The sequence below is a fragment of the Primulina tabacum genome, chromosome 11 (assembly GCF_025594145.1).
Source record: "Primulina tabacum isolate GXHZ01 chromosome 11, ASM2559414v2, whole genome shotgun sequence".
Classification (NCBI taxonomy): Eukaryota; Viridiplantae; Streptophyta; class Magnoliopsida; order Lamiales; family Gesneriaceae; genus Primulina; species Primulina tabacum.
The window spans coordinates 17,512,224-17,584,312 of record NC_134560.1 but is presented as its reverse complement, the minus strand read 5'-3'; the positions used below and the strand labels follow the sequence as shown (position 1 = coordinate 17,584,312).

At 37.8% G+C, this 72,089-nt stretch overlaps 1 protein-coding gene and 1 long non-coding RNA gene across 4 annotated transcripts; one reads left to right on the top strand and one right to left on the bottom strand.

Annotated features, from left to right (window-relative positions):
• Window positions 1-30,429: 30,429 nt before the first annotated feature.
• Window positions 30,430-55,603, top strand: LOC142517926 (uncharacterized). Of its 2 annotated transcripts, XM_075620444.1 has the most exons (9): window positions 30,430-30,694; window positions 30,852-30,973; window positions 31,860-32,160; window positions 32,605-34,775; window positions 35,272-35,397; window positions 48,443-49,353; window positions 49,460-49,643; window positions 49,733-52,792; window positions 53,212-53,369. In XM_075620444.1, exon 8 carries the CDS (start codon window positions 51,725-51,727, stop codon window positions 52,784-52,786), a length of 1,062 nt encoding a protein of 353 aa, XP_075476559.1. In that variant the 5' UTR covers window positions 30,430-30,694; window positions 30,852-30,973; window positions 31,860-32,160; window positions 32,605-34,775; window positions 35,272-35,397; window positions 48,443-49,353; window positions 49,460-49,643; window positions 49,733-51,724; the 3' UTR covers window positions 52,787-52,792; window positions 53,212-53,369. The 2 variants fall into 2 exon arrangements, 1 of the variants encoding a protein (XP_075476559.1); XR_012813429.1 differs by lacking the exons at window positions 30,430-30,694; window positions 30,852-30,973; window positions 31,860-32,160; window positions 32,605-34,775 and adding exons at window positions 34,889-35,014; window positions 53,398-55,603 and having other exon boundaries at window positions 53,212-53,298.
• A 1,696-nt stretch (window positions 55,604-57,299) lies between these two features.
• On the bottom strand, window positions 57,300-65,503 carry LOC142517927 (uncharacterized). 2 transcript variants are annotated; one of them, XR_012813430.1, is made up of 2 exons: window positions 63,330-65,503; window positions 57,300-57,602 (listed from the first exon to the last, which is right to left on the bottom strand). It is a non-coding gene; the product is annotated as an uncharacterized LOC142517927 (long non-coding RNA). The 2 variants fall into 2 exon arrangements; XR_012813431.1 differs by having other exon boundaries at window positions 63,342-65,503.
• Between the last annotated feature and the right edge of the window lie 6,586 nt (window positions 65,504-72,089).

Genomic DNA, 72,089 nt, shown 5'->3' with positions numbered 1-72,089 from the left:
AGCTTAAAGAAAGGAACCAAGAGGTCTATTACATAGCTTATCCATTCCAGAGTGGAAATGGGATCACATTTCTATAGATTTTGTGACGAAGCTACCACGATCCTCCCGAGGTTGTGATGTGATTTGGGTCATTATTGACAGATTGACAAAATCAGCATGCTTTATTCAGTACAAAATGACGTACAGACATGACCAGATGGCAGAGATTTTTGTCAGAGAAGTGGTCAGATTTCATGGAGTGCCGAAGTCTATTGTATCAGATCGTGATCCTCGATTTACTTCGCACTTTTGGCACAGTCTGCAACAAGCTCTAGGTACGAAATTGCATTTGAGTACTGCATATCATCCTCAGACCGACGGACAGTCAGAGCGGACTATCTAGACATTGGATGTTATGCTCAGAGCTGTAGTGCTAGATTTTGACACTAGTTGGCAAGATTCTTTGCCACTTTGTGAATTTTCGTACAACAATAGCTATCAGAAGACGAGTATAGAGATGGCTCTGTTTGAAGCGTTGTATGGCCAGAATTACAGATCCCCTATTTATTGGGATGATATCACCGAGGTACCTGAGATTGGGCCTGATATGATTCGAGAAATGACTGAGAAAGTGAAGCTGATTTGTCAGAGAATGAGAACAGCTCAAGACAGACAGAACAAATATCCCAACGTTCGTCGTCGACCTCTAGTATTTGAGACAGGAGACAGAGTATTTTGAAGATTTATCCTTTCAGAGTCATTGTGAGATTTGGCAAGAAAGGGAAGTTGTCTCCCCGTTACATCGGTCCTTATGAGATTCTGGAAAATATAGGTGATCGTGCCTATCGACTTGCTAATTCGCCTTCTCTATCTGGAATACATGATGTCTCATGTATCTTTATTGCGGAAGTATCTTCCTGATGCATCTCATATTCTTCAGCCAGACGAGGCCGAAATTGATGAGACTCTGAGTTATTTTGAAAAGCCGATTCAGATTCTTGATCGTAAAGAAAAGCAGCTCAGAACGAACACTATTCCGGTTGTGAAAGTTCAGTGGAGTCGTCATGGCATTGAAGAAGCTACTTGGGAAACTGAATCAGACATGAGACAGAAATTCCCAGAGTTATTTCACTGATGTGAGTTTCCTATTTAGCTTCTGTTATGCATTTCTTATAGTATCTGATTTGCTATCTGATGTGATTGCTTGCGATTTCGAGGACGAAATCAGATTTTAGAGGGGAAGAATTGTAATGCCCGAGATTTTATTATTGTATTCGGAAATGATTAATTGATAATTAATGTGATTATAGACGAAAAGGAACAGACGGGAAAGACAAAAGAAGACATGAGATATGTGCGAGGACAGAACCCCTCGCGCATATGCGTGACCACGAGGCGTGCATATGCGCGAGCATGGCAGAGAACCTCGCGCATATGCGCGAGAGAGGGCGCGCATATGCGCGAGCTGGTGAACTGGACAAGTTCCGAGATAGTATGTCTCACGCATATGCGCGGGGCTAGGGCACGTATATGCGCGAGCAGAAGATTTTGAGGCGCGACGCCGAGAAAGGTCTCGCATATGCGCGAGATGTGCAGTGCAAAGATTAAGCCACATGGCTTGGTCATGCATGATATATATACCAAATTCATTCAATTCCTTCAGCTGGATAGGGAAAGAGCCAAGAGAGGCTTCCAAAGAGAATCTTCAAGCTTCTATATTCTAGAATTTGATTTGTACAAGATCCATCCGTCAGAATTTCAATCTGAGTTTGGTACCGTGTTCCTCTCGACAAGAGCTTCAACGGGACGTAAGTTTTATTACTTTCTTTTACGATTTGAAAATATGATACTGAAGGAATCATGATATGACTGATATTATATGTTCCCGAGATGGTAGTAATTGTATAATCGAAATCAGATTGAAGAACGGACACCGTATAAAATTATTATCATTTTCAGATTTGATTTGATTGGGAATATACAGATTTGGTATCAGATTGTGTTTGTTATCGATTATGAGTTATGATTTGTATCTGCTGATATTGTATTGCTGGGTATATCGAGATTGCGCTGTTATTCCGTCAAAACAGAATTAGATTGAGTTCTGAATATATCCAATATTGGTTGGGTTGTATATTGATATTGTACTTCTCAATAATGTCATTACAGAGTGGGTATTGACGACTTCGAAGAACGATCAGAGCCAGACTGGTATTGATTTCATTGATCAGATTGATCTACGAAAAGAAATGTATAAATCAATGTTAAACAGGGAAGATACGACTCGAGTTAGATTCGACTTAAGTGTCCCAAAACCATATACTTTATTTTATTGCATTGATATTTGCAATTCATGAGATTGATGAGCTTAGTCTATAGATTGATAGCAAAGCATGTATTGAGTCATGGGCAGATGTGCCTAGTCATTGGCAGAAGTGCCAAGTCTTTGGCAGAGCCGCCAAGACACTGGACTTTTGGTGGTATCGATGTGCTTAGGAGTAGATCGACTCTTATTGCAAAGATTCGATACAGAATGCCAAAGTCTAGGAATAAGAACGTACCACCATCTAGCTGGGAGAGTAGGTGGGAGAATGTTGCGTTCTTATTCGACCGGGTTCCCTAGATTAGAGAAGAGTCGAGTCAGAAATTATGATTCAAGAGTTTGATTTACAGTTTTATATCGATTCATGTATTTCAGATTATGATACATATTATTGATAACTGTTTCATGCTTTTGTATCTGTTTATATGATTGCATGTATACGTTGTTTATATTGGGAATATATTTCTCACCGGAGTTATCCATTTGTTGTTGTGTTTGTATGTGTGCATGACAACAGGTGGGACAGGATCAGGGTCGAGAAGATGATGAGAGATTGAGATTAGCGTGGAGATTCGGACCCAGAAGTAGATTTGTTTCATCACTTGAGATGTAGTAAATAAACAATAGTTTGTTATGATTTTATTTTGTACCAGACTTGTACTTTTGATCTTGATGTTGATCATTGTAAATGAAATAAGATTTATTTTATATGTTGTGCACTCCTGTATTTTTTTAAAAAAAAATTATGACCCAGTTTACTTAATTGTTACATTTGATCCTAATAATGATTAAGAAGATGAATTAGCGTTTGGGTCCCCACAGCAGGTGGTATCAGAGCAGTTGGTTCTTTAGACTAGAATAGAAGAGAGTGAGGGGGTAGATTGAGTTTTGTTTCCTTGCTTTTGTGATTACAACATGTTTTACTGCTTTAATGCATGTTTAATTGAATATCTGAATTGATTGGAAATATGTATGACTTGAGAATGAATCCGAACCGATTCTTGATCAACAGTAAGATGATCAGAGAAGGACTGAAATAGAATTGTTGTATTTGGTTACTAATCATTTTGATAATCAGATATGCCTCCTCGAAGAATCCCAGAACAGGGTAGTACCTCGAATAATCCCATGGATGTTACAGCAACTCCTATGGAAACACTGCTGAAGAGATTTCAGTCGTTCAAACCGCCGACTCTGAAAGAGACTGAGACTTCTGTTCACTGTGAGAGTTGCTCTGTTTGATTCCTTGGATTATATAGATGAAAGAAGAGTCAGATTGATTGGGCATCAATTGCATGATGTTGCAAAGAATTTGTGGCTCACAAACAAGAGGGCGTTGGAGCATCGAGGTACAGTTATTACTTGGAAAATCTTTAAAACTGAATTTTATCAAAGATTTTTCCAAATATCATACAGGAAAGACAAGGGTCCAGAGTTTACCAATCTGAGATTGGGTCAGCTAAATATAGAAGAATATGTGGCCAAGTTCTCTACCTTGCTACGATTTGCTCCACATGTTGCTGACAATGATGAAGTTGTTGCTGATCAGTTCATTAATGGGCTGAATCCTGGGATCTTTACACTGGTAAATGCCGGGCGACCAAACAATTTTGCTGATGCCCTGAACAGAGCAAAAGGAGCAGAAGCCGGCCTGATTAGGCAGAAAGGAGCTTCGTATGTTGCCCCAGCACCGTAACAGAAACAACCCTCAGCTCAATTCCACCAACCCCCTCCCAGATTTGATAGTGGCAGTAGCAGCAGTGGAAAGAAAGATCAGTTGAAAGCCAGAGGAAGACAGTTCAAGAGGCCTGGTAGTAGTTCATCTAGCTCCAGTGGTTCACGACAGAGCCAGAGTAATGCAGGGATCTATTGCAGAACTTGTGGAGGAAGACATCCTACCGAGCAATGCCAAGGAGTATCTAGTAGTTGCAACATCTGTAGACAGCAGGAAAATTTTGCCAGAGTCTGCCCACAGCGAGGTTCTCAACGATCCCAGGGAGCAGAATCATCTAGATTAGTGGCTCAGACTGATAGACGATCATCAGCTGTTCACTCCTTCCAGCCATCCCCTACTACTCAGCCATAGCAGAGACCAGGAGGAAGCCAGACTGTTAGCCAGCCTCCGAGACAACAGGCCAGAGTATTTGCTTTGACTGAAGAACAAGCACAAGAAGCACCAGATGATGTTGTTGCAGGTAACTGTTCTCTTTGTGGTTACTCTGTTTATGTATTGATTGATACCGGTGCATCCCATACTTTTATATCTGAGCGATTTGCATTGATACATGATTTGCCTGTTAAGTCATTATCTGCTGTAGTATATGTCTCTTCACCTTTAGGGAGAGGTCTTATATCAGTGAAGTCTGTTAAACATTGTATACTGCAGTATGATGGCAAGAGATTGAGATAGATTGTATTGTACTCGGTTTGTCTCATTTTGACTGCATTATCGGTATTGATATGCTGACCAAGTACAGAGCTACCGTAGATTGTTTCCAGAAGATTGTAAGATTCAGACCTGAGATGGCTGATGAGTGGAAATTTTACGGTAAGGGTTCTAGATCTAGAATTCATTTGATATCTGCATTATCTATGACTCGATTATTACAGAAAGGAGCAGAGGGTTTCCTTGTGTATTCAGTAGACGTATTGAAATCGAGCCTGTCATTGGCAGATTTGCCAGTGATATGTGAGTTTGCTGATGTCTTCCCAGATGAGATTCTGGGTTTGCCTCCAGTCAGAGAGATAGACTTCAGCATTGAATTGGTACCAGGTACAGTTCCTATTTCTAAAACTCCATACAAAATCAGCATGCTTTATTCAGTACAAAATGACGTACAGACATGACCAGATGGCAGAGATTTTTGTCAGAGAAGTGGTCAGATTTCATGGAGTGCCGAAGTCTATTGTATCAGATCGTGATCCTCGATTTACTTCGCACTTTTGGCACAGTCTGCAACAAGCTCTAGGTACGAAATTGCATTTGAGTACTGCATATCATCCTCAGACCGACGGACAGTCAGAGCGGACTATCTAGACATTGGATGTTATGCTCAGAGCTGTAGTGCTAGATTTTGACACTAGTTGGCAAGATTCTTCGCCACTTTGTGAATTTTCGTACAACAATAGCTATCAGAAGACGAGTATAGAGATGGCTCTGTTTGAAGCGTTGTATGGCCAGAATTACAGATCCCTTATTTATTGGGATGATATCACCGAGGTACCTGAGATTGGGCCTGATATGATTCGATAAATGACTGAGAAAGTGAAGCTGATTTGTCAGAGAATGAGAACAGCTCAAGACAGACAGAACAAATATCCCAACGTTCGTCGTCGACCTCTAGTATTTGAGACAGGAGACAGAGTATTTTGAAGATTTATCCTTTCAGAGTCATTGTGAGATTTGGCAAGAAAGGGAAGTTGTCTCCCCGTTACATCGGTCCTTATGAGATTCTGGAAAAGATAGGTGATCGTGCCAATCGACTTGCTAATTCGCCTTCTCTATCTGGAATACATGATGTCTCATGTATCTTTATTGCGGAAGTATCTTCCTGATGCATCTCATATTCTTCAGCCAGACGAGGCCGAAATTGATGAGACTCTGAGTTATTTTGAAAAGCCGATTCAGATTCTTGATCGTAAAGAAAAGCAGCTCAGAACGAACACTATTCCGGTTGTGAAAGTTCAGTGGAGTCGTCATGGCATTGAAGAAGCTACTTGGGAAACTGAATCAGACATGAGACAGAAATTCCCAGAGTTATTTCACTGATGTGAGTTTCCTATTTAGCTTCTGTTATGCATTTCTTATAGTATCTGATTTGCTATCTGATGTGATTGCTTGCGATTTCGAGGACGAAATCAGATTTTAGAGGGGAAGAATTGTAATGCCCGAGATTTTATTATTGTAATCGGAAATGATTAATTGATAATTAATGTGATTATAGACGAAAAGGAACAGACGGGAAAGACAAAAGAAGACATGAGATATGTGCGAGGACAGAACCCCTCGCGCATATGCGTGACCACGAGGCGTGCATATGCGCGAGCATGGCAGAGAACCTCGCGCATATGCGCGAGAGAGGGCGCGCATATGCGCGAGCTGGTGAACTGGACAAGTTCCGAGACAGTATGTCTCACGCATATGCGCGGGGCTAGGGCGCGTATATGCGCGAGCAAAAGATTTTGAGGCGCGACGCCGAGAAAGGTCTCGCATATGCGCGAGATGTGCAGTGCAAAGATTAAGCCACATGGCTTGGTCATGCATGATATATATACCAAATTCATTCAATTCCTTCAGCTGGATAGGGAAAGAGCCAAGAGAGGCTTCCAAAGAGAATCTTCAAGCTTCTATATTCTAGAATTTGATTTGTACAAGATCCATCCGTCAGAATTTCAATCTGAGTTTGGTACCGTGTTCCTCTCGACAAGAGCTTCAACGGGACGTAAGTTTTATTACTTTCTTTTACGATTTGAAAATATGATACTGAAGGAATCATGATATGACTGATATTATATGTTCCCGAGATGGTAGTAATTGTATAATCGAAATCAGATTGAAGAACGGACACCGTATAAAATTATTATCATTTTCAGATTTGATTTGATTGGGAATATACAGATTTGGTATCATATTGTGTTTGTTATCGATTATGAGTTATGATTTGTATCTGCTGATATTGTATTGCTGGGTATATCGAGATTGCGCTGTTATTCCGTCAAAACAGAATTAGATTGAGTTCTGAATATATCCAATATTGGTTGGGTTGTATATTGATATTGTACTTCTCAATAATGTCATTACAGAGTGGGTATTGACGACTTCGAAGAACGATCAGAGCCAGACTGGTATTGATTTCATTGATCAGATTGATCTACGAAAAAAAATGTATAAATCAATGTTAAACAGGGAAGATACGACTCGAGTTAGATTCGACTTAAGTGTCCCAAAACCATATACTTTATTTTATTGCATTGATATTTGCAATTCATGAGATTGATGAGCTTAGTCTATAGATTGATAGCAAAGCATGTATTGAGTCATGGGCAGATGTGCCTAGTCATTGGCAGAAGTGCCAAGTCTTTGGCAGAGCCGCCAAGACACTGGACTTTTGGTGGTATCGATGTGCTTAGGAGTAGATCGACTCTTATTGCAAAGATTCGATACAGAATGCCAAAGTCTAGGAATAAGAACGTACCACCATCTAGCTGGGAGAGTAGGTGGGAGAATGTTGCGTTCTTATTCGACCGGGTTCCCTAGATTAGAGAAGAGTCGAGTCAGAAATTATGATTCAAGAGTTTGATTTACAGTTTTATATCGATTCATGTATTTCAGATTATGATACATATTATTGATAATTGTTTCATGCTTTTGTATCTGTTTATATGATTGCATGTATACGTTGTTTATATTGGGAATATATTTCTCACCGGAGTTATCCATTTGTTGTTGTGTTTGTATGTGTGCATGACAACAGGTGGGACAGGATCAGGTTCGAGAAGATGATGAGAGATTGAGATTAGCGTGGAGATTCGGACCCAGAAGTAGATTTGTTTCATCACTTGAGATGTAGTAAATAAACAATAGTTTGTTATGATTTTATTTTGTACCAGACTTGTACTTTTGATCTTGATGTTGATCATTGTAAATGAAATAAGATTTATTTTATATGTTGTGCACTCCTGTATTTTTTTAAAAAAAAATTATGACCCAGTTTACTTAATTGTTACATTTGATCCTAATAATGATTAAGAAGATGAATTAGCGTTTGGGTCCCCACAGCAGGTGGTATCAGAGCAGTTGGTTCTTTAGACTAGAATAGAAGAGAGTGAGGGGGTAGATTGAGTTTTGTTTCCTTGCTTTTGTGATTACAACATGTTTTACTGCTTTAATGCATGTTGAATTGAATATCTGAATTGATTGGAAATATGTATGACTTGAGAATGAATCCGAACCGATTCTTGATCAACAGTAAGATGATCAGAGAAGGACTGAAATAGAATTGTTGTATTTGGTTACTAATCATTTTGATAATCAGATATGCCTCCTCGAAGAATCCCAGAACAGGGTAGTACCTCGAATAATCCCATGGATGTTACAGCAACTCCTATGGAAACACTGCTGAAGAGATTTCAGTCGTTCAAACCGCCGACTCTGAAAGAGACTGAGACTTCTGTTCACTGTGAGAGTTGCTCTGTTTGATTCCTTGGATTATATAGATGAAAGAAGAGTCAGATTGATTGGGCATCAATTGCATGATGTTGCAAAGAATTTGTGGCTCACAAACAAGAGGGCGTTGGAGCATCGAGGTACAGTTATTACTTGGAAAATCTTTAAAACTGAATTTTATCAAAGATTTTTCCAAATATCATACAGGAAAGACAAGGGTCCAGAGTTTACCAATCTGAGATTGGGTCAGCTAAATATAGAAGAATATGTGGCCAAGTTCTCTACCTTGCTACGATTTGCTCCACATGTTGCTGACAATGATGAAGTTGTTGCTGATCAGTTCATTAATGGGCTGAATCCTGGGATCTTTACACTGGTAAATGCCGGGCGACCAAACAATTTTGCTGATGCCCTGAACAGAGCAAAAGGAGCAGAAGCCGGCCTGATTAGGCAGAAAGGAGCTTCGTATGTTGCCCCAGCACCGAAACAGAAACAACCCTCAGCTCAATTCCACCAACCCCCTCCCAGATTTGATAGTGGCAGTAGCAGCAGTGGAAAGAAAGATCAGTTGAAAGCCAGAGGAAGACAGTTCAAGAGGCCTGGTAGTAGTTCATCTAGCTCCAGTGGTTCACGACAGAGCCAGAGTAATGCAGGGATCTATTGCAGAACTTGTGGAGGAAGACATCCTACCGAGCAATGCCAAGGAGTATCTAGTAGTTGCAACATCTGTAGACAGCAGGAAAATTTTGCCAGAGTCTGCCCACAGCGAGGTTCTCAACGATCCCAGGGAGCAGAATCATCTAGATTAGTGGCTCAGACTGATAGACGATCATCAGCTGTTCACTCCTTCCAGCCATCCCCTACTACTCAGCCATAGCAGAGACCAGGAGGAAGCCAGACTGTTAGCCAGCCTCCGAGACAACAGGCCAGAGTATTTGCTTTGACTGAAGAACAAGCACAAGAAGCACCAGATGATGTTGTTGCAGGTAACTGTTCTCTTTGTGGTTACTCTGTTTATGTATTGATTGATACCGGTGCATCCCATACTTTTATATCTGAGCGATTTGCATTGATACATGATTTGCCTGTTAAGTCATTATCTGCTGTAGTATATGTCTCTTCACCTTTAGGGAGAGGTCTTATATCAGTGAAGTCTGTTAAACATTGTATACTGCAGTATGATGGCAAGAGATTGAGATAGATTGTATTGTACTCGGTTTGTCTCATTTTGACTGCATTATCGGTATTGATATGCTGACCAAGTATAGAGCTACCGTAGATTGTTTCCAGAAGATTGTAAGATTCAGACCTGAGATGGCTGATGAGTAGAAATTTTACGGTAAGGGTTCTAGATCTAGAATTCATTTGATATCTGCATTATCTATGACTCGATTATTACAGAAAGGAGCAGAGGGTTTCCTTGTGTATTCAGTAGACGTATTGAAATCGAGCCTGTCATTGGCAGATTTGCCAGTGATATGTGAGTTTGCTGATGTCTTCCCAGATGAGATTCTGGGTTTGCCTCCAGTCAGAGAGATAGACTTCAGCATTGAATTGGTACCAGGTACAGTTCCTATTTCTAAAACTCCATACAAAATCAGCATGCTTTATTCAGTACAAAAGGACGTACAGACATGACCAGATGGCAGAGATTTTTGTCAGAGAAGTGGTCAGATTTCATGGAGTGCCGAAGTCTATTGTATCAGATCGTGATCCTCGATTTACTTCGCACTTTTGGCACAGTCTGCAACAAGCTCTAGGTACGAAATTGCATTTGAGTACTGCATATCATCCTCAGACCGACGGACAGTCAGAGCGGACTATCTAGACATTGGATGTTATGCTCAGAGCTGTAGTGCTAGATTTTGACACTAGTTGGCAAGATTCTTCGCCACTTTGTGAATTTTCGTACAACAATAGCTATCAGAAGACGAGTATAGAGATGGCTCTGTTTGAAGCGTTGTATGGCCAGAATTACAGATCCCTTATTTATTGGGATGATATCACCGAGGTACCTGAGATTGGGCCTGATATGATTCGATAAATGACTGAGAAAGTGAAGCTGATTTGTCAGAGAATGAGAACAGCTCAAGACAGACAGAACAAATATCCCAACGTTCGTCGTCGACCTCTAGTATTTGAGACAGGAGACAGAGTATTTTGAAGATTTATCCTTTCAGAGTCATTGTGAGATTTGGCAAGAAAGGGAAGTTGTCTCCCCGTTACATCGGTTCTTATGAGATTCTGGAAAAGATAGGTGATCGTGCCAATCGACTTGCTAATTCGCCTTCTCTATCTGGAATACATGATGTCTCATGTATCTTTATTGCGGAAGTATCTTCCTGATGCATCTCATATTCTTCAGCCAGACGAGGCCGAAATTGATGAGACTCTGAGTTATTTTGAAAAGCCGATTCAGATTCTTGATCGTAAAGAAAAGCAGCTCAGAACGAACACTATTCCGGTTGTGAAAGTTCAGTGGAGTCGTCATGGCATTGAAGAAGCTACTTGGGAAACTGAATCAGACATGAGACAGAAATTCCCAGAGTTATTTCACTGATGTGAGTTTCCTATTTAGCTTCTGTTATGCATTTCTTATAGTATCTGATTTGCTATCTGATGTGATTGCTTGCGATTTCGAGGACGAAATCAGATTTTAGAGGGGAAGAATTGTAATGCCCGAGATTTTATTATTGTAATCGGAAATGATTAATTGATAATTAATGTGATTATAGACGAAAAGGAACAGACGGGAAAGACAAAAGAAGACATGAGATATGTGCGAGGACAGAACCCCTCGCGCATATGCGTGACCACGAGGCGTGCATATGCGCGAGCATGGCAGAGAACCTCGCGCATATGCGCGAGAGAGGGCGCACATATGCGCGAGCTGGTGAACTGGACAAGTTCCGAGACAGTATGTCTCACGCATATGCGCGGGGCTAGGGCGCGTATATGCGCGAGCAGAAGATTTTGAGGCGCGACGCCGAGAAAGGTCTCGCATATGCGCGAGATGTGCAGTGCAAAGATTAAGCCACATGGCTTGGTCATGCATGATATATATACCAAATTCATTCAATTCCTTCAGCTGGATAGGGAAAGAGCCAAGAGAGGCTTCCAAAGAGAATCTTCAAGCTTCTATATTCTAGAATTTGATTTGTACAAGATCCATCCGTCAGAATTTCAATCTGAGTTTGGTACCGTGTTCCTCTCGACAAGAGCTTCAACGGGACGTAAGTTTTATTACTTTCTTTTACGATTTGAAAATATGATACTGAAGGAATCATGATATGACTGATATTATATGTTCCCGAGATGGTAGTAATTGTATAATCGAAATCAGATTGAAGAACGGACACCGTATAAAATTATTATCATTTTCAGATTTGATTTGATTGGGAATATACAGATTTGGTATCAGATTGTGTTTGTTATCGATTATGAGTTATGATTTGTATCTGCTGATATTGTATTGCTGGGTATATCGAGATTGCGCTGTTATTCCGTCAAAACAGAATTAGATTGAGTTCTGAATATATCCAATATTGGTTGGGTTGTATATTGATATTGTACTTCTCAATAATGTCATTACAGAGTGGGTATTGACGTTTTCGAAGAACGATCAGAGCCAGACTGGTATTGATTTCATTGATCAGATTGATCTACGAAAAGAAATGTATAAATCAATGTTAAACAGGGAAGATACGACTCGAGTTAGATTCGACTTAAGTGTCCCAAAACCATATACTTTATTTTATTGCATTGATATTTGCAATTCATGAGATTGATGAGCTTAGTCTATAGATTGATAGCAAAGCATGTATTGAGTCATGGGCAGATGTGCCTAGTCATTGGCAGAAGTGCCAAGTCTTTGGCAGAGCCGCCAAGACACTGGACTTTTGGTGGTATCGATGTGCTTAGGAGTAGATCGACTCTTATTGCAAAGATTCGATACAGAATGCCAAAGTCTAGGAATAAGAACGTACAACCATCTAGCTGGGAGAGTAGGTGGGAGAATGTTGCGTTCTTATTCGACCGGGTTCCCTAGATTAGAGAAGAGTCGAGTCAGAAATTATGATTCAAGAGTTTGATTTACAGTTTTATATCGATTCATGTATTTCAGATTATGATACATATTATTGATAACTGTTTCATGCTTTTGTATCTGTTTATATGATTGCATGTATACGTTGTTTATATTGGGAATATATTTCTCACCGGAGTTATCCATTTGTTGTTGTGTTTGTATGTGTGCATGACAACAGGTGGGACAGGATCAGGTTCGAGAAGATGATGAGAGATTGAGATTAGCGTGGAGATTCGGACCCAGAAGTAGATTTGTTTCATCACTTGAGATGTAGTAAATAAACAATAGTTTGTTATGATTTTATTTTGTACCAGACTTGTACTTTTGATCTTGATGTTGATCATTGTAAATGAAATAAGATTTATTTTATATGTTGTGCACTCCTGTATTTTTTTAAAAAAAAATTATGACCCAGTTTACTTAATTGTTACATTTGATCCTAATAATGATTAAGAAGATGAATTAGCGTTTGGGTCCCCACAGCAGGTGGTATCAGAGCAGTTGGTTCTTTAGACTAGAATAGAAGAGAGTGAGGGGGTAGATTGAGTTTTGTTTCCTTGCTTTTGTGATTACAACATGTTTTACTGCTTTAATGCATGTTTAATTGAATATCTGAATTGATTGGAAATATGTATGACTTGAGAATGAATCCGAACCGATTCTTGATCAACAGTAAGATGATCAGAGAAGGACTGAAATAGAATTGTTGTATTTGGTTACTAATCATTTTGATAATCAGATATGCCTCCTCGAAGAATCCCAGAACAGGGTAGTACCTCGAATAATCCCATGGATGTTTTAGCAACTCCTATGGAAACACTGCTGAAGAGATTTCAGTCGTTCAAACCGCCGACTCTGAAAGAGACTGAGACTTCTGTTGACTGTGAGAGTTGCTCTGTTTGATTCCTTGGATTATATAGATGAAAGAAGAGTCAGATTGATTGGGCATCAATTGCATGATGTTGCAAAGAATTTGTGGCTCACAAACAAGAGGGCGTTGGAGCATCGAGGTACAGTTATTACTTGGAAAATCTTTAAAACTGAATTTTATCAAAGATTTTTCCAAATATCATAGAGGAAAGACAAGGGTCCAGAGTTTACCAATCTGAGATTGGGTCAGCTAAATATAGAAGAATATGTGGCCAAGTTCTCTACCTTGCTACGATTTGCTCCACATGTTGCTGACAATGATGAAGTTGTTGCTGATCAGTTCATTAATGGGCTGAATCCTGGGATCTTTACACTGGTAAATGCCGGGCGACCAAACAATTTTGCTGATGCCCTGAACAGAGCAAAAGGAGCAGAAGCCGGCCTGATTAGGCAGAAAGGAGCTTCGTATGTTGCCCCAGCACCGAAACAGAAACAACCCTCAGCTCAATTCCACCAACCCCCTCCCAGATTTGATAGTGGCAGTAGCAGCAGTGGAAAGAAAGATCAGTTGAAAGCCAGAGGAAGACAGTTCAAGAGGCCTGGTAGTAGTTCATCTAGCTCCAGTGGTTCACGACAGAGCCAGAGTAATGCAGGGATCTATTGCAGAACTTGTGGAGGAAGACATCCTACCGAGCAATGCCAAGGAGTATCTAGTAGTTGCAACATCTGTAGACAGCAGGAACATTTTGCCAGAGTCTGCCCACAGCGAGGTTCTCAACGATCCCAGGGAGCAGAATCATCTAGATCATTGGCTCAGACTGATAGACGATCATCAGCTGTTCACTCCTTCCAGCCATCCCCTGCTACTCAGCCATAGCAGAGACCAGGAGGAAGCCAGACTGTTAGCCAGCCTCCGAGACAACAGGCCAGAGTATTTGCTTTGACTGAAGAACAAGCACAAGAAGCACCAGATGATGTTGTTGCAGGTAACTGTTCTCTTTGTGGTTACTCTGTTTATGTATTGATTGATACCGGTGCATCCCATACTTTTATATCTGAGCGATTTGCATTGATACATGATTTGCCTGTTAAGTCATTATCTGCTGTAGTATATGTCTCTTCACCTTTAGGGAGAGGTCTTATATCAGTGAAGTCTGTTAAACATTGTATACTGCAGTATGATGGCAAGAGATTGAGATAGATTGTATTGTACTCGGTTTGTCTCATTTTGACTGCATTATCGGTATTGATATGCTGACCAAGTACAGAGCTACCGTAGATTGTTTCCAGAAGATTGTAAGATTCAGACCTGAGATGGCTGATGAGTGGAAATTTTACGGTAAGGGTTCTAGATCTAGAATTCATTTGATATCTGCATTATCTATGACTCGATTATTACAGAAAGGAGCAGAGGGTTTCCTTGTGTATTCAGTAGACGTATTGAAATCGAGCCTGTCATTGGCAGATTTGCCAGTGATATGTGAGTTTGCTGATGTCTTCCCAGATGAGATTATGGGTTTGCCTCCAGTCAGAGAGATAGACTTCAGCATTGAATTGGTACCAGGTACAGTTCCTATTTCTAAAACTCCATACAAAATCAGCATGCTTTATTCAGTACAAAATGATGTACAGACATGACCAGATGGCAGAGATTTTTGTCAGAGAAGTGGTCAGATTTCATGGAGTGTCGAAGTCTATTGTATCAGATCGTGATCCTCGATTTACTTCGCACTTTTGGCACAGTCTGCAACAAGCTCTAGGTACGAAATTGCATTTGAGTACTGCATATCATCCTCAGACCGACGGACAGTCAGAGCGGACTATCTAGACATTGGATGTTATGCTCAGAGCTGTAGTGCTAGATTTTGACACTAGTTGGCAAGATTCTTTGCCACTTTGTGAATTTTCGTACAACAATAGCTATCAGAAGACGAGTATAGAGATGGCTCTGTTTGAAGCGTTGTATGGCCAGAATTACAGATCCCCTATTTATTGGGATGATATCACCGAGGTACCTGAGATTGGGCCTGATATGATTCGAGAAATGACTGAGAAAGTGAAGCTGATTTGTCAGAGAATGAGAACAGCTCAAGACAGACAGAACAAATATCCCAACGTTCGTCGTCGACCTCTAGTATTTGAGACAGGAGACAGAGTATTTTGAAGATTTATCCTTTCAAAGTCATTGTGAGATTTGGCAAGAAAGGGAAGTTGTCTCCCCGTTACATCGGTCCTTATGAGATTCTGGAAAAGATAGGTGATCGTGCCAATCGACTTGCTAATTCGCCTTCTCTATCTGGAATACATGATGTCTCATGTATCTTTATTGCGGAAGTATCTTCCTGATGCATCTCATATTCTTCAGCCAGACGAGGCCGAAATTGATGAGACTCTGAGTTATTTTGAAAAGCCGATTCAGATTCTTGATCGTAAAGAAAAGCAGCTCAGAACGAACACTATTCCGGTTGTGAAAGTTCAGTGGAGTCGTCATGGCATTGAAGAAGCTACTTGGGAAACTGAATCAGACATGAGACAGAAATTCCCAGAGTTATTTCACTGATGTGAGTTTCCTATTTAGCTTCTGTTATGCATTTCTTATAGTATCTGATTTGCTATCTGATGTGATTGCTTGCGATTTCGAGGACGAAATCAGATTTTAGAGGGGAAGAATTGTAATGCCCGAGATTTTATTATTGTAATCGGAAATGATTAATTGATAATTAATGTGATTATAGACGAAAAGGAACAGACGGGAAAGACAAAAGAAGACATGAGATATGTGCGAGGACAGAACCCCTCGCGCATATGCGTGACCACGAGGCGTGCATATGCGCGAGCATGGCAGAGAACCTCGCGCATATGCGTGAGAGAGGGCGCGCATATGCGCGAGCTGGTGAACTGGACAAGTTCCGAGACAGTATGTCTCACGCATATGCGCGGGGCTAGGGCGCGTATATGCGCGAGCAGAAGATTTTGAGGCGCGACGCCGAGAAAGGTCTCGCATATGCGCGAGATGTGCAGTGCAAAGATTAAGCCACATGGCTTGGTCATGCATGATATATATACCAAATTCATTCAATTCCTTCAGCTGGATAGGGAAAGAGCCAAGAGAGGCTTCCAAAGAGAATCTTCAAGCTTCTATATTCTAGAATTTGATTTGTACAAGATCCATCCGTCAGAATTTCAATCTGAGTTTGGTACCGTGTTCCTCTCGACAAGAGCTTCAACGGGACGTAAGTTTTATTACTTTCTTTTACGATTTGAAAATATGATACTGAAGGAATCATGATATGACTGATATTATATGTTCCCGAGATGGTAGTAATTGTATAATCGAAATCAGATTGAAGAACGGACACCGTATAAAATTATTATCATTTTCAGATTTGATTTGATTGGGAATATACAGATTTGGTATCAGATTGTGTTTGTTATCGATTATTAGTTATGATTTGTATCTGCTGATATTGTATTGCTGGGTATATCAAGATTGCGCTGTTATTCCGTCAAAACAGAATTAGATTGAGTTCTGAATATATCCAATATTGGTTGGGTTGTATATTGATATTGTACTTCTCAATAATGTCATTACAGAGTGGGTATTGACGACTTTGAAGAACGATCAGAGCCAGACTGGTATTGATTTCATTGATCAGATTGATCTACGAAAAGAAATGTATAAATCAATGTTAAACAGGGAAGATACGACTCGAGTTAGATTCGACTTAAGTGTCCCAAAACCATATACTTTATTTTATTGCATTGATATTTGCAATTCATGAGATTGATGAGCTTAGTCTATAGATTGATAGCAAAGCATGTATTGAGTCATGGGCAGATGTGCCTAGTCATTGGCAGAAGTGCCAAGTCTTTGGCAGAGCCGCCAAGACACTGGACTTTTGGTGGTATCGATGTGCTTAGGAGTAGATCGACTCTTATTGCAAAGATTCGATACAGAATGCCAAAGTCTAGGAATAAGAACGTACCACCATCTAGCTGGGAGAGTAGGTGGGAGAATGTTGCGTTCTTATTCGACCGGGTTCCCTAGATTAGAGAAGAGTCGAGTCAGAAATTATGATTCCAGAGTTTGATTTACAGTTTTATATCGATTCATGTATTTCAGATTATGATACATATTATTGATAACTGTTTCATGCTTTTGTATCTGTTTATATGATTGCATGTATACGTTGTTTATATTGGGAATATATTTCTCACCGGAGTTATCCATTTATTGTTGTGTTTGTATGTGTGCATGACAACAGGTGGGACAGGATCAGGGTCGAGAAGATGATGAGAGATTGAGATTAGCGTGGAGATTCGGACCCAGAAGTAGATTTGTTTCATCACTTGAGATGTAGTAAATAAACAATAGTTTGTTATGATTTTATTTTGTACCAGACTTGTACTTTTGATCTTGATGTTGATCATTGTAAATGAAATAAGATTTATTTTATATGTTGTGCACTCCTGTATTTTTTTAAAAAAAAATTATGACCCAGTTTACTTAATTGTTACATTTGATCCTAATAATGATTAAGAAGATGAATTAGCGTTTGGGTCCCCACAGCAGGTGGTATCAGAGCAGTTGGTTCTTTAGACTAGAATAGAAGAGAGTGAGGGGGTAGATTGAGTTTTGTTTCCTTGCTTTTGTGATTACAACATGTTTTACTGCTTTAATGCATGTTTAATTGAATATCTGAATTGATTGGAAATATGTATGACTTGAGAATGAATCCGAACCGATTCTTGATCAACAGTAAGATGATCAGAGAAGGACTGAAATAGAATTGTTGTATTTGGTTACTAATCATTTTGATAATCAGATATGCCTCCTCGAAGAATCCCAGAACAGGGTAGTACCTCGAATAATCCCATGGATGTTACAGCAACTCCTATGGAAACACTGCTGAAGAGATTTCAGTCGTTCAAACCGCCGACTCTGAAAGAGACTGAGACTTCTGTTGACTGTGAGAGTTGCTCTGTTTGATTCCTTGGATTATATAGATGAAAGAAGAGTCAGATTGATTGGGCATCAATTGCATGATGTTGCAAAGAATTTGTGGCTCACAAACAAGAGGGCGTTGGAGCATCGAGGTACAATTATTACTTGGAAAATCTTTAAAACTGAATTTTATCAAAGATTTTTCCAAATATCATAGAGGAAAGACAAGGGTCCAGAGTTTACCAATCTGAGATTGGGTCAGCTAAATATAGAAGAATATGTGGCCAAGTTCTCTACCTTGCTACGATTTGCTCCACATGTTGCTGACAATGATGAAGTTGTTGCTGATCAGTTCATTAATGGGCTGAATCCTGGGATCTTTACACTGGTAAATGCCGGGCGACCAAACAATTTTGCTGATGCCCTGAACAGAGCAAAAGGAGCAGAAGCCGGCCTGATTAGGCAGAAAGGAGCTTCGTATGTTGCCCCAGCACCGAAACAGAAACAACCCTCAGCTCAATTCCACCAACCCCCTCCCAGATTTGATAGTGGCAGTAGCAGCAGTGGAAAGAAAGATCAGTTGAAAGCCAGAGGAAGACAGTTCAAGAGGCCTGGTAGTAGTTCATCTAGCTCCAGTGGTTCACGACAGAGCCAGAGTAATGCAGGGATCTATTGCAGAACTTGTGGAGGAAGACATCCTACCGAGCAATGCCAAGGAGTATCTAGTAGTTGCAACATCTGTAGACAGCAGGAACATTTTGCCAGAGTCTGCCCACAGCGAGGTTCTCAACGATCCCAGGGATCAGAATCATCTAGATCAGTGGCTCAGACTGATAGACGATCATCAGCTGTTCACTCTTTCCAGCCATCCCCTACTACTCAGCCATAGCAGAGACCAGGAGGAAGCCAGACTGTTAGCCAGCCTCCGAGACAACAGGCCAGAGTATTTGCTTTGACTGAAGAACAAGCACAAGAAGCACCAGATGATGTTGTTGCAGGTAACTGTTCTCTTTGTGGTTACTCTGTTTATGTATTGATTGATAGCGGTGCATCCCATACTTTTATATCTGAGCGATTTGCATTGATACATGATTTGCCTGTTAAGTCATTATCTGCTGTAGTATATGTCTCTTCACCTTTAGGGAGAGGTCTTATATCAGTGAAGTCTGTTAAACATTGTATACTGCAGTATGATGGCAAGAGATTGAGATAGATTGTATTGTACTCGGTTTGTCTCATTTTGACTGCATTATCGGTATTGATATGCTGACCAAGTACAGAGCTACCGTAGATTGTTTCCAGAAGATTGTAAGATTCAGACCTGAGATGGCTGATGAGTGGAAATTTTACGGTAAGGGTTCTAGATCTAGAATTCATTTGATATCTGCATTATCTATGACTCGATTATTACAGAAAGGAGCAGAGGGTTTCCTTGTGTATTCAGTAGACGTATTGAAATCGAGCCTGTCATTGGCAGATTTGCCAGTGATATGTGAGTTTGCTGATGTCTTCCCAGATGAGATTCTGGGTTTGCCTCCAGTCAGAGAGATAGACTTCAGCATTGAATTGGTACCAGGTACAGTTCCTATTTCTAAAACTCCATACAAAATGGCACCGATTGAATTGAAAGAATTGAAAGAGCAGTTAGAAGATTTACAGGCCAAGGGTTACATCAGACCGAGTGTTTCTCCTTGGGGTGCTCCAGTATTGTTTTTCAGAAAGAAAAACGGTTCAATGAGACTCTGCATTGACTACCGGCAACTGAACAAGGCTACAATAAAGAACAAATATCCTTTGCCTCGTATCGATGATTTATTTGATCAGGTGCAGGGTTCTTCTGTTTATTCCAAGATCGATCTGAGATCTGGATATCATCAGCTGAGAGTCAGAGATTCTTATATATCGAAAACAGCTTTCAGAACCAGATATGGCCATTATGAGTTTATTGTCATGCAGTTTGGTTTAACGAATGCTCCAGCTGTATTTATGGGTTTGATGAACCGTATATTTCAGAGATATCTCGATGATTTCGTGATTATCTTTATTGATGATATTCTGATTTATTCAAAGAATTTGAATGATCATGCTGAGCATTTGAGAACTATATTGAAGATTCTGATAACTGAGAAACTATATGCAAAGCTGTCTAAATATGAGTTTTGGCTGAAACAAGTAATATTTTTGGGACACATTATATCTGGAGATGGCATTTTTGTTGATCCTAGCAAAGTTGAGGCAGTGATCAGTTGGTCTAGACCGACATCAGTGCCAGAGATACGCAGTTTTATGGGTCTAGCAGGCTACTATCGACGATTTATTAAAGATTTCTCCAGTATTGCAAAGCCGATTACTCAGTTGACTCAGAAGAATGCACCATTTTTTTGGTCAGAAGAATGCGGATTCAATTTTCTAGAATTGAAGAAGAGATTAACCAGCGCTCCTGTGTTGACTATTCCATCAGGTACTGGTGATTTTGTTGTTTATTGTGATGCGTCTCACAGAGGATTGGGTTGTGTTTTGATGCAGCGAGGACATGTTATTGCTTATGCCTCGAGACAACTGAAGCCACATGAGTCTCGCTATCCGATTCATGATCTTGAATTGGCTGCCATTGTATTTGCATTGAAGATTTGGCGTCACTACCTATTTGGTGAGAAATTTGAAATCTATACTGATCACTAGAGTCTGAAGTATCTATTTTCATAGTCAGAATTGAATATGAGACAATGAAGATGGCTTGATTTACTAAAAGATTTTGATTGTGAAATCAAATATTATCCGGAAAAATCGAATGCAGCAGTAGATGCACTGAGTCGAAAGGTATGTTCCTTATCCTTATCGATGATTGGTGTTTCGAATTTGATTGAAGATTGCTGTTTTTTTGGATTAGTATTTGAGACAGATTGTCAACCTCAGAGACTTTATGGTATTCAAGTCGAACCAGAGCTGATTTTGAGAATTAAAGAAGCTCAGAAAGTTGATCAGAATGTTCAGAACTCGATTGCGATGGTCAGAGCAGGGCATCAATCAGAATATCAGGTACGTGATGATGTACTGTATGTGAATAATCTTCTTGTTGTGCCAGATGTTTCAGATTTGAAACGACAGATATTTTCAGAAGCGCACAGTAGTCGATTCAGTATTCATCCTGGTGGCAGAAAGATGTATAATGATCTGAGGAAACAATTTTGGTGGAAACAGATGAAATCAGACATTGCAGAGTTTGTATCTAGATGTTTGAATTGCCAATAGGTGAAAGCTTAAAGAAAGGAACCAAGAGGTCTATTACATAGCTTATCCATTCCAGAGTGGAAATGGGATCACATTTCTATAGATTTTGTGACGAAGCTACCACGATCCTCCCGAGGTTGTGATGTGATTTGGGTCATTATTGACAGATTGACAAAATCAGCATGCTTTATTCAGTACAAAATGATGTACAGACATGACCAGATGGCAGAGATTTTTGTCAGAGAAGTGGTCAGATTTCATGGAGTGCCGAAGTCTATTGTATCAGATCGTGATCCTCGATTTACTTCGCACTTTTGGCACAGTCTGCAACAAGCTCTAGGTACGAAATTGCATTTGAGTACTGCATATCATCCTCAGACCGACGGACAGTCAGAGCGGACTATCTAGACATTGGATGTTATGCTCAGAGCTGTAGTGCTAGATTTTGACACTAGTTGGCAAGATTCTTTGCCACTTTGTGAATTTTCGTACAACAATAGCTATCAGAAGACGAGTATAGAGATGGCTCTGTTTGAAGCGTTGTATGGCCAGAATTACAGATCCCCTATTTATTGGGATGATATCACCGAGGTACCTGAGATTGGGCCTGATATGATTCGAGAAATGACTGAGAAAGTGAAGCTGATTTGTCAGAGAATGAGAACAGCTCAAGACAGACAGAACAAATATCCCAACGTTCGTCGTCGACCTCTAGTATTTGAGACAGGAGACAGAGTATTTTGAAGATTTATCCTTTCAAAGTCATTGTGAGATTTGGCAAGAAAGGGAAGTTGTCTCCCCGTTACATCGGTCCTTATGAGATTCTGGAAAAGATAGGTGATCGTGCCAATCGACTTGCTAATTCGCCTTCTCTATCTGGAATACATGATGTCTCATGTATCTTTATTGCGGAAGTATCTTCCTGATGCATCTCATATTCTTCAGCCAGACGAGGCCGAAATTGATGAGACTCTGAGTTATTTTGAAAAGCCGATTCAGATTCTTGATCGTAAAGAAAAGCAGCTCAGAACGAACACTATTCCGGTTGTGAAAGTTCAGTGGAGTCGTCATGGCATTGAATAAGCTACTTGGGAAACTGAATCAGACATGAGACAGAAATTCCCAGAGTTATTTCACTGATGTGAGTTTCCTATTTAGCTTCTGTTATGCATTTCTTATAGTATCTGATTTTCTATCTGATGTGATTGCTTGCGATTTCGAGGACGAAATCAGATTTTAGAGGGGAAGAATTGTAATGCCCGAGATTTTATTATTGTAATCGGAAATGATTAATTGATAATTAATGTGATTATAGACGAAAAGGAACAGACGGGAAAGACAAAAGAAGACATGAGATATGTGCGAGGACAGAACCCCTCGCGCATATGCGTGACCACGAGGCGTGCATATGCGCGAGCATGGCAGAGAACCTCGCGCATATGCGCGAGAGAGGGCGCGCATATGCGCGAGCTGGTGAACTGGACAAGTTCCGAGACAGTATGTCTCACGCATATGCGCGGGGCTAGGGCGCGTATATGCGCGAGCAGAAGATTTTGAGGCGCGACGCCGAGAAAGGTCTCGCATATGCGCGAGATGTGCAGTGCAAAGATTAAGCCACATGGCTTGGTCATGCATGATATATATACCAAATTCATTCAATTCCTTCAGCTGGATAGGGAAAGAGCCAAGAGAGGCTTCCAAAGAGAATCTTCAAGCTTCTATATTCTAGAATTTGATTTGTACAAGATCCATCCGTCAGAATTTCAATCTGAGTTTGGTACCGTGTTCCTCTCGACAAGAGCTTCAACGGGACGTAAGTTTTATTACTTTCTTTTACGATTTGAAAATATGATACTGAAGGAATCATGATATGACTGATATTATATGTTCCCGAGATGGTAGTAATTGTATAATCGAAATCAGATTGAAGAACGGACACCGTATAAAATTATTATCATTTTCAGATTTGATTTGATTGGGAATATACAGATTTGGTATCAGATTGTGTTTGTTATCGATTATGAGTTATGATTTGTATCTGCTGATATTGTATTGCTGGGTATATCGAGATTGCGCTGTTATTCCGTCAAAACAGAATTAGATTGAGTTCTGAATATATCCAATATTGGTTGGGTTGTATATTGATATTGTACTTCTCAATAATGTCATTACAGAGTGGGTATTGACGACTTCGAAGAACGATCAGAGCCAAACTGGTATTGATTTCATTGATCAGATTGATCTACGAAAAGAAAGGTATAAATCAATGTTAAACTGGGAAGATACAACTCGAGTTAGATTCGACTTGAGTTTCCCAAAACCACATACTTTATTTTATTTTATTGATATTTGCAATTCATGAGAATGATGAGCTTAGTCTATAGATTGATAGCAAAGGATGCAGATGTGCCTAGTCATTGGCAGAAGTGCCAAGTCTTTGGCAGAACCGCCAAGACACTGGACTTTTGGTGGTATCGATGTGCTTAGGAGTAGATCGACTCTTATTGCAGAGATTCGATACAGAATGCCAAAGTCTGGGAATAAGAACGTACCACCATCTAGCTGGGAGAGTAGGTGGGAGAATGTTGCGTTCTTATTCGACCGGGATCCCTAGATTAGAGAAGAGTTGAGTCAGAAATTATATGTCAAGAGTTTGATTTACAGTTTTATATCGATTCATGTCTTTCAGATTATGATACATGTTATTGATAACTGTTCCATGCTTTTGTATCTGTTTATATGATTGCATGTATACGTTGTTTATATTGGGAATATATTTCTCACCGGAGTTATCCGGCTGTTGTTGTGTTTGTATGTGTTCATGACAACAGGTGGGACAGAATCAGGGCCGAGAAGAGGATGAGAGATTGAGATTAGCGTGGAGATTCGGACCCAGAAGTAGATTTGTTTCATCACTTGAGATGTAGTGAATAAACAATAGTTTGTTATGATTTTCTTTTGTACCAGACTTGTAATTTTGATCTTGATGTTGATCTTTGTAAATGAAATAAGATTTATTTCATATGTTGCGCACTCATGTATTTAAAAAAAAAAAATTTATGACCCAGTTTACTTAATTGTTACCTTTGATCCTAATAATGATTAAGAAGATGATTAGCGTCTAGGTCCCCAAAGTGTTCGTGTTCATGTTCGTGTTCGTATTAGTCACAACCAACTCACTTCCTTAAAAAACATGTAATCGTATTCATCACTTGTAAAATTCATGCATATACATACATTTTCTTAAAACCAAACTTGCAACGTATTTTTCAGCATTATCATAAAAATTCATATTCATAATTCACATAAACATTTTAAATATGCATTTTCACTTATCAGGGTACTGCCAGCACTCCTAACATAACTCGGGTGCAAAATGACCATTTTGCCCTTTAAACCCTAATTTGACCATTTTACCCCTGTACATTAAAATTTCGACCCGAATCCATTCAAACTTATCAAAACACCTTAAAACGTAGTTTTCATCAATTCTTTGACACAAACTCAAGTCCACGTATTAAATTCTATAATTCATTTTAAAACTTGGACCGAAGTCCCGGTTTTAACCCGAATAAATTCGAAACTTAACCAAACTGAAACCATAGTTCAAAGACTCCTAACCAAACCTTATATGACCCAATATAGACCATCTATAACTTCAGACACGTCGATATAACCTGCTGGAACACCCAAAACGAACAATGCTCACCAAAATTGTTTAAAACACCTACATTGGACTAGCTGTCACGCCCCGAAATCGAAGCGTCGGTGACATCCGGCATTGTTTAATTACTTGAAAACAATAAGCCTCGTATCTAAAAGCCAAATAAACCAGTATTTTTCATAAATAAAATATTGTCTTTACATTGACAACATAATCAAAATTACATCAGAGTTTGTGGAAACGAAACAGAAGAAAAGAATAAAAATCTCAATTCTTGAACTTGTCTGTCGATCACCATCCCCACAATGCTTCTTGTTCCTCCTCGTCAATTTTCTTCTCATTCTCATCTGATGAGAGATGTAAGGGGTGAGAGTTTTGGAAACACTCAGCAAGTGGGGGCCGATCGATTCCCAAAAATAAATACATATAGAGATAATTTTAACTCGTCCTTTTTAACAACTTTCAAAACTTATTATTTTGACTTATCAGAACCGAATCAAGTTAGACAAAGACTATCAGACGTTTTAGAATAAATCAGAAGCAGATCAGAAGCAAATAAAAAAAACACTTTTACTCTTCTCATTTTCTATGGTCAAATTGTCCTCAATATGTTAGTCCTCTAAGGGGTGAGGCCAGAACACACTTTATACCCACCGATGGGGTCCAGAACAGAATTACAATTCTCGTTCCATTTCAAATTCGAATTATAATAGTGTATCACAGAATTCAACTTATCAGACAGTTTTATACTCACCGATGGGGGCCAGAACAGAATTACAATTCTCGTCCCATTTCGAATTCGAATTATAATAGTGTATCACAGAATTCAACTTATCAGACAGAACTTATCAGAACATTGACAGAATTTGGCGGAATCAAAGAATATCAAATTTCAGAAGAAACTTAACAGTCATCGATCGAAATTTTAAATTATGTAAACACTGAATTTTCGAAAATACTGACACACATACTAGCATTTCATGTTATTTTATATGCAAAGTTCAAAATACAATAAAATACGTAACAAAAACTCACTTACAGAAATGTGTAGGTATGCTTCGAAATTTGCAGATTCTTGAACGAAGTTTCTTCCGAAGTTTGGACAGTACTTCGGCGTGTTGCTTGAGCAATTTATGACGTCAATCCAGCTGCACCTTGACGTATTTTCTTGAGCACTCAAACTGCACGAAGTTGGTTCTACTTTCTCCCTTTCCTTGGCCGAATTTTGGTTCCTTTATGGAGGGAAAGGACCGAATTTTCTAAGGCTTTTTTTGGTGTGATTTTCCATCAGCCTTTGAGCGTTATTTATAGGAGAAAATGTGGCTTTTCCAATCCTCATGGCCAATCCCTTGATGGCCAAGAATTGCCATCAATGTTGGTCAAAGCTATCTCAAGCACCAAAGGTCACATAGAATTTCTAAAGGGTCATTTATTGCATAATTAATTTGTCCACCCCTTAGCTCCTACTTTAGATCCCTTTTTGGTCCTTTTAGGACTACCATGGTTGAGCTTCATTGAGCTGAAAGATTGAGTCCTTGAGCTGAAGGTTTACTTCTCCGATGACGATTCTTCGGTTCATGCGATTTCCTATAGCATATTTTCCCGTTGAGCTAATCCCTGAGTTTCGGAGCAAATTTCTTGAGTTCAGTTAGATGAAAATTTATGTTCATATTTTGAGTTTTATACTTACCATTAAACTTTTGAGCTTAGTTTAAGCTTAGTTTCAAGTTTTTATTTCTTACATGACTTGCTTCGGAAATTCCGGGTTCTCACACTAGCGCCTAGGCGCTGGTTATATATCGCTAAGGCACTGGGTAAGCGCCTAGGTGCCATGTACCAGCGCTGTGGCGCTACAAGTGACGAAGCTTGGAGCCACCCCCCGCGAACAAAAACCCAAATCAACTTCGAAGCAAAAATCCGTCCTACGCTATTACAGCTCGGACCAGACTCGTACCAACCTGTCTTAGACCATGATTGACTCCTCCTGACCTTCCCTAGCCTTGGCCCTCAGCCCCATGCAAGCGAACGCACGTGAACCACCCGAACTCCCAAAAACCGAGCCACAAACAAGGAATTCGATCGGCCACAACCAGAGCTCGTTCCAGATCTGAAGTATTCACCTAAACCTACTCTAATACTCCTAAAAATACGTCCCCAAACTCTCAAGAACTGGCAGCCCCTTCGACCAAACAAAAACGTGAGCCATATAACAAAAACAATCAAGTTTTCATATCATACAACATAAAAAACATGAAGGCAACATGAAATCTGACATGGATCGTGCATAAACATTCAAAAATATATATTATGATGTGAAAGACGAGAAAACAAAGGTATAGGGTGTGACTTTGCGTTTATACGCTCAAAAAACAACTCAACGACGCGGGAGACGGACATCGGAGGGACGGGGAAGACCTTGGCCGCGTTTTTCCTTGCAAAACCAATCAAAAACTTGTAATTTTGTAGAAGGATGACATTGTAATCAGATTTTGTAGATAAGAAATATTTAGAGACAAGATTAAATTGCTCTAATACCACTTGTTAGGATCGGTTGGGTGTGAAAAGGGGTTTAGAAATGGGGGTTGAATAAACACTTGACAATTTTCAGAACTTCTTCGATGGTTGAATCATTTTAGTGATAAATTGAGTTCACGAATCTTGTTGTCAATTTCAATCAGTTAACTTAATAAAAGTGCGGAAATAACTGAAGGACAGATAGAATAAAACTGATAAGAAAGAACACAAGATTTTGTGGATGTTTGGAGATTTCAAATACTCCTACGTCACCCCTTCTATCTTGAAGATAGGATATTCACTAAAATACTTTGATCTATACAATGATTTGTACAAACCCACTTCAGTTTGGACTTAACACTGCCAACACTGAAACTCTTAGTATCAATACAAATTATCAGTACTCAACTGATGTGTAATTTCTTAGCAGAACTTATCTCTATAAGATCGAATAATACAACAATAAATGTTTGTGCTTTTAGCTCAATTTATAGCCTGAAATCTATTGATAAGTATGTTAAACGTGAGCTTTTGAAAGTAAGTTTGAAAGAATTTGTGCAGAGTTTTGCTAAACATGTAATGAGGTTTCAATAACTGGGTAACTCGGTTTTCTCTCTTCAGCTGATCTTCTCATCTATTTATATGTTTTGCTTCCAACAGTAACAATGAATGCATTTTACTCTTTATATCCGTTGTAAAGCCAAGTCAACATTCTTCTGACAGTCGTACAATTTAACTTTTCTGAAATGCGACGTTCCCTCTGCTTGTGTAACTATCGGTTGTTGGTTTCGTCCTTTTAACTGATGACGTGTAAAGCTGATAAAATCAGTTGCCTTCTTTTAGCCGATAGGATCAATTGATTGTTGTGTAACTGATCAGTCTCAACTGATTGTCCAGTTGACTGCACAACTTTAGTTAGCTTCGATCAGTTCAGTTGCCTTTGATTATATATGCATTAATCTTCAGTTCGGGAAACTATCAGTTACTAATCTTCAGTTCGGGCAACTTCAGTTAACTAATCAGTTGTTTAATCTTTTCACGCTTAATTTGTCAAACTCCAAAATTTAGTTTCCAACATTTAGAATAATCGTGACAAAAACCCTAATCATGCAATAACCATGCATTAAATGCATAAAAAACATTAAACACATATTTTACATAAAACCCTATATTGCATGTATTCAGGTTATGTAGATCAAATTTTCTATACCTTACAATTTGTGACGCCCCAGATTTGACGACTCTTCTCACTGTATCAAGACGGGTCATTCCAGCGTGCTTATGTCCTCACTCGCACGCACCCTAGGAAAATTCCCAGGGGGTCACCCATCCCAAAATTGCCACAAGTTAAGCACGCTTAACTTTGGAATTCTTATGTGATGAGTTACCGAAAAGAAGATGCGACTTCTTGATATGAGTAGTACATATCAAATCTTTTAAATCCTCCTCAACTGCACAGTCCCATACTTGAACAATTTCGAAATCTCTCTCCTTCCGTTGTAAGATCGGTTCATTCATGTTAACTCCGCCTAGAAGCCTGCCAGGATCCGCTCATTGTCCGTGCAACCTCAAGGCACCGGTGATCACTACCCGCCCTCTTCGGCCCCGGGCCTCACATGGGCTCTTCATCAGTTGAACTCTTCATCAGTTGGCCGGGCTTCTGAAGGTCTTCTGCTGAGCCACCTATCAATTGAACAATCAGTTGAACTGGTCTTTTATATTTCAGTTGGACTGGTTAAGTTCGATTGTTCGTTTGTCACTTTCAGTTTGCGCTGATAGCTTCAGTTTTGGCTCGTAAACCGATCATTTCAGTTTTAGCTTTCTGCGCACTTAAGTAAATATATTAGAAACAAAATGACAAGTTTTGTTGACATCAAAATCAAGATTGCGAACATGAAATGTTCCAAAAAACTGATATAGCAAGCACGTAACTATACAATCACATGCGTAGATATACGTTTACTAAAAATAGATTTTTCATGCAAACACGAAACCTTAAAAATATGCAAATTTCTAAATCATGAACACATATAATCTTTTCAATAAAAATGATATATTTAGGTGAAGTCTGATCCTCAATAGTGACAACATTCAGTCGATTGATCAATCTATAAACCATAGTACTAAGCCGCCGGGTTCAACGTCCACTTCTTCGACGATCCCTCCGACTATCATAAAATAACTTCACCGTTCACTTATTCAAAGGATCCACTGTTATTGAGATTCATGCCCTCATATTTTCATTAAATGATTATTTTTAATTATTTAGTATATGGTATATTTTAATGTGTATTTTCGAAAATGAGGTATTTTGATGTATTTTTACGCGGCGAGTCGTATTTTAAACCGACAATCAATTTTTGACGAAAATAGAGACTTTTTCGAGGCTCGGTTAATATTTTCGAAAAGCAACCTAAAAAATATTTTATTTACCATCTAATGGACCTAATGAGCCTATTATACTAGTTTATTGAACCTATTTTGCTACACAAGTATTTATATCTACTATTTTATTAAAGCTGAGATGCACTAAATAACTGACACTGCGGACACCAAATTTTTATTTACCCTTTTGCCTTTTTATCCTTTTACTTCACTTCAAATATATTTATCTCTCAAAATAACTCCACATCTCCAACAAACCACCCACCCTACACGATTCTCTCTGATTCACACTCACAAATTTTCTCTCTCCAAATTATCTGAATCCTCACAAATCTTCACTCTCGGATCCTCACAAATCTTCTCTCTCGAAATTTGTTGGATTGGGATGGACCAAATCCACGATCTCCTCCAACATATATTCGGTTTAGGCCTCGACAATCCAAAAACCACATCCTTTGCATTTGATCTCCACCCTCCTGTCTGCCGATTGAAATTCAATTTCCCGGCCAAGAAATCAAACGGGTCCTCTGGTAAGTACACGACAGCGTTTTTTTGCAATTTGATATTTTCTCGATCCATCAATTAAAGACGTAATCTTTTGTGTCAATCTAATTTATTTATCCCACGCCCGAGATTACTGGTCCACATCATCACCCGTGACGGTTTCGTCCATTGTGTATATTTCAGATACAAAACTCACTAAATAGAGAAACATAGAGATTTGTATAGTTGATTGTCGAGTTCCAAAGCTACGGCTGCCGCGTGGGAAAGGCGCGCATCTCCGTTCGTCTTCGCGATCGTTTTGCGATGTAAGCGTTTAACGTGTATCTGATTTGTCAATAATGAGATTTGCGATACATATCCTTTTTTTTTTTGGAGATGCGGTTATTTTTTTTATTCGATAATGGTGTCTGAGTTTGAAAGTTTATGTCACGTTTCGTTTTACTATTGTCAAAATAAAAGAAGTTTGGATTCAAAATGGATATAGGGAATACGCTTCTATTTGAATATAAGTTCTGTGAAAGGCCAATCAATAATTTCTATCATATTTTTTATGGTTTTATGCTGTTTCGTTGATGGTAAATATCTGCCATGTAATGTTCATTGTTATCTCGAAGTTAAGATTTGTCTTTTTTTTTTGCCTTTGCAGTAGAATCATGAATTGAAAATATATTGTTGTTTGTTAAGATTATTCGCTGCTATAAACGCGTTAGGTTAGAAGAGTTTGCTTTGATGCGTTACTCTTCTTTTTCTTTTGATATAAACCTTTCGAGCCTCCTTCTGCACATTTGATATATGGCATTATAATCACGTTCAGAAATAGGAGGAAGAAAAGATTAATTAAGTCTTTTTTTCTTATAATAAACCAAGAAAGTATATGGCAAAAAAAGCAGCATAGTTGAAGTATTATGCAGTGATGATAAATAAAGTATTATGCAAAGAAATGTCGAATCAAATTACTAAATACAAAAATTGTATAAAAAACTCAGTAATTAAATATAATAGATAAAAATTGTGGTTAAGAAATTATATTACATTTATTAAAATTTGTTCTTTTGATTGATGTTGCTTCCGGCCTGACATATCTCCATTTGTATTCTGGTAACAACCATTTCTACATGGTGTGTTTGTTTCGGAACCTCCTTATATATTTGAAACGTATTATCTGGTTAATTATTGTTTACTTGAATGTAGAGAAGCAAATTATCCACAGATATGTCTAGTCCTCAAATATTCTGTTGACTGAGAGTGTTAGAGCCAAGGTTTCAGATTTTGGATTTGCCAGGCTGGGAGAAGACTCGGACAGAACAGATCGCACGTACCAACCAAAGTAAAAGGAATTGTTGGTTACCTTGATCCTGAGTATATGAGAACAAATCAACTCACAACCAAAAGCGATATTTACTCATTTGAGATATTGTTATTAGCAATTTTAACTGGTCGTCGACCTGTGGACTTGAAGAGACCACCTGAGGAGAGGGTGACGATTAGATGGGTAAGCTTCTCTCTATACCTGACTAGGTTATTTGCCTTAATCATTGTGCAAAACACAATTTTGTTGATTTTGCCCTTTTGGACGCCATAAACAATTCAATATGTGTTTTCATTTTTATTGGAAAACTAAAGGTGATCTCTTGATGGTTTGTGTACATTTTGTTTACGTAGGATGGTGATGAATTTTGTTTAAATTTTATCGAATTCATGTCATAAAAGATTACAACAATTAATATTTTTATTTAAATAAAAGTTTAGAAATAAAAGCTTATGTACATTTTTTTTAACTGAGGATGATGATTAATTTTGTTGAAATTTTAACGAAATTAAAAATATTTAACAATAGTATTTGAATGATAGAGATGTCAAATTTAATGTGTATAAAAAAATAAATTAACTGTGGCTAACTAATCTACGATCAATGATAATTCATAATTTCAAACAGAAACAATGGTGCTGAGACAGATCTATGTGCCCATGGTTGCTATATCCCCCGTTCGAATTTCACGGTCGAGGTGGTAGAGCCTTCAAGTTGTTCAATCTTAAGCCCGAGTTTGGTTCCTAAGGCCACCAGGTTTGATATCTACTCTTTGTGAATAATAATGATATATTTGAGTTCTGACGAGGACATATTAAGCATGTCAAATATTAACCTATTAGTTGTCTCATGAAGATTACAAAGAGAGAACAATTCAAATATAAATTTTAAACAATTTTAGTAACTATAGTTAGAAATCATTATGGTAAAGTTAAGAATTATTCAATAACATTTAGTAGAAATATCACAACTATTATGGATGTTATTTTAATTAAATCCTAATAACTTAGTTGTGTATCCTACATGATAACTTTTTCCAATCATTTTTATCTCTTATTTAATGTACATTGATTGTTTTACATTATATTGTTGCATTTATAAAATGTTTCGTGGGTGATACTTCTCATTTTGATATCTTCTACATCATTAAAACTCTTTAATTTGGGGTTCACATTTAATTCAAGTAATATAAAAATAGTGTAGACTTCATTAGAGGTTGGGGCATCATTTCATATATTCATCCATCATCTCCGCACCCCAACAAAAAAAAATTGTAAAAAATGTATATTTTCTGTGTTCCTTGATGTGTTAGTCATGAATTTCATATGACCTACTTGCTCTTTTTGTTCCAAAATTCCCTTTTGCCCATTGTTTTTCATTCAACCATGTTGCCTAGAAGGTTAGTTTTGATCAAAAATGGATTTTTGATAAAATAAAATATTATGCATATCTTTCTTCATTTCTGTGTTTCGCATATTTACATGTGCTTAAAGGTTGGTGTTTCGACGGATTTACATGATAATGATGCAGATTATCATGGGATTTATTGATATCTGACGCATGCTTGAACATCTACTGAAGCATATAAGTTTGTGATAATCACATATTTTCTCTTTTCCACTCAACCCATTATTTCTTTTATAAATTTCCATCACAATCATATACTGAAACATGTTAATTTGTGACTTTTTGCCCTAGATCTCTCCCGTTGTTGTTCGTTTCGATTTACAAATTATTTTACGAGCCATATTATTTATAGATGATTTTAAGATTGTGATTCTCTTATTCTTCTTGGAACCAAATTGAATCCGATAAAACATAAATTCATTTTTTTATATGTCTAAATTACACATCGCAAATACATAATTCGGACGAAACAATGAGCAAGGTACACGTTCTACTCTCAAATTTCGGCAACAAAGCATAAGGTTTGATTTATCGAAAATTCTCTTAAAATTGTTTCCTATTTTCCACAATTTACACGGTTTTTCCTTTCCACCGATTCTTTGATGAAAATTATCGATTTCAACTAAAAACGTGTAATTGTTCTATTTTGTATTCATAAACCACCTTAAACGAATCGCAGGATAGATAAAAATTATTCGCCGGCCCTAAAAGGTAACGGTTATCTACACACTTTTTAATTTCCTTTATTGTTAATAATTTTGTTTTGGTTTATGGATTATAATTCAAATGGTTTGCAAAAGAAGCATAGATTTAAGGCTTACTTGCAATTCATTCATTTCGGTATAATATCTATTTAATTTATTGAAGTTGTTCAAGGTTTTCCTTTATATAATAACGCTTTTTTTTGTTATACAAAGTTTGCACCAGTTGGCACAAATCTTATTCATGTTTCCACAATAGTTTATCCAATTAAAACATGTTACCATCTTCTGCCATCAACTTTCTTCGATTTATATCGATGTAATGCTGGTATATTTATGTTATTCACGAATGTGTTATTACATTTCTTTAATTATTGGAACTTAAACATGTCGAGATCAATATTTAATAGTTTTCTTCTAAATATTTACACATATTTAAATACTATTTAGCTTTAATGTCTTCTCCTTCTACACGGGCTACTACTCATACCAATCGCAATGACAATGAAATGCGTCAATTAAACACAGCGCGGCGACGAGCACAAAGACAATCAATGACACAAGCTGAACGACAAACAAATCTAGACCGACGTCGGTCAAACTACCAAAGACGTATAAATATAAGTGCACATGCTACAACTTCTGATGAATCCAACGTTGAAATGACAGATTTTACTACACATTTGAATGGTATGTTACATAAAATATGTAATACTTCCTATTTATCAGTCATTATTTTCATTTTTGGTACTTTTAATTTTATATAACTCAATCACCTATTCTTATTTATATTATTATTTCAGAAATTTATTTATTTATTCTTCTACAAACATATAACGCTCTTATACATTTTTCATTTTCCCTCAACAACAATTTGGCTACGACTACCACATCACATGCAATAACATAAACTTCTTCAAATCAAGATGGTATATTTCATTGAAGTCAAACGATTTTAAACATTTCTTTTAAATATTGTATTATACGATATGCAAAACAATATTTGATACTATATCCAAATGTAATAAATAAAATTATAATATTTACAATATTTGATACTATATCCAAATGTAATAAATAAAATTATAATATTTTATTAATTTAACATCATCATTTAAATATTTTTCATATCTAATAATTTGAACAACAAAATAATAAATTATTTAACGTTCATTTTTTATGTCAGGAATCACCGCAACTACGGTTGGACAAGTGTGTTGTATACAGACATTATCTTATCAAACAATGACATCAAATTTTGAGCAAGGAAGTACTAGCACATGTCAACATCTAACTGATTTAAATCAGCAAGGTAATCTACTAAATTCAAATACTCCTTTAGACGTAACATGTACCATTTTTTTCATGACTTTGCATTATGTCATCTATGTATAATACAAGGCACCTGAAATCAACATATAACTGCATGATATATTAATATCATAAAATAACATTATTGTTAGGGCTCAAAAACACCATTCACATCGACATCGATATCGTAATCTAGCAAAAAAAATCAATAATAGTCAACATAATGGTTGATGGCATTTGTACAAACCAACGATTTGTCTACATTGTCAATGTGAGGGGCCTAAAACTCTTTTCTTGAAAATTTGCGGAAAATTAAAAATTTTCTTTTTTTTGAAAGAATTCAAATGGCCTCATTCATAAAAATCACTGGTGAATCAAGTTCCATATTTCAAAATATTGCAGCGGAAGAAAATAAAATTTGCCAAAAATCACAATTTAAAAATATCCAACAACTGATAAAAATTGTTTGCGGAATAACATAACAACTGCTGCACTGAGGTCCTCGGGTGCCACTACTGCCGACCCAAGCTGGCTCACTGGTCCCCGCCCTCGGCCCTGGCCTCATCAGTACCTACAACAATCAAGTCTAGTGAGCCTAAAGACTCAGCATGCATATATCGCAGGTAACGAGTAAAAATCTGAATTAAAATATGCATGAGTTAACATATCCTGTCCTGAGGCATACTGAAAAATAATCTGTACTGAGCAATTATAATACGTGCATAACTGAACTGGAAATCACTGTAAAAATATTTGCTCCTTGGAGCCTGTACTGAAATATCTGGTAAAATTTTCTGTTGAGATTATGTTTTACGCCTGTGGCCACTGCACTAAGCTGAACTGATCGGTAACTGGCTACCGGGGAGGCTGAAACTGAACTGAGCTGGCCGGTCACTGGCGACCGGGTGGTACCATACTGAACTGATCGGTCACTGGCGACCGTATAAAATAACACTCCAACATAGTGAATGAACCACAAGCCATATCGCATAAATCTCAAAAATAATCATTTTCTGTTTAATGCACGTAAAATAATTAACTGGCGTAATGAAAATTCCTGTAATTTTACCAACTGGATTGAATTGGATCGTTCCCAGGCTCGCTGCAACCTAACTGTGCCATGAAAAATATGCAATAGCTTAAACATGACCAACTATGCAATTTACGCTCAAAAGATGCGACTATGACGCCTAATGACTTCGCATTTAATCATGACTCCGAGCCAACCTGAACCGACACTGAACCGACGTATAGTCATGATTAAAATACGCTGAAAAATCATAAAATAATGTTCCTAAAATGATAGGGTCGAAATCTAGGTGAAATGGAGGCCAAAACACGAAACGCTCTTTCGAGAGTCAATTTGGCACATTGCACCGTAAATTCTCGTACGACCTCAAAAATGATCCAAATGACGAACGGTCGAAAACATGACCTTCCTAACTCAATGAGGCACTGTCCAGTCCAAGGCCATGGGCTAAAAGCCAACCAAGAACTCGAACGAGCCTCTGAACCGACACAGCAACTTGCTGTAATTTCCAGCAGCTGCGACCTAGCTTGCATCGCGTCGTTTGCGAGACTTTTGGCCATTGGGGCTTGAACCACCGACCAAAGCCTCTCCACAACGTCCCAAGGAATGATTTGAACCATGGCTAAGGGCCATAGGCCAACCAAGATCCACACCAAGCCAACCAACTCGAAGTACATGTGCTGTCAAAACCAAAGGGGCCGAGAGGGGAGGGGGCTGTTTTCACGTTTTGATTAAAAACCGAGGGGCCATGGACCAAGCCACCAAAAGGGCAACTTAGTCACGTCTTAGACATGCTAGGGAAGTGATCCAACCATGGCTAAAGGCCCTTGGGGCAGCCAAGATCAGATCCTTCCTCCTTGACATCCAAACTGAATTTTCGAATCACATTTCTGCACTTATGGGGAACTTGCTGTCATTTCGGTTTTTCAGCAAGTATGGGGCTGGTTTGAATGGACCAACATGGTCCTAATGCATCCTACTACATGTATACAAGCCGCCTTGGGAGCCTGGAGTCGATCCAATACCTGAAACTCACAAACCAAAAGAAATCGTGAAGCTTGCCATGATGAGCCGAAATTCTGCATGTGTGTTCCAAAATATTTTGACATGGATCTCGATTTTTGCTTGCTACAACATGATCATGTACTGAAAAATAAATGATAATATGACTTGATTGAGGTTTGAAAGAAATCTAGACATGCCTGGTTTCGTTTTGAAAGAAAACGAACGAAACAACGACGACGCGGCACGGAGGAGGTGGAGCGCTTCTTGTCTACCTTTCTTGAACTCGATTTTCTTGCCTTCCCTCTAGCTAAGACTCACGATTTTTCTACACTGAAAATGGATCTGAATGGTGCTGAATTCGGTGGTGAGGGAGGGAGAAAATGGTTGGGGAGTGAGATAAGATGGGTGCAAAATGTAAGGAAGGATCAAGACCAAGTCCACTCCCTTTTGAATTTGAATTTTGAATTATGGTTTGATATCAAATGAGTTGGTGGATGCTTCTAGGAGGTGGTGGCCGAAATTTATCTTGATTCTAGGCTAGGATATGTCCATTTATTTAATTAAATTGTGCTCCCAAAAATCCTAGAATTATCCTACTAATTACATGCAAAGAATTGGTCAAAGTTGATGAGTTGGAAAATGAATTTTCTAGCACTAAGGGTGGCCGAAAAATGCATGATAAAATAAAGGGAAATGTTGATTATCTAGTCAACTAATAATCCTTGAAAGCCTTACTAATCCTTTAAATAATTTAGTGAGCTAACCCCTTAATTTAATAACTTAAATGAATTCATTTCTTAATCACCTCAAATAATTAAATTAAATCCTCAAACCTCCCTTTCTAACTTAAATGAACTTACTTGCTAGCTAAATTAACTTCTGGAAATATTTCTCGAATCTTAAATTCTATCTCAAAACTCCAACTCTGGTCCGGCCTCACTGAAAATACTGAAATGCTAAAAATCATACTACTGAACTGAAATAATAAATAATTAACTTCAAATAAATGCATTTAAAATAATCATGCAATGAAGTCAATTAAATTTAAAAATCTAGAATTATGCATGGCTTATACGTCTACTGATATACGGGTTCTACAATCCTTCCCCCCTTAAATAAATTTCGTCCTCGAAATTAGAACTCACCGAATAACTCAGGGTATCGACTTCTCATCTCCGGCTCAGACTCCCACGTAGCTTCCTCCTCTGAATGGTTGAGCCATTTGACTTTGACTCGCTTAACCAACTTGTTCCGAAGTTTCTTCTCCTGTCTGTCTAGGATCTGCACGGGTCTCTCCTCATAAGATAAGTTCGGAGTAAGCTGCAACGGCTCGAAATTCAGCACATGCGAAGGATTTGCCATATACTTCCTCAGCATGGAGACGTGAAAGACATTGTGTACTCCGGCCAGATTTGGCGGAAGAGCCACACGATACGCTAGCGTCCCAACTCTGTCGAGGATCTCAAACGGTCCAATGAATCTCGGACTGAGCTTCCCTTTCTTGCCAAATCTCATGACACCCTTCATAGGTGCCACTTTCACGAAGACATGATCGCCCACTGCAAACTCTAACTCTCTCCTCCGCTGATCGGCATAACTCTTCTGTCGGCTCTGGGCAGTCCTCATCCTATCACGGATCTTGACTACTACATCTTCTGCCTGCTGAACAATCTCTGGACCCAACTCTGCTCTCTCTCCTACTTCATCCCAATGAACAGGAGATCTACACCTGCGACCATACAGCGCTTCATACGGAGCCATACCTATGGACGACTGGAAACTGTTGTTATAGGTGAACTCTACCAATGGTAAGTTCGACTCCCAACTCCCAGAGAAATCAATGACGCAAGCACGGAGAAGATCCTCTAAGATCTGAATAACTCGCTCCGACTGTCCATCTGTCTGCGGATGGAAAGCTGTGCTAAACAGCAACTTCGTACCCATAGTCGAATGCAAACTCTTCCAAAACGAGGAAGTGAATCTGGGATCTCTGTCGGATACGATAGAAACTGGAATACCGTGGAGTCGGACTATCTCTCGGATATACAGCTCTGCATACTGAACCATGGTGAAAGTCGTCTTAATAGGCAAGAAGTGCGCTGATTTGGTAAGACGATCTACAATCACCCAGATAGCATTCGATCCTCTGGCTGACCTCGGCAATCCGGTCACAAAGTCCATGGTAATGTTCTCCCACTTTCACTCGGGAATAGGAAGAGGCTTGAGCAAATCTGCTGGTCTCTGATGCTCGGCCTTCACTAACTGGCAAGTCAGGCACTCGGATACAAAACGCCTGATGTCCTTCTTCATCCCTGGCCACCAATACAATAGCTGCAGATCTTTGTACATCTTCGTACTCCCAGGGTGAATGGAGTACGGGGACGTATGGGCCTCTGATAAGATGTCTGCTCGGATAGAATCACTGCTAGGAACCCATATCCTATCTCGGTATCTCACAATACCGTCGCTGACTGAATACAAAACACTGCCCTTAGCTTCATCTCTCTTCTTCCACTGTGCCAACTGCTCATCTGCTGCCTGACCGCTGCGAATACGGTCAATAAGAGAGGACTGGATAGTCAAAGTAGATAAACGAGGAACTCTACCTCGAGGGTAAGTCTCAAGATCAAACCTCTGCATCTCGATCTGAAGAGGTTTCTGAATCGTCAAATGAGCCATCACTGCGACTTTTCTGCTCAAAGCATACGCAACTACATTAGCTTTACCCGGGTCGTAGCAAATGTCACAATCGTAGTCTTTCACAAGCTCCAACCAACGCCTCTGACGCATGTTCAGCTCCTTCTGCGTAAAGAAATACTTGAGGCTCTTATGGTCGGTAAAGATCTGACACTTCTCTCCATAAAGATAGTGCCTCCAAATCTTCAAAGCAAAAACTACGGCCGCTAACTCCAGATCATGGGTAGGGTAATTCTTCTCGTGGATTTTCAGCTGTCGAGAAGCATACGCTATCACTCTCCCATGCTGCATCAAAACTGCACCTAAACCAAGCTTCGAAGCATCGGTATAAAGGACAAACTCGCCGGATCCTGACGGTACAGCCAAAACGGGTGCTGAGATAAGAGCTTGCTTCAAAGTATCGAAGCTCTTCTGACACTCCTCGCTCCACACAAACTTCACATTTTTCTTGGTCAGTGCTGTGAGTGGAACGGCGATGGATGAGAATCCCTGAATGAACTTCCTGTAATATCCTGCTAGCCCAAGAAAACTGCGGATCTCTGATGCATTCTGAGGCACAACCCAATCTCTGACTGCTGCAACTTTCGCCGGGTCTACCTCAATGCCACTGCTAGAAACAATGTGGCCCAAGAACGCCACCTTCTCTAACCAGAATTCGCACTTACTGAACTTTGCGAATAATTTGTGCTTCTGCAATGTCTGCAACACTGTGGTCAGATGCCTGCTGTGCTCCTCCCGACTCTTGGAGTAGACGAGAATGTCATCTATGAACACTATCACAAACTGGTCGAGGTACGGCTGAAATACGCGATTCATGAGATCCATGAAGATCGCTGGCGCATTCGTCAGACCGAACGGCATCACTAGGAACTCGTAGTTACCATAACGAGTCCTGAAAGCTGTCTTCGAGACATCAGCATCTCTCACCCTCAACTGGTGATAACCGGAACGCAGATCTATCTTGGAGAAAATCGAAGCTCCCTGCAACTGGTCAAACAGATCCTCAATCCTCGGCAGTGGGTATTTATTCTTCACTGTAACCCTGTTCAACTCCCGGTAGTCAATGCAAAGCCTCATCGAGCCATCCTTCTTTTTCACAAATAAGACTGGCGCGCCCCATGGAGAAAAGCTCGGGCGAATGAACTCCTTGTCGAGAAGTTCCTGGATCTGCTTCTTAAGCTCTGCCATCTCTGTCGGTGCTAGTCGGTACGGCGCTTTGGATATCGGAGCCGTACCTGGCATAAGCTCAATGGAAAACTCCACCTCTCTCTCGGGTGGCATACCAGAGACGTCTTCGGGAAAGACATCTAAGAAATCTCTAACAATCGGAACATCTGAGGCTGACTGGCTGGGTTCCTCGGGGACAGATAAAAAGGTTGCTAGAAATGCCCGACACCCTCTATGCATGAGCTTCCTAGCCTGAACATATGGAATAATGCGCGGTAAAGAAAAGTACCTGTCCGGCTCAAATAAGAACTGCTCCATTCCAGGCGGTCGGACAAGAACGGATCTCCGCTGGAAGTCTATCAACACTCTGTTCCTCAATAGCCAGTCCATCCCTAGGATGATGTCAAATTCCGGCATCGGTAGCACAATCAGATCCGCATAAACAAGATTACCGTGCAGCTCAAGGTCTATATCTCGGATAACATTGGTGGCTGCCATCTCCTCGCCTGACGGCAACACTACTGAAAAGGCTGTATCTAGCCCAATGGTCTGGATCTTGAGAAAGTTTGCAAAGATCTCCGAAATAAACGAGTGAGTGGCCCCTGAATCTATCAAGGCCTTGGTAGCGGAACCAGATATAAAAATTCTCCCTGAAAGAGCGGAGCTCTAAGTTGAATCCCACTACAAGATCTAAACTTATAGACATGCAAAGGTCAAGGTTCCTCTAGCTTAATTTCCCCGAAATAAATCTGAGTAGAGCATGCAATCCTATAACAGTTCTAAGTTCAAAATCTAAATCCCGATTCCCAAAATGCTGAAATTCGAAGAATAACTTAAAGTTTAGAGGTACCTGTCAACAACATAGTCTCCGGGTTGGTTTCCGCGGCATGGAGAGCAAAAACTCTGCCTTAGGTAGGCAGATTCCTCTGAGGACACTGCAGCAACATGTGGTCTGGACTGCCACACTTAAAACACTTTCCTGAGCCAGCCATACATGCTCCAGGATGGCGACGTGAGCACCTGGGACAGACTGGGTGCTCCTGAGTCCTCGGGGCTGGGCGTCCCCGCTGCTGCTGCTGCTGCTGCTGCTGGCCTCTGTTCCTGGGCGGTCCATGAAAAGGCCTCTTATTCTGCTGCTGATGCTGAAGAGGAGGAGGGCGGTGCGGTGCCTGGACTGGGCGCTTGCCCTGGCGATCCCTCTCGATATCCCGCAGATCCTGCTCTGCGGCTAAGGCCTTGGAGACGGCAATCTCATAAGTAGCAGGGTCAGATACCCTAACATCCCGGCGCAAGATCGGCCGTAAGCCCACCAGGAAGTGCATCAGCTTGGCTCTGGCATCATTCGCTATCAGGGGCACAAAGTGACAGCCCCTCTCGAACTTACGGATAAACTCCGTAACCGACATATCCCCCTGTCTCAGACTCATGAACTCGGTGGTCAGCCTGGTGCGAACCTCCTCAGCAAAATACTTGGAGTAGAAAACCTCCGTAAAGCGGGTCCAAGAAAGTGTAGCCAAGGTCAGGGCTACCGAAGCTCCTTCCCACCATAAGCGGGCGTCTCCAGTGAACAAGTAGGTGGCACATCGGACTCGGTCTGCGTCCCCCAGCTCCATAAAATCGAAGATAACCTCGAGGGATTTGATCCATCCCTCGGCAACCATGGGGTCAGATGCCCCAGAGAATTCCTTCGGGCGCATCTTCATGAATCGCTCATAAATAGCCTCGGGCCCTGTCGGCCTGGCTGCGGCTGCGGCTACGGCTGCGGCATTGCCCCCCGCAAACTGTGCGAAGAACTGTGCCATCCCAGCTAACATCTGGGCACTCATGTCCGGTGGGGGCGGTGGAGGAGGTGGTAGGTCTCCCTCCGGTCTATGCTCCTCTCTGTCCTCTCGGCGAGGCACCACCTCTCTGTTGCGCTCTAAAATGCGTCTAGGGGGCATACTGTTCCAACATAACCCATACGTAACTAACATGCATAATTCCATAATTTATTACTGAAATACTCAAAATCTGGAAGCATGCTGACAAAATAATTCATGCTATAACTGAAATGCTGAACAAAATGCTGAACTGAAAAAAACTTACAGACCAAAGGCGTGGCTTCGTGAGCTTCTCGCGGTCAGTAGTAGTGAAACCCTATACAGAACCACCGCTCTGATACCAACTGTGAGGGGCCTAAAACTCCTTTCTTGAAAATTTGCGGAAAATTAAAAATTTTCTTTTTTAAAAGAACTCAAATGGCCTCATTCATAAAAATCACTGGTGAATCAAGTTCCATATTTCAAAATATTGCAGCGGAAGAAAATAAAATTTGCCAAAAATCACAATTTAAAAATATCCAACAACTGATAAAAATTGTTTGCGGAATAACATAACAACTGCTGCACTGAGGTCCTCGGGTGCCACTACTGCCGACCCAAGCTGGCTCACTGGTCCCCGCCCTCGGCCCTGGCCTCATCAGTACCTACAACAATCAAGTCTAGTGAGCCTAAAGACTCAGCATGCATATATCGCAGGTAACGAGTAAAAATCTGAATTAAAATATGCATGAGTTAACATATCCTGTCCTGAGGCATACTGAAAAATAATCTGTACTGAGCAATTATAATACGTGCATAACTGAACTGGAAATCATTGTAAAAATATTTGCTCCTTGGAGCCTGTACTGAAATATCTGGTAAAATTTTCTGTTGAGATTATGTTTTACGCCTGTGGCCACTGCACTAAGCTGAACTGATCGGTAACTGGCTACCGGGGAGGCTGAAACTGAACTGAGCTGGCCGGTCACTGGCGACCGGGTGGTACCATACTGAACTGATCGGTCACTGGCGACCGTATAAAATAAAACTCCCACATAGTGAATGAACCACAAGCCATATCGCATAAATCTAAAAAATAATCATTTTCTGTTTAATGCACGTAAAATAATTAACTGGCGTAATGAAAATTCCTGTAATTTTACCAACTGGATTGGATTGGATCGTTCCCAGGCTCGCTGCAACCTAACTGTGCCATGAAAAATATGCAATAGCTTAAACATGACCAACTATGCAATTTACGTTCAAAAGATGCGACTATGACGCCTAATGACTTCGCATTTAATCATGACTCCGAGCCAACCTGAACTGACACTGAACCGACGTATAGTCATGATTAAAATACGCTGAAAAATCATAAAATAATGTTCCTAAAATGATAGGGTCGAAATCTAGGTGAAATGGAGGCCAAAACACGAAACGCTCTTTCGAGAGTCAATTTGGCACATTGCACCGTAAATTCTCATACGACCTCAAAAATGATCCAAATGACGAACGGTCGAAAACATGACCTTCCTAACTCAATGAGGCACTGTCCAGTCCAAGGCCATGGGCTAAAAGCCAACCAAGAACTCGAACGAGCCTCTGAACCGGCACAGCAACTTGCTGTAATTTCCAGCAGCTGCGACCTAGCTTTCATCGCGTCGTTTGCGAGACTTTTGGCCATTGGGGCTTGAACCACCGACCAAAGCCTCTCCACAACGTCCCAAGGAATGATTTGAACCATGGCTAAGGGCCATAGGCCAACCAAGATCCACACCAAGCCAACCAACTCGAAGTACATGTGCTGTCAAAACCAAAGGGGCCGAGAGGGGAGGGGGCTGTTTTCACGTTTTGATTAAAAACCGAGGGGCCATGGACCAAGCCACCAAAAGGGCAACTTAGTCACGTCTTAGACATGCTAGGGAAGTGATCCAACCCTGGCTAAAGGCCCTTGGGGCAGCCAAGATCAGATCCTTCCTCCTTGACATCCAAACTGAATTTTCGAATCACATTTCTGCACTTATGGGGAACTTGCTGTCATTTCGGTTTTCCAGCAAGTATGGGGCTGGTTTGAATGGACCAACATGGTCCTAATGCATCCTACTACATGTATACAAGCCGCCTTGGGAGCCTGGAGTCGATCCAATACCTGAAACTCACAAACCAAAAGAAATCGTGAAGCTTGCCATGAAGAGCCGAAATTCTGCATGTGTGTTCCAAAATATTTTGACATGGATCTCGATTTTTGCTTGCTACAACATGATCATGTACTGAAAAATAAATGATAATATGACTTGATTGAGGTTTGAAAGAAATCTAGACATGCCTGGTTTCGTTTTGAAAGAAAACGAACGAAACAACGACGACGCGGCACGGAGGAGGTGGAGCGCTTCTTGTCTACCTTTCTTGAACTCGATTTTCTTGCCTTCCCTCTAGCTAAGACTCACGATTTTTCTACACTGAAAATGGATCTGAATGGTGCTGAATTCGGTGGTGAGGGAGGGAGAAAATGGTTGGGGAGTGAGATAAGATGGGTGCAAAATATAAGGAAGGATCAAGACCAAGTCCACTCCCTTTTGAATTTGAATTTTGAATTATGGTTTGATATCAAATGAGTTGGTGGATGCTTCTAGGAGGTGGTGGCCGAAATTTATCTTGATTCTAGGCTAGGATATGTCCATTTATTTAATTAAATTGTGCTCCCAAAAATCCTAGAATTATCCTACTAATTACATGCAAAGAATTGGTCAAAGTTGATGAGTTGGAAAATGAATCTTCTAGCACTAAGGGTGGCCGAAAAATGCATGATAAAATAAAGGGAAATGTTGATTATCTAGTCAACTAATAATCCTTGAAAGCCTTACTAATCCTTTAAATAATTTAGTGAGCTAACCCCTTAATTTAATAACTTAAATGAATTCATTTCTTAATCACCTCAAATAATTAAATTAAATCCTCAAACCTCCCTTTCTAACTTAAATGAACTTACTTGCTAGCTAAATTAACTTCTGGAAATATTTCTCGAATCTTAAATTCTATCTCAAAACTCCAACTCCGGTCCGGCCTCACTGAAAATACTGAAATGCTAAAAATCATACTACTGAACTGAAATAATAAATAATTAACTTCAAATAAATGCATTTAAAATAATCATGCAATGAAGTCAATTAAATTTAAAAATCTAGAATTATGCATGGCTTATACGTCTACTGATATACGGGTTCTACAGTCAAGCTTAACTTTTTCATAATGAAACACCTTAACTGTGCTGCAAAAATGGTCGCTCAAAAGTAGATGGTATTTCATCTCCAATTGTATTGCAACAATTGTGTGATAAAAACAATGAACAAGGTAGGTATTTGTTGGAACTTTTCAAGTTCGCAATCTTGATTTTGATGTTAACAAAACTTGTTATTGTGTTTCTAACATATTTACTCAAGTGTGAAGTTGCAAACACAAGAAGCAAGCTGAAACTGAATTTTGCACAAACTGAATTTCTGGCGAGCTTCGGTATTTTGATGATATCTCTCAACTGGATTATCCAAATGACAATCCGCGAACTGGACTGATTAGAAAACTGAATTTGGAACAAATCATAAGTTGGGCAAAATCGGATGTTATCATGGTCTAACTGATCGCTCAATTACCAAACTGATCACACGAAAACAGCAATCAGTTGAGTTTGAGCAGCTGCGGTATTTTGGTCATATCTCTCAGCTCGGTTATCGACATGAAGCGATTGAGTATGAGTTGGAAAGATAAGACGATGATCCACAAATCATCTTCAGAAGTCAAAGTCTGAATCAAAGCTTAAGATGCTGATAAATGACGATGAAATTACTGGTTCTGCACAAACTGAAATCAGCTAGGCTGATTTCAGCACACCAGCTGAAACTGAACTAACTAAACCAACTGTTGCCCAGCTGACCAACCAACTGAACTGAACCAGCTGCTAACCAACTGAACTGAACCAGCTGCTAACCAACTGAAACTGAACCAGACCAACTGAACCAGTTGAACTGATTGACCAGTTGAGTTGACCAGTTGACCAGAGTTGACCAGTCGAGAAAATGTCAAGCAAGACGAATTTGACCGTTGCAATTCCAGAAACAGTACAGAAACTTTCCAACGGTCATATTCTTGTGTCTAACGTATATATCAGTGTTGGAGCCTATAAATACAAAATATTGAAGATCAAACAACAGCTTTTGAAGTGGATTCAAAGCATGGGCAGTTAGCATGAAGATATCAGCTAGTTGAGAGCACAAGCCCTTGTGTGAGAATACACTTGAGATATACACTGTAAATGATAAATTCCTCACACACAATCACTCACACATATAGAAGAGAGTTGAACTTCAAAGATTAGTTGAGTGAGTCTTGCACAAAGACAATAAACTTGTGTATGTAGTCTTTGCATATGAGACATTAAACAATATGCTATTTGTGAGGTGCTGCCTACAATCTTGAGTGCTAGGAGTTCTAGTTGGGTGCTGCCCTTCCGGAATGGGTTTGTACAAGTAGTTGTATAAATCAAAGTCTTCTATTGGATCCTTCCCAAGGGGAAGAATGGGTAACGTAGGAGTGTTTGAAATCTCCGAACATCCATAAACAAATTCGTGTCTATTTTTTTATTGCATTTGCTTATCATTTTCACTGTTTTTAAAGATGCATTTTTGAAGCATTTTATGTGTTCTTCAAATATCAAAATATTGTATACCAAGTGTTTGATAAAATGCTTCAACTGAATATTTTTACTCATTCAACTTGCATATATTTAAATGGTTTACAAAATATTTAATCGGTTTCTACGAAGGATTATTTCAAGTATCTTCCGCTTGGTTTTTAACCAAACTCGATTTAATTCATCGATGTTCAATATTTCAAGAACCGAGCTATTGTAGCTCAACGATTACCCCCCTAATCGATCCCAACAGTATTTCATGCAACATATAACAGCGTATAACGCTTAAAATCAAATAAATGAATCAAAATATGTTGGATCAATAAGTATTACTTTGCTACAATAATTGTTTCTCTACATTTTCTATTTCTGACATACATGTGTGTATTTTCTGTTACAAACATCTTTTTATTGCTTCTGCCATCAATTTCCCCTCTCAAGTTCTCAATATATTATTTACTAACTTTGATAAAACTCCATGAACCAATTGATTGATTTTAATTTTTTAACTATAATTTTCAAAATTTCATGCACACATATTTAATCATTTAAAAGTTTCAAAAATTGATTTAAAAATAAACTAGGAATCTTATTCATTCAATCTTCCAACAACTATTTCTTTTTTAATTTATTCGTTTGAAGATTAATTTGAAAAATCTTGCAGGAATTAACTTCAGTGAAAATAATGTCATTACTAACATACAACGATATCCACGTCCACGTCGATATCGTAACCTAGCAAGAAATTTCGGTGAAAGTAAGATAAATTATCGATGGCAAGTGTCTGACCCAAGAATTTGTATGCATTGCCAAGCTCTATTGTTTCATGGTGAAACATCACAGTTCTGCCGTGGAAATGGAAATAGTAATTTGGATCATAACCCTTCTCCCATTGAATTGCAAGAGTTGTATGCTGCGGATAATGAGGAAGGCATGCATTTTTGGCAGTTCATAAGGGCATACAATCATGTTTTCTCTTTTACATAGATGAGAGTCAACTTAGATGAGTCTTTAACAACCGGTACACATGGAATTTATACATTTCGTGCCTATGGATCAATATATCACTCTATTGGAAGTCTTCTACCAAATGAGAATTGTAGGCCACGGTATATGCAGATGTGGATTGTAGACACAGATCATGATATAGACAATAGACTTCATGAAAATCCAGAACTAAGACGAGAATTACTGCTTAAGATACAAAACATTATTGGTCAACACAATCCATTTGTGCACGTGTTTCGACAAATTGGCAAATATCAAGACATACCTAGCTGTAGGCTCATCATCAGGCAACAAAAACCTAATGAACATCAATATAGTTTACCAACAACATCTCAAGTAGCAGCTGTAATTGTTGACAATGAATTTCAAGAAACTTTGAGCGATCGAGATATTACTATACAAGGTATCGGTGGAAATCTTATCAGCATTCAAGATGTAGTTGGCTATTATGATCCTCTGCAATATCCACTCCTTCTGCCATATGGTACATATGGTTGGGACATAAATAGCCGAAATTTCAATGGTACCCGGTTAACATGCTTAAATTAATATGCTTATACCCTACAGGTCAGTGAAAAAAATTTTATTTTATGCTTCATTTTTTTAATTAAAAATAATTTAAAACTTACATATAAACCTATACTCATATAATGTAAATTACCTTCTTATTCAGATACGCGAAAATTCGCCATCTTCGCTACTTAGAGGAGGCCGTCTACTTCAACAATACGTAGTTGACAATTACGTAAAGATTGAAACACAAAGACTACGATGGATACGTTCAAATCAACGTGATATACGTTCTGAACTTTACCAAGGATTGCAAGATTGTTTACATGGAGGTGAAAATAATGCCGGTATTATAACTTAATTATTATTATAATATTATTTTTCACAACATATATTACAACTCACAAATTATACATATCTACCAAATGCATTACAGGAAATGTTGGTACCAGAATTGTTTTGCCATCATCTTTCGGTGGAAGCCCACGTGTACCAACGGTATCAAGATGCCATGACTTTGGTACAAACATATGGAAAACCAGATATAATGATTACAATGACATGCAATCCGAATTGGAATGAGATAAAATATCAACTACTTCCTGGTTAATCATCTCAAGACCGTCCAGATTTGATTACAAGGATATTTAAATCTAAATTTGAAGAGTTTAAGAAAGACATTGTGGATAGGGGGGTTTTGGGTAAGGTCTGCTCTTATTTGTACGTCATTGAGTATCAAAAACGAGGGCTTCCTCATGTTCATATGTTGGTCATATTCGAAAATAATGACAAGTTGTGTACTCCCGATCACTTTGACTCAGTTGTGCGTGCTGAAATACCTTCACAAACAGAAGAACCCGATCTACACAAAGCAGTTGTACGCCATATGATATATGGGCCATGTGGATCAATCAATCCAAATTGTCCATGCATGGTAAATGGTAAATGTAAGAAGAACTTTCCAAAGTCATTTGTGGAATACACATCTAGAGGAAATGATTCATATCCTTTGTATCGAAGACATGAAGGTGGCCAAGTATCAATTACCAACAATGACAATGTCTTCATTGATAATGGTTGGGTTGTCCCATACTATCCATGGCTTTTATTAAAATATGATTGTCATATTAATGTTGAAGTATGTTGAGGGATTAAATGTGTCAAGTACATATACAAGTACATCCATAAAGGTCCTGATCAGGTCGCACTAGAGTTACGACATGGGCAAAATTGTGATGAAATACAACAGTACGTGGATGGAAGGTGGATTTGTGCGCCTGAAGCATTGTGGCGAATTTTCTCATTTGAGTTCAGTAGGATGTATCCTTCAGTCATTAGGTTACAACTACATACACCAAACCAACATTTGGTTTATTTTGACCACCAACAACATGTAAGTCATCTACTAGCAGATGATGACAACTCGAAGACTATGCTTACGGAATTTTTCAAAATAAATTGTGATCCTGACTTGACTGGAAAGTATTTATATCGAGAATTTCCACAATATTACATATGGATAAAATCTAGAAAAAAATGGATTCGTCGAAGAAGCAACAATAAAGTGGTTGGGAGAGTATATGTTGTGTCGCCATCTGAAGGTGAGAGGTTTTATCTCCATATCCTTTTAAACCATGTCAGGGGCCCAACATCTTTTGAAGATCTGATGATTGTGAATGGGGTAACATATTCAACATTTATGGAGTCTGCTCAAATGAGAGGACTTCTTGAACAGGATGATTATATAAAACAATGTCTGGAAGAAGCACGTTCTGTTAAAATGCCATCTTCATTTAGAAGGTTATTTGTATCCATACTGGTGTTCTGTCAACTAACAACAGTTCGAGAACTCTGGGATAAGTTCCATACTTGCATGTATGAAGATTATGGTCGAGAAATTTCATCAAATAACTTAATCATCAATAAGTTATTGCTTGAGATACGAATGTTGTTGCATCAATACAAAAAGAAACTTGATGATTTTGATTTGCCATCAATAAGTGCTGAGTTTTTAGAAGCCACAACACCACCAAGAATAATTGAGGATGAGCTTTCTTATAAGATTTCTGATGATAATTTGAGATCTATTGAACATTTGAATGCTCAGCAGAGGATTGCGTTTGACACCATCATAGAAAGTATTATGCATAACCAATCAAAACTTTTCTTCATTGATGGTCCAGGAGGTACTGGTAGGACTTTTTTATACCGCTCAATGTTGGCACATTTGAGAAAAATGGGTAAAATTATAATTGCGGTAGCAACATCTGGAATAGCTGCAACATTGTTGCAAGGTGGAAGAACTGCACATTTACGTTTTCTAATTCCACTTAGACCAACAGCATCAACACTGTGCCAAATAAAAAAATAGTCAGAACTTGCAGATCTAATAAGGCGTGCATCAGCTATAGTATGGGACGAGGCTCCAATGGCAAATCACTATGCTTTTGAATCCGTCAGTAAGAGTTTTCAAGATATTATGGACAATCATATAGCGTTTGAAGGGAAAACAATGGTTTTTGGTGGCGATTTTCGACAAGTGTTATCGGTTGTTAAACGAGGGTCAAAGGCAGAACAAATTGCTGCAAGTATTTCAAGGTCAACATTCTGGCATTGCGTAAAGATAATACACCTTCAGCAAAATATGAGATCTGCTCAAGATATTGACTTCTCGCAATTTCTCTTGCGCATAGGTGATGGATTGCAACATACTGTGAATCGTGATTTCATAAAATTACTAGATTCAATTGTCATGCCATGGGAAGGAGAACAATCAATTCAAATTTTGATTGATTCTGTTTTTCCTAACATGATAAATCATGTTAACGATGAAAACTATATGGTTGATAGAGCTATCATCACACCAAAAAATGTTGATGTCGACAATATTAATCAAATGCTCATTATCAAGTTTCTTGGAGAGGAAAAAGAGTATACCTCTTGGGATAGTGTAGAAGACGACAATCACAACCTCTTTCAAGAAGAATTTTTGAATTCCCTTTGTCCAAGTGGTTTGCCACCACATAAAATCATATTGAAAGTAGGAAGTCCTATCATGCTCTTGAGAAATGTTGCTCCCGAACTTGGTCTATGCAATGGAACAAGATTAATATGCCGCAGTCTTGGTAGAAATTTTATACATGCTGAGATCATAACAGGTCCTCACAAGGTTACCAGATTCTTTCTACATAGAATGCCCTTGAAAAGTGAAGATAATTCTGGATTACCATTTGAGTTGACACGTCGACAGTTTCTAAGGCTTAGTTTTGCTCTGACAATAAACAAAGCACAAGGTCAAACTATCCCAAATATTGGCATATTTTTGTGTAACCATATGTTCAGCCATGGTCAGCTATATGTGGCACTTTCAAGAGGAGTCTCACAAAATTCTACAAAAATTCTGGTAAAAGATGGGAATTTAGAACGTCAATATGGAGTATTCACAAGAAACGTGGTTTTCAAAGACGTATTGCTACCTAATAGAGAATAATTAATTGTGAGTAAGTCAACTCATTTTATTCTAATTTTTTTTTAAAAAAAACATTATGTACAAATAATTACAATAATCATTTGTACATGTTACATGTTTCAACGTTAGAATTTGGGGGATGCTAATAAATTTCATTATCTACGTTCAAACACATTCATCTATATGAGGCACCATCTATTATGTACATGTTTTTATCTCTGCCCATAATTATCTATTTATCTATTTCTCATCCTCTATCTTATCACGCAACCCGAATAACCATTTTTTGCATTGCTACTATACTTTCTATATTTATTGAATCAAATTTAAACAGTACTTGGGTAGTGCCTAATGGATAAATATATTATTTATGATTATTTGATTGTTGGCTTAATTTTAATTTCTTTGCTGATTATGAATTGCCATAGTGTTTTTTTCCTCAAAAGCTGAAGGATACTGGTTGCAAACAAAGTATTTGTATAAATGACATACTCAATTCAATGATCAGATCTACTCGCCCCCATCTTCATTTGGTTTATTTTTTACAGTGAATTTTTTTAAGACCTATCATTTATTATGTTGCATTATATTAATGGTCATATCATATTCGTTTGTTCGTTTTGATCTTGCAGGTGAGATAATATATTTATTACGAGCTTCAAGATCTTATGATCTAATCTCTCACATATTCTCAACAGATTGAGTTTGGCAAATATATTTAAGCTTTGGAATCTCTTGCTTCTCATGGATCAAGTAATTTTTTTTTTACTGTCATGGTGTTGTAAAATCATGAATGTTTATTATATTAGCCTCATATATTCATGACACACGCAACGCGTGTGCCTCGGTGGCTAGTATGAAATAAAATCCTTCCAAAACTCTAATCTATACAGATAATAACACATGACACTCACCTAGAAACCTACTAGGACTCTCCCATCATCTGAGCCACACACACACCAGCACGTTCCGAGGGGAAATCATGTGAGTTTCAGGTAGAAAATTCAGCAAGGTCCCTCTCCGCCAACGTCTCTTGCATCCAAGTTGTTTTTCATGCGTAATAAATGCAAAGGCATGCTTTAATCTTCCTTCACTCATCTTTGACACCATATTATATGTTTTGATACATGATTGCATGAAAAACATGATACACTTTTTTATTTTCGTTTTCATGGCATAAACATGATAAAAATAGAGTTTTCATCTTTTAAAACTCTTGCTTAGGAGATGCATGTCTAAGGGCTAGAAAGGTTAGGGCAAGAGGGTGAACCAAAATATGGGACTTTAGACACCTAGGGTTTTCGATTTTGCTTCCTAGGAGGACACGGCTCATAGCTGCTGTTGGGATATGTTCAAGGGTCCTAAGAGAGTCTAGTCATGGTCCTAGACAGGCTGTGCAAGGGCGAGAAGGGAAGGCTGAATGGTGCTAGCCTTTTTGGGGTCGCGCATGGCATAAAGTCGCGGGTTTGGGGGGCTGGCCTTGTAGGTGCTGTAGAATCTGGTCCAATAGAGTCCTAAGGCATTGGTCATGGTCCTAGGAAGGTATTGTAGGGGCTGGTTGGGGCGGCCAAGGGCTAAGGACGAAAGGGCTTAAGGGTCGAGTAAGCTAGGGTTTAGAATATTATGTGCAGAAAATTCCAGCAAGGTTCTAAGCTTGTTCAATGGTTGTAATTGCCTTGATTTGGGTTGTATAGGGTATGTTTAGGTGTTGATAAGCTATGTTTCAAGTTTGGTAAAGTTCGGTTGAGTTTTGAATCAATTTGGGTTAAAATCGAAGCGTAGGTTTAAGTTTAAAAATGAATTGGGAAATTAGTCGAGAAGCTTAAGTTTACGTTTAAGAAATATTTATGGGTGTATTTTAAGGTGTTATGTTAAGTTTGGATGGATTTGAGTCGTCGTTTTAAGCTCTAAAGATCAATTGGGAAAGTTAGGGTTTCAGGAGTAAAACGGTTATTTTACACCTGAAAAATGTTAGATGTCATGGCTGTGCTCTGAATGCTGTAATTAGTGTTAAAATATTTATGGAATTTTATTATGAAACGTTAATGCTAAAAGACTTGTTGCATGCTTGGTTAAAAGAAAAATGATTGATATATGCTTGAATTTTTATAAGTGATGAAAATATGAAAGGTTGAAGGAGGTAAATTAATTGTGACTAATACGATGATAAGATGATATGATGATACGATGATATGTAACAACAAGTCTCAGTTGACGGGTGACAGTGTCGCTAAAGTCCCCGCCGCCCCGATCCATCGACCTACAGCTGATACGAAAGTCAAAATTGAGGATCTGAATTCAATAAAAAGAGAAACATATACGTATATGATGAAAGGAAAAAGTATATGATGAAAGAAAAATGTTTAAAGTTTAAGTTCATGAAAAGTTATTTTATTAAAAGTATCTTTCACTGTTGCTTGTGGATATATATGTATACTTGTTATCATGGTTTAGGTTTGTTGAGTCAATAGACTCACTAGGTGTGATCGATGCAGATGAGCATGATTTTGATGGATGACTTGATGGTTGAATTAGTTGGACTTAAGGTGCATACAACTCGAGGACCGTCGCTAGTTTTCCGCAAAATTACGTTTATGATTTAAGTTTACTTTAAAGATTTTTTATGACTTTATTCTTTGAGTGGTTTTGAGAGGATTTAAAAGGATTATGCTTTATTTTGGAAAATGCTAGTTTTAGGATTGGTAGACGTTTACGATTTTATTTTTTGAATTGTATTTTGGATTTTCAAAGGTTAGATTGGTTGGTTTATTTTTAAATGGTGCAAAATAATTATATATATGTGTGTATGTGTTCGGCTGAAGGTAAGTATAGAAAAAAAATTTAGTAGATTTTAAAGAAAAACGATTGATGTACGTTTCAGTTAATAGCAGAGCAATGTTCCTGCAAAGGGTTGTGTCATCGCCAGTTCCGCAAAACTCAGTCGTCAAGTATCAAATCTGTAAGTTTAAATGTTTTTAATGTTATCACCTGCATGTTTACATGGTTTATACGTTTAAGCTACATGTTTAAACACTTTTTTGTAGTTAAATGGCATTTATGTTTAAGTTTGCATGATAAATGATTTTGATGATTAAACCTGCATGGTTGCATGATTTTTTTGCTAAAAGATTAGATGTTTTAGAATTTTTAAGCATGTTATGATATGAAATAAGAAATTATATGATTTTCATGCATGGTGGCTTTGTAGTGTGTTGGAAATTTAATTTCGGAGTTTGACAAACTGAGCGTGAAAAGATTGAACAACTGATCAAGAAAACTGAAAGTAACTGAACTGAAGTTTCGTAACTGATAGTACTCGAACTGAAGATTAATGCACATGTAATCAAAGTCAACTGAACTGATGTAAGCTAACTGAAGCTGTACAGTCAACTGAACGATCAGTTGAGAACTGATCTGAAAAGGCTGCTCATTTTAAAACTCTACTAAACATTTTTTTATTCTATGGCCGAAATCATGCCCATATAAAACTATAAAATTCGAAAACATACATTTTGTAAAATCATCTCACTGCTGAATAAAATAACTACAGTTAAAATTTATGAAAAGAGTAACCAACCTTAACAATTTACCGTTTAAAAATATAAAACGTCCAGCATATAAAAATATGTCAAAAACCCTCAACAAAATAAATTAATCAGTCAGTTAAAAATTGTTTAAACGTGTTCCCATAAAATCATATTATTGTAGAAGAATAAAAGGTCCTCGGGTTAACGTGCGCCACCGGCTCCGCCCGTTCACTCATCATCACCTCCAGTCTCCTGATCAACATGTTCACCTGCATCATTCACACCTAGTGAGTCTAAAGACTCAATACACCAGTACCGTGATAACAAATACATATACATAACAAATATCAGTGAAAAATATCGTAATCAACATACATTTCATGTCTGCGGTAAAATCGTATGCATAATCGTGACCGGTCAAAGCATGTTAATAATCATAGCACATATCATCGTAAAAACATATACGTGTTCATTTTCTTAATTCGAATTCCGTTCGTCAGCTGTGATTTTCATATTATCATGTCATTCGATGGATCCATCTACGTGTAACCGAGGTACCCGGCGATGGAGGCATCAGCGATGGTATTACCCGTCTACTGAGCCCCAACCTTTCGTGTCATCGTATTAGTCACAACCAACTCTCATCCTTCAAAAACGTGTCATCATATTCACCACTTAAATAAAAGCATGCATATACATAATTTTTTCTTCAAACCAAGCATGCAACGTATTTATCATATTTTCGTAAATATCATAAACATGATGCATAAACAGTTAAAATCATTATAATATTGTGCTCAGGCCGCTGCCAGGACTAAAACTTACCCCGGGGTGCAAATCACCATTTTATCCCATGAAACCCAAAATTACAATTTTTGTAATGTATACTAATTTTAAAAGTGGAGAAATTTTTTATTTAAAAGCTCGCATTTACAAATTAACATTTAAAAGAATCATATTTATTTTAACATAAAAATAGCGCGGTTTAAAATAATCAAACTCATTCAAAATCATACGTAAACATAAACGAATAAAATCATAAAATCATCATCGTAAAAAAATGTTCATCTCCTCTCAATTTCATAAATCATAATGCGGAAAACATGTGGTCCTCGGGTCATGCCGCCGCACCAGGTCTGCCTACTCAGAGTTCGACACCTACAGTCTCCTCATCATGAAGCTCACCTGCATCTCACACGCCTAGCGAGTCTAAAGACTCAGCACACCTGTACCAGGAATAACAAGTACATATACAGGCACACAGCAGTGAAAAATATCATACTCAACATATCTTTCATGAACTTAAAAAGCTTAATGCCAACATACCTTTCATAAACTTTAAAACATGAACTGTAGAGCCCAAAATCAGTATACGTAAAACCCAAGAAAATATTAAATTTTTATTTGTTTATTTAAGTTTAAAATTAATTATGGCGATGCATGATCTATTTAAATTGCATTATTTGAAATTATTTATGTTTATGTGATGCACGTTAAAATATTTTCTCGAGTTTCATATTCAGGCGATTATTCGATGCGGGATCGAGGAGAAGAGACCGGTAACGATTTTGGCAATTTTAAAATGTGGTAAATTATTTTTAAGTTTAGATTGGGGCATTTTAAGTTATTTATAAGTTTTAGTATTTTAAAAGCCTAAATTATTTATTTAAGCGATTTTAGAATTTTATAACTTTTAAAGTCTAGCAGTTTTGAATTTTATTTTAAATTAGAGAATTTTATTAGAGTGTGTATTAGTTTACTATTTTGATTAACTTGTTAACTGAGTTAGTATTTTAAATTAGCTTGTTAATTATTAATTAAGCAAATTTAACTTCCTAATTATCACCTAAACTCACGCACACACCCACACTTACACACACATAATTCGGTTATCACATACACACACACTTTCCTTGCTCTTCATTTTATTTTCTTAAAGCAAAAATTAGGGTTCTTAGAATACAAGAGTAGCCGCCCCACCCCTTCAGTTTTCCAGCATATTTTCGTTGAGTTTTCTTCAAGAAAATCGAGCCACAAATCGTTCCGGATCAACCTTCGCATCTCCCCCGCTTCGGTGTCGTCGTTTCGGTAATGTTAAAGATTTAAAGGCATGTATATTCTATTTTTCCTGCGTCGATCTCGACATATTATGTGTTGTGATGTTTATTACGCGTAAAAATCCATGTATGATGTACAAATTTTGAGCAAAAATTTGTTGGATCGATATTTAAAACGTTTTTTTGGATCTAAAACTCAAAATTTGCTGTCATTTTAATTACTACGACTTTAAGGTCAATTTTTTGAAAAACCTTCAACATATAAAACGTAGAACTTTTCGATACCTTCGATTTGACAGTAAATTCAAAATATTCGGATAACAAATGTGTGAGTTATGATCATTTTTGTGGGACTGCTCAAACTGCGTTTTTCTGAAAAATACGTTCTTGATGTGCTCTTGAAGTTTTATTGTTTCAGGCTTCATTGGGGATTGACGGGTGTTCGCTTATGCGTTTAAGCATGTTGAGATGATGTTGGGATGGATTTTGGTGTGTCGGTTCGCATCAATAGGCACTTGTTTGCATTAGAAGTCGTAGGATGCGTTTTGGTGTGAAATGTCGTGTTCACGGATTGGATTGCGTTGTTTGTGATGCGTAGTTGTTTTGGGGCCTTTGTTTGAGTTTGAATAAGTGCAGCATCCTAGGATGGGTCTTGAGGTGTTGGTTCGCGGTCTTTATGATCGAGTGAGTATGATTAAGTCACAAATGTAGGGAATTCCGTTTGTTCACAATTTCAGCACCTACACGGACCCGAAGCCGGACCCTTACACGGGGTCCGTGCCCTTTTTCCTTCGAAATGTGAATTTTCAGCACCTACCCGGACCCTTACACGGCGTACGTGTACTCCTTTAAAAAAATATTAAATTAAAAATTAAAAGTTTTTTTTAGGGATTGTTTTGGGGTTTGATGTTATGGTTTAGTACGATGATTAAACGAGGTCAAGTCCCGAGAGATTTAGAACGTCATAAGGAAATTTTTCATTTTTGGGTGTGAGCATGACTAACACGTCTAAGTTATGAAACATAAGTGTTTGAACTCATGTTAGTACATGTAGCAGTGGTGGCCCCAAGCGAGATCCAATGAATCCCTCAACGCATAGTAAGTTTGTTCGACGTGTAAAAGAAAATACTTTTAAGTTTTTGAGGTATGCTAAATATCTTGTGACCAAATTATGAATGAATTTGGAAGTCGGTGAACGTGGCTGATGATCTCTCCACCCTGTTAAAGCATGAACGGGTTTATATCAGGATTGGAAAGCGATAAAGCATGACCAGGGACCAGTCATGTGAAGGCCCGAAAAATCCTTGCTCGAAAATTTTGAGGAAAATTAAAAAGTTTCTTTTTAAAGAACTTAAATTGTCTCATTCATAAAATCAACTGATGAATCAAGTTCAATGTTTAAAAATATAGCAGCGGAAGAAAATAAAATTTGCCAAAAATAACAATTTAAGAATATTCAACATCGGATAAAAATGTTTGCATAAAATGGTAACATGCTGCAAATGGGGTCTTCGGGTGCCACTACTGCCGACCCAAGCTGGCTCACTGGTCTCCGCCCTCGGCCCCAAGCTCATTGGTACCTACAACAATCAAGTCTAGTGAGCCTAAAGACTCAGCATGCAAATATCATAGGTAACGAGTAAATACTAAAGTAAAATTTGCATTGGATAATATATCATGTCATAAGGCATACTTAAAATAACTTGTACTGAGCAATTATAATACGTGCATAACTGAACTGAAAATCATAGTGAAAATGTTTGCTCCTTGGAGCCCTATACTGAAATAATTGATAAAAGTTTTCTGTTGAGATTATGGTCTACGCCTGTGGCCCCTGCACTGAACTGAACTGATCGGTAACTGGCTACCAGGGAGTATCAAACTGAACTGAGCTGACCGGTCACTGGCGACCGGGTGGTACCAAACTGAACTGATCGGTCACTGGCGACCGTATAAAATAATGCTCCGATAATAGTGAATTGACCACAAGCAATATCGCATTAATATCAAAAATAAGTATTTTCTATTTTCATGAACGTAATATAATTAAATGGCATAATGAAAAAATCCTGTATATTTTACCAACTGGATTGGATCGCTCCCAGGCTCGCTGCAACCTAAATATACCATGAAAAATATGCAATAGCTTATACCTGATCAAAGTATGCAATTAAGTTTGAAAATGCGACAATTACGTCTAACGACTTCATATTTAATCATGACTCCGAACCAACCCGAACCAACACTGAACCGACGTATAGTCATGATTAAAATACGCTTAAAATTATGAACTAATGCTCCTAAAATGATGAGGGTCTAAATCTAGGTGAAATGGAGGCCAAAACAAAAAAAAAACGCTCTTTCGAGAGTCAATTTGGCACATCGCACCGTAAATTCTCGTACGACCTCAAAAATGATCTGAATCACGAACGGTCAAAAACACGACCTTCCTAACTCGATGAGGCACTGTCCAGTCCAAGGCCATAGGCTAAAAGCCAACCAAGAACTCAAACGAGCCTCCGAACCGTCACAGCAAGTTGCTGTCAAATTCCAGCAGCTGTGCAATCGCGTGTCTTGTGTTGTTTTCGAGACTACCGGCTATTGGGGCGTGAACCACCGACCAGAGACTCTTACCAACATCCCAAGGAATGATTTGAACCATGGCTAAGGGCCCTAGGCCAGCCACAATCCTCACCATTCCAGCAACCAACCAAAAGCTCTTACCGAGGGCCCTCATGCGTGCGTGTGTGGTGTTGTGCTTCGCTTGCTGTCTCGACTAGTTCCAATGGCCATTGATTGACCATGGCACGATCTAGACATCTAGGGGCATGGTATGAACCGTGGCTAAGGGCCATAGGCCAACCAAGATCCATACCATTCCACAAAACTCGAACACACACATGCTGTCAAAAACCGAAAGGACCGAGAGGGGAGGGGCTATTCTTGTTGTTTTATTTAAAAACCGATTCACCATGGACCAAGCCACCAAAAGGGCGACTTAATCACGTCTTAGACATGCTAGGGAAGTGATCTAACCCTGGCTATGGGCCCATAGGGCAGCCAAGATCAGATCCTTTCCCTTGACCTCAAAACAGAATTTTCGAAAAACACAAATGGCTATGAATGAGAAGCTGCTGTCAATTTCGGTTTCTTTAATGCATAGGGCTGGTTTGAATGGACCATCATGGTCTTGACATACCCTAGTATGTGTCTAGATGTAGCCTAGTGAGCCTGGAGTCGAGCCATCCACCTGAAACGTCAAAACAAGAGAACCCGTGAAGCTTGTCATGGAAACCGAAAATCTGCATGTTATATTTTTCTTAAAATTCTTGGTGTGTTTCGGTTTTTGCATGGAAATGATGATAATGTAATGTAAAAATAATGATAATAGGACTTGATTGAAGAGTCAAGGAAGAATATATGCATGCCTGGTTCGTTTTGAAAGGTAAACGAACGAATAAGACGACTGGGCTCGGAGGAGATGAAGCGATCTTGCTACCTCGTTCTTCACTCGATTTTTCCTTAATGAGCTATCGATTTTTTTTTTGCTCACTAAACCCACGAAAATGCTCTGAACTCTCTCAAGATTTCGGTGGTGGGGGGAGGGGAAATGGTTAGGAGTGTGATGGAGATCCAAAAATAAAGGGATACCAAGGTATGACCAAGTCTCCTCTTTTGAAATTTTGAATTTGGTTTGCTATCAAATCTCTTGGATGGATCTAGAATGAGTGGCCGATTCCTCATGTTAATCTAGACTAGGATAATGCTTAATAATTAATTAATTAAGGTTGATTAATAATTAAAAGGGTTAGCATACTAAAATAACAAAGAATGGGTCAAAGGGTGAGTTGGCATATCAATGCTTAATCAACTAAGGGTGGCCGAAATTACACAATAAAAATGAAGGGGGAATGTTGTTTAGTTGATAAATTTTAATACCTTAAGAGCCTTACCTATCCCTTAAATAATTTAGTGAATTAATTCCCCTAATTATGGAACTTAAATGAATTTATTTTCTACTCACCTCAAGTAACTTAATTAATTCCTTGAACTTTCTTATTAACTTAAATCAACTTACTTGCTAGTAAAATAAATCCTGGAAATATTTTTTAAATCTTAAATTTATCTCTAAACTCCAACTCCAGTCCGGCCTCACTGAAATAACTGAAAGAATAAAATTAAACTGCTGGCTAAAATAATTAACTTCAAAGAAAAACATTTAAATAATCATGCAATGAAGTCAATTAAATTCAAAATATTAGAATTATGCATGGCTCGTACGTAGTCTAATTTACGGGTTCTACAAATCCACACGTTAAAGCATGAACGGAGATCTCATGTATGTGGTAGTGGATCTTCCCTGTCAGTCCAGTACTGTGGTTTAGTCTGATCAAGCGTATTCATGTATGGGTCAATTGATTTGAAACATATTTCTACGCAAACTGATGAAGTTTATGTATGCTCAAGTATGTATGATGCAAGCATGTTTAAGAAAAGCTTTAAACTGATGGCACGTCTATGATATGTATGTACGTTCTAGCTTTTGTATGCATGTTAAAGTTTTAAGTATGTACGCTCTATTTTAAAGATGCATGTGATTTTATTACGTATTACTCGTTATTTCCAGTTTATACGTGTTGAGTCTTTAGACTCACTAGACATTATCGATGCAGGTGAGGATGACTTTGAGGAGACGAGAGGTGAGAACCAGTGAGCTGGCTTGGACTGAGTGGGAGGCTAAACCCGAGGACCGCCCATTCTTTTAAGTTTTTACGCGATGTTCCAAATACTCTGAATCTTACGTTATTGTTTGCGAGATTTTAAACAAGTGTTTTTAGCCAACTATATTTGGGATCTTTTTGTCGCAACTATTTTGGATGAACAGTTTATTTTATCGAAATTTGAAGAGTTATCTCTTCTTTAAGAAAATTTTTACTTTTCCGCAAAATTTTAATTTAGTTTAAAAGTACGGTACGTTACATGAACATAAACGTATGATATAAAATCATGTCGTGTCAAATCATGTCATCTCATATCATCATATACGTGTCAAAACAGCTCATCGTGTCATCTAAAACTTAAAAAAAAATTTTAATTGAATTCAGTTCATTAGTTGTGACTTTCGTATCAGCTCTATCATATCAGCTCTATCGATGGATCCATCTACGTATAACCACAGTACTGGGCGGCGGGGACACCAGCGACACTCTCACCCGTCAACTGAGCCTTGACCTATCATATCATCATATCATGTCAATGGAAATACGATCGTCGGGCTCCCTCTGGGGCCTTCTTCCGTAAACAGGCTCCCTCTGGGCTTTTTCCCTCACGATATCTCAAATCATATCATCGTATTAGTCACAACCAATTTCCATCATTCAAAAATATCATCATATTCACCATTTAATAAAAACATGCATATACGTAACTTTTCTTTTAAACCAAGCATGCACCGTATTTATCATAATTTCATAAAATTCATAAACATGATGCATAAACTTTTAAAATATGATAAAATGTGCTCAGGGCGCTGCCTGAACCAAAATCTCACCCGGGTGCAAAATGACCATTTTGCCTCTGGAAATCCAAAAATTACCGTTTTTCCCCTAGACGTAAAATTTCACGTTTTTGACATTTTCTTAATTCCATTGACTCTAACATGTCCCAAATAATTATTTAAGCCTACAAGAATTTTCTCATATTTTTATTTAGCTTAAATCGATGACTTTTAAATTAATATTTAAATATAACATATTAATGCATTTTAATCCCGAATTAAACCAAACCTTAGCATAAAATTTCCAAATTAAAAACTTAGACTTCTAATAATTATTTGAGTATAAATATAATTTTCCATAATTTTATTAAACATAAAACTTGGCGTTTCAATTAATTCCTTAATTAACGTTTCGTGCGGCTATTAAATCCCGGATAAATCTAAAACTTATTATTTTTATCCGAAGCTTACCAAACTCCTTAAAACATCCCAAAACATATTTATAATCATTCTTAGACGTAAACTTGAGCTCATTTCATAATTTAACCGAATTGTTTTAAAACTTGGATTGGCGTCCCGATTTTAACCTGAATCGAAACGAAACTTAATCAAAATTTCCCCAACTTTTTACCACACTTACTCACCTCTTTTACAGCCTATAAACTTCGAGATATAACCCCCAAGATCCTCGGCTAAACACTATCATGCTGTACAATTTCAGCATTCCCCCCTTGTACAATTATATTCCAACATATGGCTCCAATCCTTAATTGCTTCGGTCCACCTTCTACCATCACGTGTCCAGCCATTAAGGCTCACCATTAAGACAGTAATGCACCGCCTAAACCAAGCATAACCCCTGAAAACTGCTGCTAATTTCCTCAACCACACTATTCGATCTCCAAACCCATCGCCCATACACGTTCTTGTCCCTAGCCCAAAACCAAGCGAACCATCTCCTGACCCACCTTCTCCTAGACCACCCTAGGACTCTACTGGACCCAAAGGAACCACGGCTACACTCCCATGCAAGAAGCACAGCTCGCCTGCTCGAAGTTCCCCCTCAAGCGCACCTCGCGCCCGAACCCACTACCCCACACCCGATCGGATACAAGGCTTGTTCCAGCAAGGCTCGAGCCTTCCTAGGCAGTGGTTCAGACCCACCAGGACCTGGTCTAAGGCTCGGATAGATCCTTGTGTTGCTGGACGGCCCTTGCACGCCGCTACTCCAAGAATCGAGCCACACCCAAGGAATAAAACTCTCGATCTACAACCCAAACTCCTTAAATCTCGACTCCAACACCACATCCCCTAACTCAAGACATGTCTTGGTCCCCTAGCAACGAAACTACAGCAGCCCCTTGCAACAAATTGGAAAGGAATGTGAGCAGTAACATAAGAATGCAAGAAACCCATGAAAATTTGATAATCCTCCCTACACATGCTTGGATCGAGAGTTTTACATACATAAACACATGTATATCAGTAATATAACGTGAATGATGCGAGAAAGAAGTTACAAAGCGTGCCTTGATGTTTCCTACACAAGAACGTCGAAGAAATGAACAATGGGGAAGCGCCTGAGAAATTTTCTTCTTTGCAAAAGTGATCACCGAAGCTTGTCTGAAGAAGGAGCTGAAAACCCACATGAAAAGCTGAAGGAGAGAGAGGAGAGAGAGGGGTGTCGGTTGATATAGAATAATTGGTGTAGGATAGGTTTAGGTTTAGTTTAAGTGTAGTTTAGATTAATTAAATTTTATACTAATGGATCTCAATTAAAATAAAAAGGGTTTTAAGCCTAATAAGCTTAAAAGTAGGTCCATTAAATCCAAACACTCTTCTTAAAAATATTTCATGTGGGAATGTTTTTGAAAATATTAGTCGAACCCTCAAAAAGTTTTCCGATTTGCTAAATTTGCGTGCCGTTAAAAATTAAAATCTTGCGGGTAAAAATACCCAATAAATCCCAAGTCTTGAAAAATACATTTAAAACATCTTATATTAATTAATAAAAATTAATCTTGTAATAAAAATAATTTTATTAAAAATTCTCCGGTCTCCGTTCCTCGTTCGAGCGCGAAATGGAACTTAAAAATCATAGTGCACGAACTTTTAAAATTTCATGAAATAAATCCTACCATACATAATTTATGTAAAAAATGCATAAAAATAATTAAACATTATTTAATGAAATAAACAAGCATTTAATGTTTTAAAACAATTTAATAAAATACCAAAGAAATTTAATAACTTGCATGCATATGGTTTACGTGAACCTTCAAATTTTCGGGACGTTACAATCTCCCCCCCTTAAATTGAATTTCGTCCTTGAAATTCGCTTATCATTGAAAATAACAAAATTTAGACTTAGTTCTAGTATCACAATGATCCACGCTTCCGCGACGCTACTCTGATAAAATAATAAATATTAAGATGTCCTTATGTCTCCCCGATCCTAATTATTTTGCCTGTCAAAATCCTCGTTTGTGAATCGCAACTTAAGACGATTTATAGTGATTAATATTATTTTACTATGTCCTCGAATTTTGACTTTTCTTAAACTTCCCAATATTAGAAATGGCAGTCCGAATTTTATTGCGTCTTAATTTTCTTATACTATGCCTGTAATGTTTATTGACCTATTACATTTGTATTTATGCATTTCGACCTAAGAAACCTGTTGCGACTTTGATTGTTGCACTCCCAAGAGCAGGTTGTCCACAAGTAGTATAATTCGATGAGTTCGAATATCGTATCCACGAGGAAGCTAAGGTAATTACAAGTCCATTACAATGTTTTTTTATTTATTTTTTCTTTTGGTTGTTTGAATCTTTAATTGGTAATTTTTAATTGTTGAAATTTTAATTTAAGTAGTTGAGATTAAAGGATCCACTCTTGATATTTTAATAAAGTTAACATTAACGAACATTATTGAAATCCAATTAATAAAATGGTTCCAATATATTAAATAATCATATTTATATTATGTTATATATATTATTATCTTATAAGTATATAATATATACCAAAACATATAAATATTGTCAAGTATTTATTGTGCTATATATATATTTGTAAACACTAAATTAAGGTTCCCACTTTAAGTGGTTGGTAAAACCAAACTAACATTTAAATGGTTCTAAGTAATTTAATATTATAATATATTCATATATAATAAATCAAGGCATCAACTTTAAATGGTTGGTAATACCAAACTAACATTTAAATGGTTCCAAGAATTTAGTGTAACATATAGCAACAATAAATCAAAACTCTCACTTATAAGTAGGGTATAAAAATGCTTAAAGAAATAAATATAACATAAACAGTAAATAATGATTAAATAATATAAAACATAGATTCTTACCTTTTAGTAACCTTATTATCATGCCAAGAGTTTCACCTTTTCATCTCAACTTTAGGAAGTTAGCTATTCATTATTCAAAGTGTAAAACTTTGAATATGAAATTAACATGCTAATTATATTTAAATGAAGAAATAAAGGAAAAATATAGAGAGAAATATTATGAACTCAAAGATTTGTTCATAGAATGAGGGATATCTCAATTCATTACAAAGCACCCCTATTTATAGCCAAATTTGGGGAGACAACCACAAATAAAATATTATTTTTTTACACATAAGTCTTCATTGGTGTTCCAAGATATTATATTATATTACACATCACTTTTGAAAATATTCTTCTCCGAATTTGCTTCTTCACATAAAAAGAAACATGTGGATAATTGAGTTGTCTAGTTGTGATATTTTTTTCAAACCATTTGACCAAGTAATTTGAGAGATATGGTCAAAATACTAGAGCATGGTAAAACTGCCACTCCTTTGGTAACTTTATTTGTTGCTTAATTTGATCCCAATTGTGAGATGATTTTTATCTCATGCTTGCCACCAATATTGTACATATTAACATCAACTTTCTACAGGTCCAAGAATCATCTTAATCCCATTTGCAACGCCAAGTTTATTCTTGTTTTATCGAACCTGTAAAAAATAGTAAAAACTTGTAATTACACAACAACTTATATTTTATACAATTTATTATAAAACATATAATATTTAAACATTTAATAAAACAAAAACTATATATTTATATTATAAAAAATTTAATTAATGTACAATTTTTATGTTTATCACACCTCCCAATCAGCTTATTGCTAGTCCCTAGCAATTTAAGCGTTAATAGCAATACAAAACATACTGATTAATTTAAATAGAAATGTAATGAAAACTATCTAAGTGTTTAAATTAAATTTGAAAACTGTCAAAGTTATATCAAGATCATCATAATTATAATTTATGAAATAATTTGAGATGATCAATTCAAAGCTTATTTCAGGTAGTTAAATGTACACGGCCTTCAGAAATTTCTAGTAAGAGTCTCAACTCCATATCCTCACAGGTTAATAAATGTTTCAATTTATGGCAACGATTTCTCTCATGGAGTTGAAATTCAGATAAATGCTCAGAAAAATAGTTTACAGAATGCAAACAGACAAACGAGCCAAACTAATCAAAAGATAGAAAATTCATTGATTCAAAATCTAGTTGTTCTTATTATATATTTTTTCCTGATATATTTTTTTTTCATAACATCATGGAATCAGACTAAGTTTATGCTTTTTGACCACATATTTATTTAATTTGTACAATAAATTTCTCTCTTTTTTTATGAGAGATATATGAGACGTAGCATATAACTTAAAAATTACATAGATCTTCAATATCTTTCTTTTTGTATTTTTCTCCTTTTTTTTCAGGAAATATCATTTTTTTTTCAAAATAAGAACTCAAGATCTAAACAACAGATAGTCTCTCTCATGATCAATAAAGGCTCGAAGGCTGTTTTCTCAAGCCTCTCCACTCACTCACAAAATATGTGTGAGTTTAAAATTTTAGGCACTCTTATAAGGTATATCTTGGGCCATATACTTTAATACATGATTTTATCACAATGGTTAATCAGTCAAAAAGATTTCATAAATCATATTTTTATATTGATCAGAATATTAAAATTGACTTTTTTTTTTCAAATAAAAATTTAAACATTCTTAAATAGATTAATGCATGTTCTAATTTAAATCTTTCAAACATGTAATGTATGACATTTTTGCAAAAATTACTAAGATACAAACAATAAACATGATTTTATTTTAAAATAATATATATATATATTTTTTTTATTTTTTGAAATTTTTTAAATTTTTTTATAAGTTTGTTCTCCCCCCAATCAGAATATGACATTGTCCCTAATGTTAGAATAACTATTAATAAAGAGTACATAATGAAAGAGATATCACCTGGATTTTATTGAAGATAACAAACTGAAACAAACGCAAACCAATCCACGACTTTTGAATCAATGATCCAACTTCCGTTTCTTACTGCTTGATTGCGACCAATTGATCTTTGTTATCATCGGATCAGGCTTATGAACAAAAGCTTCCAAATCATCAATTAATTGGTCGGCAGTCGAAGCACAGATGAGCATCCGTCGTGAATTTTCTGAAATGAAATACTGTTCCACGGATTTATCAAGAAATGTCAACAAACTGTCATAATAATTATTGATATTCAACAAGCCCACAGGTTTATTATGGATATTAAGTTGTGCCCAAGAAACAGTGTGAAAAATTTCTTCTAATGTACCAAAACCACCTGGTAGTACGATAAAAGCATCAGAATTTTCAATCATTTGAGAGATTCTTTCATACATAGAAAAAACTTTTAATTCCTCCCCAATCGTAACACCTGTAATATTTCCTTCAGCTAAAGCTGTAGGAATAATACCCAAAACCTGACTACCTCCAAGATGAGCAGATGTTGAAACAGATCCCATTAACCCAATATTACCTCCCCCATATACCAAGTGAATTTTTCTCTCAGCCAATATCTTTCCAAGATTATTCGCTGCTTCTACAAACACTTCATTTTTTCCAGGACTCGACCCACAAAATACACAAATATTTTTCAATGTTTGTGCAGAAGATCCAGCCATGTTTTTACTTTCTTTTTTGTAATTTTCCTCTGGTTTTACGTCCAGAAACGGCTTCAACGCCTTCTATGAGTCGAGGATATGCTTCCCATCCAATTTTCTTATAAATTGGCAAACATGGTCTTTTTTAGTCAGATTCCCAAGACTATGACGCTCATCTTGGAATTGTTTCCATAAACGGAGAAGTTCAATATGCACATGTCCACTAGAATGCGTCTCAAGAGTCAATAAGATGTTATCTAAAGACTCCTTACTCAGCCCATTCTTAATGAAACCAATTTTATCTCCTCTGTTATTGGAAACACATCCCAATGATCTGCATCGTTTGTCACAAGTCCATCTACTTTTGTCCCTTCGTTTTTTCGCATAAGTGCTTTTTCCCAATCCAGGCAAATACCGAATGAGCAATGATTGTGGAACTTCTCCTCCGAATCGGACCTTAGCTTCTATTTCAAGACGAATATCTTCTTGAATTCCTTTTTGCATTAGCAATCTCAATCTTTCACACCTTCCTGCATAAATTTTTCTTAGAACATTTTCAGAAACAGAGGGAAAATATTTACAAATTTTTGAGAGAATTTCATCCATTTTGAAAAGAAAAGAAATGATTTTTTTTTATTTTTGTATCAGCAATTTTGAGAAACTGATTTAACCGACATGAGAGTCACGGAGTACCGTTATCCGTCATTTAACCGGGAAAATAAAAATATTAAGAAAACCTGAAATAAAAACAAACAAACTTAAATTGAACACCAAAAAAATAAAAAAAATCAAGGATCAGAAAGGGAAATAAACTCTTCTTGAAAGATTTCATTTTCTAAAAATGGTTTAAGCTTTTGTCCATTTACTTTAAAAATATCACCATTTTTAGGATTTTCAATATCCACAGCTCCATAAGTATACACATGCTTTACAACATATGGGCCTGTCCATCTTGATCGTAATTTTCCTGGGAATATGTGAAGTCGAGAATTATAAAGCAAAACTTTTTTACCAATCTCAAAAGATTTTCTAAGAATTGTTTTATCATGAAATGATTTGATTTTTTCTTTATAAATCCTTGAATTCTCATACGCGTTATTTCTGAGTTCATCAAGTTCATTAAGTTGCAATTTACGCAATTTGTTGGCATCATCCATGCTTGAATTTAAAGTTTTGATCGCCCAATAAGCTTTATGTTCCAATTCCACAGGCAAATGACAATGTTTTCCATAAACCAACCTATAGGGAGACATATTCAATGATATTTTAAAAGCTGTTCGATATGCCCAAAGTGCATCATTAAGTCGCAGAGACCAATCTTTTCTATTTGAGTTAACAGTTTTTTCCAAAATTTGCTTTATCTCCCTATTAGCTAATTCAACTTGTCCATTTGTTTGAGGATGATAAGGAGTAGTTACTTTATGAGTAATACCATATTTTTTCATTAATGAAGCAAATGGTTTATTAACAAAGTGAGTTCCCCCATCACTTATCATGGCTCGAGGAATTTCAAGTCTACTAAAAATATTTTCTTTAAAAATTTGATGACAATTTTATGATCATTTGTTCGACATGGAATTGCCTCTATCCATTTGGAAACATAATCAACTGCGACTAAAATATACAAGTATCCAAACGAATGTGGAAAAGATCCCATATAATCAATTCCCCAACAGTCAAAGATTTCAATTTCAATGATAGGATTCAAAGGCATCATGTTTCTTTTTTAAATCGCACCTAATTTTTGACAATTTTCACAGATCTTGCAGATTTCGTGGGTGTCTTTAAACAAAGTGGGCCAATAAAATCCACACTACAAGATTTTTGCAGCCGTTTTCTTTGAAGAAAAATGTCCTCCGCATGCTTCTGAATGACAAAATTTAATGACACTACTTACCTCATTGTCGGGTATGCAACGTCGAAAAATTTGATCCGGACAATACTTGAACAGATACGGATCATCCCAATAAAAGTTTTTTATCTCATTTGAATAATTTTCTTTTATCTTGAGAACTCCACTACGGTGACATTTTTCCTGTCACAAGAAAATTTACTATGTTAGCAAACCAAGGTGTAGTAGTAACTGAAAATAGATGTTCATCAGGAAAATTATCGTTAATTGGTGTCATTTCACAAGATGATCCTGTTACTAGTCTCGATAAATGATCGGCTACGACATTCTCGGTTCCTTTTTTTTTTATCTTTGATCACAATGTCAAATTCTTGGAGCAACAAAATCCATCGTATC

Bases quoted from the DNA above. Each gene is read 5' to 3' on its own strand.
- LOC142517926 (XM_075620444.1), top strand. From the start codon at position 51,725: ATGGCAAATCACTATGCTTTTGAATCCGTCAGTAAGAGTTTTCAAGAT.